At 46.1% G+C, this 72,089-nt stretch overlaps 1 long non-coding RNA gene across 1 annotated transcript; it reads right to left on the reverse strand.

Annotated features, from left to right (window-relative positions):
* Positions 1-5,018: 5,018 nt before the first annotated feature.
* LOC144753320 (uncharacterized) lies at positions 5,019-38,391 on the reverse strand. Its single transcript, XR_013594293.1, has 4 exons — positions 38,128-38,391; positions 7,965-8,054; positions 7,001-7,144; positions 5,019-5,385 (listed from the first exon to the last, which is right to left on the reverse strand). It is a non-coding gene; the product is annotated as an uncharacterized LOC144753320 (long non-coding RNA).
* Between the last annotated feature and the right edge of the window lie 33,698 nt (positions 38,392-72,089).

Genomic DNA, 72,089 nt, shown 5'->3' on the forward strand with positions numbered 1-72,089 from the left:
TTAAACTGAGGCCTAGCAGTATTGTATATTTTTGGGGGGCTGCTTGGGGGTGTTCTAGATTTTTTGGGGTGGGTTGAGGGGTCTGGGAGCACTGCTTGGAAGGCCTAAGTTTGATTGCAAGTGGTTTGAAGAAAATCCATGGTGGAAAAGGGAATTTGGGCCTAGTGTCAGACAGCGTTTTGGCATGATTTAAACTGAGGCCTAGCAGTATTGTATATTTTTGGGGGGCTGCTTGGGGGTGTTCTAGATGTTTGGGGGTGGGTTGAGGGGTCTGCGAGCACTGCTGGGAAGGTCTAATTTTGATTGCAAGTGGTTTGAAGAAAATCCATGGTGGAAAAGGGGGGTATGGGCCTAGTTGCAGATAGCGTTTTGGCACGATTTAAACTAAGGCCTAGCGGTATAGCATGTTTTTGGAGGGCTGCTTGGGGGTGTTCTCGATAATTTTGATTGCAAGTGGTTTGAAGAAAATCCATTGTGGAAAAGGAGTGTTTGGGCCTAGTTGCAGACAGTGTTTTGGCACGATTTTAAGTTAGGCCTGGCAGTATTGCATGTTTTGGGGGGCTGCTTGGGGGTATTCTAGATGTTTGGGGTGGGTTTATGGGTATGGGAGCACTGCTGGGAAAGTCTAATTTTGATTGCAAGTGGTTTGAAGAAAATCCATGGTGGGAAAGGGGGGTTTAGGCCTAGTTGCAGAGAGCGTTTTGGCACGCTTTTAGGTTAGGCCTAGCAGTATTGCATGTTTTTGGGGGGCTGCTTGGGGTTGTTCTAGATGTTTGAGGGTGGGTGTATGGGTCTCGGAGCACTGCTGAGAAGCACTAATTTTGATTGCAAGTGGTTTGAAGACAATCCATGATGGAAAAGTGGGGTTTGGGCCTAGTTGCAGACAGCTTTTTGGCACGATTTAAACTGAGGCCTAGCAGTATTGTATATTTTTGGGGGGCTGCTTGGGGGTGTTCTAGATTTTTTAGGGTGGGTTGAGGGGTCTGGGAGCACTGCTTGGAAGGCCTAAGTTTGATTGCAAGTGGTTTGAAGAAAATCCATGGTGGAAAAGGGAATTTGGGCCTAGTGGCAGAGAGCGTTTTGGCATGATTTAAACTGAGGCCTAGCAGTATTGTATATTTTTGGGGGGCTGCTTGGGGGTGTTCTAGATGTTTGGGGGTGGGTTGAGGGGTCTGCGAGCACTGCTGGGAAGGTCTAATTTTGATTGCAAGTGGTTTGAAGAAAATCCATGGTGGAAAAGGGGGGTATGGGCCTAGTTGCAGATAGCGTTTTGGCACGATTTAAACTAAGGCCTAGCGGTATAGCATGTTTTTGGAGGGCTGCTTGGGGGTGTTCTCGATAATTTTGATTGCAAGTGGTTTGAAGAAAATCCATTGTGGAAAAGGAGTGTTTGGGCCTAGTTGCAGACAGTGTTTTGGCACGATTTTAAGTTAGGCCTGGCAGTATTGCATGTTTTGGGGGGCTGCTTGGGGGTATTCTAGATGTTTGGGGTGGGTTTATGGGTATGGGAGCACTGCTGGGAAAGTCTAATTTTGATTGCAAGTGGTTTGAAGAAAATCCATGGTGGGAAAGGGGGGTTTAGGCCTAGTTGCAGAGAGCGTTTTGGAACGCTTTTAGGTTAGGCCTAGCAGTATTGCATGTTTTTGGGGGGCTGCTTGGGGTTGTTCTAGATGTTTGAGGGTGGGTGTATGGGTCTCGGAGCACTGCTTAGAAGCACTAATTTTGATTGCAAGTGGTTTGAAGACAATCCATGATGGAAAAGTGGGGTTTGGGCCTAGTTGCAGACAGCTTTTTGGCACGATTGAAACTGAGGCCTAGCAGTATTGCATGTTTTTGGGGGGTTGCTTGGGGTGTTCTAGATTTTTGGGGGTGGGTTGAGGAGTCTTGGAGCACTGCTGGGAAGGTCTAATTTTGATTGCAAGTGGTTTGAAGAAAATCCATGGTGGAAAAGTTTTTTTTGTATAGCAGTATTGCATGTTTTTGGGGGGCTATTTGGGGGGGTTCTAGATTTTTGGGAGTGGGTTTGTGGGTCTGGGAGCACTGCTGGGAATTTCTAATTTTGATTGCAAGTGGTTTGAAGAAAATCCATGGTGGAAATGTTTTTTTTTTAAACAGTATTGCATGTTTTTGGGGGGCTGTTCGGGGGGGTTCTAGAATTTTTGGGGGTGGGTTGAGGGGTCTGGGAGCACTGCTGGGAAGGCCTAATTCTGATTGCAAGTGGTTCAAAGAAAATTCATGGTGGAAAAGAGGGGTTTGGGCCTAGTTGCAGACAGCATTTTGGCACGATTTAAACTGAGGCCTAGCGGTATAGCATGTTTTTGGAGGGCTGCTTGGGGGTGTTCTAGATTTTTGGGGGTGGGTTGAGGGGTCTGGGACCACTGCTGGGAAGGTCTAATTTTGATTGCAAGTGGTATGAAGAAAATCCTTGATGGAAAGTTTTTTTTTTATCAGTATTGCATGTTTTTGGGGGGCTGTTTGGGGGGGGTTCTAGAATTTTTGGGGGTGGGTTGAGAGGTCTGGGAGCACTGCTGGGAAGGTCTAATTTTGATTGCAAGTGGTATGAAGAAAATCCTTGATGGAAAGTTTTTTTTTTATCAGTATTGCATGTTTTTGGGGGCTGTTTGGGGGGGTTCTAGAATTTTTGGGGGTGGGTTGAGGGGTCTGGGAGCACTGCTGGGAAGGTCTAATTTTGATTGCAAGTGGTTTGAAGAAAATCCATGGTGGAAAAGGGGGGTTTGGGTCTAGTTGCAGACAGCGTTTTTGCACTATTTGAACTGAGGCCTAGCAGTATTTCATGTTTTTGGAGGGCTGCTTGGGGGTGTTCTAGATTTTTGGGGGTGGGTTGATGGGTCGGGGAGCACTCCTGGGAAGGTCTAATTTTGATTGCAAGTGGTTTGAAGAAAATCCATGGTGTAAAAGGGGGGTATGGGCCTAGTTGCAGATAGCGTTTTGGCACGATTTAAACTGAGAACTAGCCGTATGGCATGTTTTTGGGGGGCTGCTTGGGGGGGTTCTAGATGTTTGGGAGTGTGTTTATGGGTCTGGGAGCACTGCTGGGAAGGTCTAATTTTGATTGCAAGTGGTTTGAAGAAAATCCATGGTGGAAAAGGGGGTTTGGGCCTAGTTGCAGAGAGCGTTTTGGCACGATCGGCAAAAATCGCCCATAGTTACTAATGACTATCCTGGAATAGGAGACTCAGAGTACGCACTTTAGAAATGATGATTATAATACTGTCACCTCTGAAACTGAAAGTGTTATTTTTGCTTTACACAGCGTACCTTATCTTTTTTTCACCGTGGTGTTTTAATATCACTTCCTGTTTTTCTATCAACAATTACAGGCCGGCTTTTACTCTGTGCCATGGAACAAACGATTAAATCAGGCTTCCCATTAGCGATCCGCAATTCCGCATCAGGCAGGCAGTGGACAGTTTGTCTGGTCACCAAGATTGATCGACGGAGCGTCAGATGGAATGGAGGGGTACCGCGAATAAGAGGAATGGCTGGATGCATGCAACTTCACAAATTCAACGGGACAACTACAACATACAGTTAGAGTATCCTCTTAACTTCTCCTTATCTTTTAAATGTTATTGTTGTGAACTTGAACTTCTACGAGTGTGACTCTGTGCGTTTATTTGCTCTCTGCTTCAAATTCATCCCTCCAGCTACTTGATAAGTGTATTTGCTATTTTTAAAACTAATTTAGTAATGTACTAATAAGTGTTTATTCTCTCTGAGGGCAGAGAGGCAAGTGAAATTGCGTAATTATAATTATTACTGCAGCCCTGTAATGTCAAATTGTTTCTTCATAGTTACTTGTAAGTTGTAGTAAGTACTACTTTTCAGGAACCTAACCATCCATTTAGCAAACAACTTCATGCATGCAATAGCACTTCCTTTATGTCTCTTAAAAGATTTATGGATATCTTCGAATCCAAAGATTTGTTTTTCTTCATTTGTTGTTTGTCCATGCTGTGTTTTTTTTTCCTCTCTCCACAAAACTTTCCCAAAAACCCCCATTCCCATCCAATTTTCAAACCCTAACCCTCTTTCCCCGGGCTGTGTGGTTTTTCATTGAGGTGTGACTAAATGACAACAATAAATTCCACACACTTGCTGGGGAGGATAAGTTCAAAGCAACAGAAAAATCATTTTAATCAGAATTTCTTGTGTGCCATCGTGGATTGATAATCAACAACATCCTCCTCCTACACGTGACGAATCAAATGCTTAATGCTTACGTTGCTTTGTCCTTTGCCTTAATACTATTTCTTATAGTAGCCAATCTCCACGCAACTAGTACTTAGTTATCTTTTGAATACTTTAGCACTGCTTAGGCTACAATTTATGGCACTGTTCTCTACCGTACTATCTATCGTACTGTTTCTAATGCTACGCTCAGGCCACTCAATGTTTAATTTCCTTTTTTTTATATGCTGCTACTGCCGGTGTGTGTATCACTACTACTACCAGCACAACGATGATATTTCAAGAATCCAGGATTCAAGTCAACAGACTCAACACCCATCCTTAATCGCTATTTGCCATGCAGCCAGCCCTGTGCCTAGCCCTATTCTCAAACACGAATCCCAGGTAAGATAAGCATTTTGGGGAGGTAGAATAATGGGCTAGGACACGGAGGAGAGGAGAGACTGACAGTGTCACAGTAGTACTAGTGAAGTACTAGTAGGGCAATTGAATTCACTAACTCTGTTAGTGGCACTTTTGTACATGTTTGGACGTTTAGATAATTCATGCTGGTAAGTTTGAAGAAAGCAAATGTAAAGTAACCCCCGCCCACCACCACAAAAAATAATATGAAGGTGTATACTATGTTTAAGTATGTAAAATAAATGAATATATTTCCCCTAACAAAAATAAACTAACCCAACTCACCCCCCTCCCTAACCGCAACCAATGTCCAAATGTCCTTCAAGTCCCTTTCCCCAACACCCAATTCCCACCCCCCAAAAGTCTTTAAAAAAGGGGCAAGGGAAAGTCACTTCCTCCGGCGGTGTCCTCCAGTGGACAGGTCCCGCACCTCTTTGCGGAGGTCCCGGAGCTGGCGCTGATGCTGCTCTGCCAATCGCTCCTGGTAGTTCCACTCGCTTTCAGAGGCGGCGCAGACGTGCCATCCAGGCTCTGGGGGGGCAGCTGTTGTTTTTGCTGCTCTGCGGCGGCGGCGGGAGGCTGTCTGGCCACGGCGCCGTTTTGCTGGAGGCTGCTGGCTGGTGGACCAGGGGGCACTGGAGGAGAATGCAGTAGTTGCCGTCTCCTCCTGCTCCCGAACCCAGAGCCGATGATATTCAGCGCAAATGGCCTCCAGCTTACGTGCCCTGGCCCGGACAGCCATCTCCTTGCGGGTGAGCTTTTTTGGAGCATCTATATGAAGAAAGAAAGAAAAAACTGTAGCCAATAGTCTTTAACATTAAGTCAAAATAATTCAACAGAAAGTTGTCTCACAGTAACACTAGCAACTTGCAAGCACAGTAAAACATTTTGGCATGTATCTTTCCACAGTCTTTGTAGGCCTTTGACATTAGTGGGAGTTTCAGGAATTCTACTAGCAGCACTATGGACTCACTACTACATAGTCAGAGAGTCAGAGACTACACCAGTCTTCTTCTTTTTTCTCTTGTTTTGCAAAACAAATTACTTGTACGTGAACTTGTGGTAGCCGGCATAATGCCAGCTCACTCAGCTTGCACCCAAGAAAAACAGACACAAGCCAAGATGACGTAGACTCGCATTACTTTAAGCAGTATATGCAGGTGGGGATAGGAAGCTCTTACTTTTCTATAGGGGTGGCACTGGCCATACTCGGTTACATCAAGGGCTACTGCTCAATGTAATTAATATTTCGCACTGCCCTCCCGGGCCTTGACTACAACAAAAGGAAAATGAAGATTATTCATTTCTGATCATATATCCTGCTGATCACATGATCTTTGCTTATATGATGGATGACTTTAGGTGCTTTGGTTTGACAGATTGAGTGAACAAAAGCAATAGTCCACCCATGACACAGCTGAAAGAAAATTATTAGCATAGGGAGTGAGTGTGGTACCCATAATTGCCGGAGGATGGGACTTGACTTGATATAATGTCAACTATACAATACATACACAATATATGCTGTGCTTGCAAAGTAAACTACTGTACTGTTAGTCAAGGGAGTATTTAAATTTTCTGAACAATCACAACTTCTAGTATTTGGATTTCCTCATCTTTGCTACTCTGGCATGGACATGCTGTTCAAAGTAACACTGTTTATCTGCTGAGCGTCTGCTCTACTACATACACCTCTGCTATCTATGAGGAAGAAGAAGATACCATCCAGGCTTCCAAAGTAAACGTCTATCATTCTTCGTAATGTCTCAACTTGTACCAAGTTTACTTTATCTCAACAACCAACTAACACCCTTTTCATTTTATTTGGTAAACCACCGTCTTGACTTGCATTTGAGTTTGACCCAAATGATATATTGCAATGCACACCACACATGCATTTTCTGATTCACCCACACAGGCAGTCATCTTTTCTTTCTCCTCCAACCATCCTTGCTTCAAGAAGCCATGCATCTGATTCCTTCCTATCAGCCACCTCTGCCTGCATTCAAAAACACGTATCATTCTTTACAGTCATAAATGTTACAACTCGCTCGTCCTTCCTTTCACCTTTCTTTCCCCTTTCGTTCTTCACATCCCTCAAGATCATCTGATATGACTTGCCTTCACGATAAAAGTTTTCCAGCTGAGTAGAAGTCAAATGGAGGGGGCCATTGCTTACCCGAGAACTACCGCCGCTAATGCTATTACTAACTTAGCCAAGGTTGACTGTCTTCTCCGTGATTGGCAAAAATGTAGTTCTAAATTAGTAACTGTTCTTAACAGTACAGTGTACTTATACTAGTGTACTGTCTACTGTACAGTACATCATACACTCCTTTGCGAGCCTACTCTAAAATGTCAATAAGTAAGGAGTATAATAACTTACCACCGTCCGCCGCTGCTGAGCCATCCCCCTCAGCTCCTCCTGGTGGCACTTGTGGCGCCACTGCATCCGCTCCTTGAGTGGACCCCTCCGCGCTGCTGGCAGAGGCACTGGTGGTGGGAAGTGCTGCATCCGATGTTGTGACGCCTAGAAAAAACATGTCATATTTTTAGATGCCATACACCACCCCCTATTTCGTCTCGTAATGGAAGAGAAAATGTTAATACATATACAGTTTTTAATAATTGGGACTGAAGAAAAGTCACGGTTTTGGGAAGGGTTTAAACTTACATGCTTAGCCATAACATGCAATACTTTTTGGCACAACTGATGAATGCTTGCTTTTTAACGTGCAACATTTTTCTAATTACAGACAGAACAAACTACTCCTCATCACCACCAGGACTTGAAGTTCCAACAAGTTGAGGGCTCCCGAGTACCGCACAGTTACTTCTGCCTGAGGTATGTGGAAAGTCGAACTGCACCTATCATCAACAATGTCCTATTTCTCTTTTCCACACTTCTGTATGTGCATAATAGTCCCTGAAACACTAGTGGTATGGTATGTGCTACTATCAAAAAGCCAACTACCAGCTTATTCTTGGTTGACATTGACATTTTGTTGTTGGAAATTGTCAAAGCACTAACATTAAGATGACTGGAATACACAGCAAGGGCAACCCAGAGGACTGCACTCAGTGCCTCTAGAGCTATTGCTGGATTAGAGTTTTGTTTAACACCGTTTGCCGACTGGGCAAGCTTAGCTACCTACACAGACCGACTCATAATAATAGTAAATAATAGTAGCACAGAGAGTGATGGTAGAGAGGCAGGATACAAATGTAGAAACAGTCTACAAGAAGATCAAAGACTATTTAGTAAAAAATAGAATAAGGAAACAGTTTGGAATGAATAGGAGCTGTAAAAGTTAGGGAAGTATAATTATATTAACAACAGAACAACTTACTGGGGCCAGCAGAAGAGGCTGCAGTTGACCGTTCCTGCCCACTTTCTTCCGCAGGATTCTGGGGTGTACTCTTCTTGCCCCTGGGAGGTGCTGAATGTGCACATGAAATAAACACAAACATGGATGATTGTTTTTTTGAAATATTTGATTTCTTTGACCACGATCTAAAATTATCTTGGGGAAACAAATTGCCAACAATTGCACTACATGTATTGACCTATCTGATCTGGTCAACTAGGAGGATACTAGTACAGTATTGCTGGATTTGCAGACCGTCTACTTGGAAAGTTATGTAAATGACTAACTAAACCAACAACAAAAAGGTTCTACTACGACTGCCAGCACTCAGTGGCACGCGACGTGACCGACACAGTCCGTCATCATGATTGCAGACCACTAAAAAATTTCCTACTACTAATAACAAGTCATAATATACTCAACCTATCCATTCACCACTATCTCTTCTTCTTAGTGGCAGCAGGAGTACAAAGGAAGGACTAGACTTGAGTCTCTAGTCTCTCTAGCATTACGCAGTTCTGTAAAGTACTACACTCATACATATTCAGCCCAAATGAGCACAAAGTTGCAAACAAGTAAGCATAGCAGCAACGCCACTGAGGAGGCGAGCACCTGCAATCGCAGAAGCTATTTAAACATTATTTTACCTGCAATGTAATCGAATTGGCAGCATTCTTGCTCTTCGGGAAAAACATATATTAGCAATATGACACAGACCAGAAGAAAACAAAGTAGTTATTAAATAGTTACTCACCAAGGCCAGGGATCTCCACGCCTAGCAGGTCGAGCAAGTCCTGCTCCCGGTCAATGAGGTCAGCCCATCGGTGCGTCGCTTGGTCATAGGTGCGCCGGACCCCCGACTCCCTCCGCATGGCCCGGCACACCTTATCCCACAGCTGGCTACACTCCCGGAGGCCATACCCTTGCCCGGGCCTGCCCCCTGCTGCCGCGGTCTTCGGGAGGTGGCGCAGAACATAAAATATAAGTGCGGCCACCTCCACCACGCTGAAAACCTCCCTGGCCACTACATCCTCCCCCCTCAATCGCCCGCAAGGGAGCCGGGATCCCAAAAAAGTTCAAAGAAACAAAGGATTGCAAAGATTAGGGGAGGATTGAAAAAGCATGCCCAGAAACATAGCAATGAATGAAAAATAAGGATGGCCGCGCCCATTGAGGACCGCGTGGGTAAATTTGTGCGATATTTCCCCCGCGAGCATGCAAAAACGCACGTGAACATGTAATCGCGCCCCACGCACAACGCGAGTTTACAAATAGCTCCCGGAAATGGAAATATGCAACGCAGACAAGATGGCTGCACCCATGTACGACTGCATGGGTAACTTCACTGTCGAAGCGCTGCAAGCGGCCCGTGAACACGCAAAAAGCCCCGCGAACACGCAAAAAAACCCGCAAATTCGCACGAATTCGCGGATTATGGGGAACGCGAATTCTCCCGAATTCGCCTACCGTGAATTCACGCATTTTGCCCATACTTACTTTTTTACACCTCTCTTCCCTCTTTCTGTACCCCTCTTTCCTCTTTCTGCACCTCTGTTCCTGTTTCTACACTTCTCTTGCATCTTTCTGCACCACTCCTGCCTCTTTCTGCACATCTGTAGGTTTTTTTGCACTGCTGTGGCTTTTTTCTGCACCCCTCTTTCTGCATCTCCCTTGCCTCCATCTGCACCCCTGTTCCTTCTTTCCACACCTCATTTGCTTGTTTCTGCAACTTTCTTGCCTCTTTCTGTTGTTCTCTTGCTTCTTTCTGCACCCTTCTTCCCTTTTTTGTATCCCTTTTGCCTCTATCTGCAGTTCTCTTGCTGTTTTCAGCACCTCTCTTGCCTCTTTCTGCACCTCACTTGCCTCTTTCTTTGCTTCTCTTGCTTCTTTATACAACACTGTTGCTTCTTTCAGCAATTCTCTTGCCTCTTTCTGCACTTCTCTTGCTTGTTTCTGTGCCTCTCTTGCTTCTTTCTGCACCCCTGTTGTCTCTGTACTCGTCTTCCCTCTTGCTGCACCTCTATTGCTTCTTTCTTTCCCATTCTTCCCTTTTTTGCATCCCTCTTGCCTCTTTCTGCAGTGCTCATCATTTTATGCACCTCACCTGCCTCTTTCTATACCTCACTTGCCTCTTTCTGCATTTCTCTTGCTTCTTTCTATACATCTGTTTCTTCTTTCAGCAATTCTCTTGCCTCTTTCTGTACTTTTCTTGCTCGTTTCTGCACCTCTCTTGCGTCTTTCTACACCTCTGTTGCCTCTTTCTGCACCTCACTTGCTTCTTTCTTCACCCTTCTTGCCTCTTTCTGCACCCCTATTTCCTCTTTCTGCACCTCCCTTTCCTCTGTCTGCATCCCTGTTCCCTCTTTCTGCACCTTTCCTGCCTGTTTCTGTACCCCTATTACCTCTTTTTACACCTCTGTTGTTTTCCCCTGACTTCTCTTCCTTCTTTCTGCACCTCTTTTGCAAATGTCTGCATCTCTCTTGCCTCTTTCTTCACCCCTCTTCCCTATTTATCCACCTCTGTTGCTTCTTTCTGCACTTCTCTTGCTTCTTCCTGTACCCCTCTTGCCTATCTCTGTACCCATTTGGCCTCTTTGTGCACCTCTCCTGCCTCTTTCTGCACCTCTTTGGCCTTTTTATGCAGTTCTCTTGCTTCTCCCTGGACTTCTTTTGCATCTTTCTGCACTTTTCTTGCCTCTTTCTGTACCCCTCTTGCCTCTTTCTGCACCTCTGTTGGTTCTTTCTGCACTGCTCTTGCTTCTTTCTGCACCACTGTTGCAAATGTATGCATCTCTCTGGCCTCTTTTTGTGCCACTCTTCCCTCTTTCTGCACCTCTCTTGCTTCTGTCTGCACACCTATTCCCTCTTTCTGCATCCCTTTTGCCTGTTTCTGCAACTCTCTTGCCTTTCTCTGTGGTTCTCTTGCGTCCTTCTTTACCTCACTTGCCTCTATCTGTAGTTCTCTTGCTTCTTTCTGCACCACTTTTGGTTCTTTCTGCACTTCTCTCACATCTTTCTGCACCCCCCTTGCCTCTTACTGCACCTCTGTTGCTTCTTTCTGCACTGCTTGTGCCTCTTTTTGCACTTCTCTTGCTTCTTTTGACACCCTTCTTCCCTTTTTCTGCACATCTCTTGCCTCTTTCTGCACATCTCTTGGTTCTTTCTGACTCCTCTGGCTTCTTTCTGTACACCTCTTGCCTCTTTCAGCACCACTTTTAGTACTTTCTGCACTTCTCTCTCATTTTTCTGCCCCCTCTTGCCTCTTTCTGCACCTCTGTTGCTTCATTCTGCACTGCTTGTGCTTCTTTCTGCATTTATCTTCTTTTTCTGCACCCCTCTGCCCTTTTTCTGCAATTCTCTTGCCTCTATTTGCATCCATATTCCCTCTTTCAGCACCTCTTTTCTCTGTTTCTGTAACTCTCTTGCCTCTTTGTGCAGTTTTTTTGCCTCCTTCTGTACCTCTGTTGTGCCTCTTTCTGTACCTCTCCTACCACTTTCTGCACCCCTTTTGCCTGTTTTTGTACCTATGTTGGTTCTTTCTGCCCTACTCTTTTAAAAAAAAAATTATAAGGTTTTATTGTGCAGTTTAACAAACACAAGCTACATAGCCTACATCCACAAAGTGGCTGCCCGCCGTATATGGAAAAACAAATCAAAACATGGGAATAGCAACATAATACACAGCAAGTCGCCTACAGCCTCATTTGGCCGGCCGCGTCAAATAATCAAGGAGAATCACATCACTTCACTATGCAATACATAAACATGTACTGATGTCGTGTCTACATTCACACTCTGTGGGCACAAATAAAAAGGAAAACAACCAAGGAGAAGAAAACAAGCAGGCTGTCAGAGGTAATGCACCCCCAGGCATGGCAATATTGGGAAGTATATAAATCAGGATCCACTAAGGAGGGACACATAGGAGATCAACCATCAGGCACTCAGGTAAAAGAGCATCCGTGCAGTTTAAGAGCACATCAATCAATCCCAGCAACAGCAATTCTCACAATTGTGTGCACAAAGGCCGAGCAGGGGCGAAATGCATCACACATAATACTATGGGGCGATGCATGAAGAACATGGCCATCAGGGGTGTCAAATAAGTCAAAATCAAACCTCACGAGGCGGGAGTCGCCACATCCGTGTAACCAGCATCAGTCGCTCTGGCTGAAAGGTAGGATGTCAGAGGCGACCAGATGTCGCGAGGCCGAGAGGATGTAGGTAGTAAATCAGCATAATTGGGGAGCTGTTCCTGGCAATAAATCCAAGTAGGGCCAGCAGCGGCGTGCTATCTAAGTGTATCTCAGTCATCTGGTGCAGAGCTGCAAAGACCTGTTCCCAGAAATTCCGGACAGCTGGGCAATCCCAAGCTAAATGTAGCATGTCTGCGTTAGGCGCGTGGCATCTATCACAGGTATCAGAGTCTTGTAACTGATACCGGTGCATTTTGTCCGGCCTGTAATACAGCCTGTGGAGGTATTTGTTATGTATAACGCGTAGTCTACTACTAGCCGATATGCGCTCAGTCTGGAGGCAACAGAACTCCCACTGGTCGTCAGTGATTGCAATCCCCAGCTCCTCCCCTAATCGCGCTCGGGACTGTGAGCGCATACCTCCCGCTGCTCTTGGACATTGCGATATAATAGGGAGACCAGTTTCGTAGGAGCTTCGCCTTGCAGGAGTGCGTGGAGGGGTGCAAGCGTGGGAGGCTCTGCCAGAAAGGTACCGTGCGAAACTTGGAGGCCATGTTGGAGTTGCAAGTATAAAAAGCTGTCCAGCTGTGTGCGGGTCAGGTTTTGAAAGAGGCAGTCCAACGTACGAAATTGCCCATTGTCATACAAATCACACCAGTTAACGAGAGCCGCCCTCTCCTTAAGTTTATGAAAGACCGTCTCCTGCAGTAGTGGCATTGCGGGGTGATAGACCAAAGGCAAAAGCGGGGAATAAAGTGAATCTGCCCCCAAGAGCTTCTCTGTGTGTCGCCACGCAGTGATCGTGGCATTCACAATATTCTGCGTGCTCTCCCGGGCCTGCAGCCTAGCGAATAGCACCCCGTCTATGGGGATCGGGTGTGCCAGCCAATGTTCGGTGGCTAGTTGCGGCATAAATCGGGGACGCCATACCCAATAGTATAAATAATGGGCCTGAGCGCATATATAGTAGAGTTCTAGGTCCGGGATGCCAAAGCCACTCGCAGCATAAGGCCTGGTAAGAGTCGCCCACTGAAGGCGAGCCTGCCGTCCTCCCCACACCAATATAATCATTTCAGTTTTCAGTAACGCAAAAAAATGTCGCCCCGGATGGTACGGGATATTAAGGAAGAGGTAGAGCAGTTGCGGGAGTATGACCATTTTAATCAAGGATGCCCGCCCAGCCAAGGACAGTGGGAGCTTAGTCCAGCGGGCTACATTGTCGGTGATTCGGGCTTGCGCAACCCCATAATTAAGTCTCATCAGTTCCTCTTTATCTCGTGAGATACCAATCCCCAGATAACGAAGTTCGTCATGGCACCATTCGAGCGGGTAATCTAGGGAGAAGCGATGTACCGAATCCGTTAGAGGAAAGAGGCATGATTTCCCCCAGTTAATTTGGACTCCGGATATATACCGCCAATAATAACAAACTCCCTGAGGAGCACATTGAGGTTGGTACAAGGATCCCGAACATACAGAGTAATATCGGCCGCATACATCGATATAAGTATCGGCCGCAGGTGGCAATACAGAGCCATGTCGTTACGTCGTTGTCTCAGGTGTGCCGCTAGCGGCTCAGTGACCAATGCAAATAAAAGAGGCGACAAGGGGCATCCTTGTCGGGTACCCCGGGCAATCGGGAATAATGCGGACATGTATCCATTAAACAGTACCCTAGCGCCCGGCTGACAGTACAGGAGTCTTATCCAGGAAATAAAAAGAGGGGGGAAGCCCATCCAATGCATAACGCCAAATATGTAATCCCATTCGACAGAGTCAAAAGCCTTGGTGGCGTCTAGAAAGATCGCCGCCAAAGGTAAATCCGGGGAGGCTGTATCCAAAATAGTGAAAAGGGTACGCAGATTATGGGAGGTAGACCTTCCCGGAACAAACCCAGATTGGTCCGGCAATATCAAGTGATCCAGTAGTAAACTCAGTCTATTGGCAATGAGTTTCACCAGAATCTTTGCATCACTATTGAGCCAGGAAATGGGGCGGTAGGAGCCACACAGTCGAGGCGGTTTTTCGGGTTTCAAGAGTGAGACAATGAGCGCCTCCCTCATGGATGGCGGAAGAATACCCACATCCAAAGACTTCTCAAAGACCTCACGCAGGATAGGTGCCATCAGATCTACGTAGGTTTTGTAAAATTCAATCGGGATGCCATTCAGTCCGGTGGCTTTGCCCGATTGCATACCCATGATGGCCTCCCGGACCTCATCAAGCTCGAATGGTGCACAGAGGAATTCGCGGCGCACATCGTTCAGCCACCCCAAGGCGACATTGCCCAGGTAGGAGTCCAAATCTAGATCACGCCGGCCAACGCTCGTATACAGAGTGGCATAATGGTTGGTAAACTCATCTAAAATGTTGGCGGTATCCCAGCATCTCGTACCATCTGATTTCTCTAATGCTATAATGTCGCGGCCGTTTAATCGCGTCTGCAAGCGCTTTGCCGGGGCGCTCCCCCTCCCCATACCTACGCGCCACCCAATGTTTTCCACGGAAGTTTACCTCTCTGCGTGCTTCTGCCATGTATTCAGTTAATGTCTCTCTAAACCTGCCCTGAGTGTCCCCATCTGGATGTGTTGTTAATTGGACTTCAAGCGTACGGAGCTCCTGCTCCAATCTAGATAGGGAAGAAATTATGCTCTTTAAAACTCCCACTCCCTTAGATATGCAAACTCCTCTAATGGGGACTTTGAATGCCTCCCAGATCATCTAGACACTCCTCACAGATCCCTTATTCCTTTCAAAGAATTCCCTGATCTCATCCTCCAGTTCCATTCAGAATACCTCATCAAGCAGCATACGTGTGTTTAGCCTCCATGCACTGTGGGGGCAGTCAAAGGTCGCAGAAATAAGCGTGAGCAGGACAAGGGCATGGTCAGAGTATGTCCTGGCCAAGTGTTGTACCATGCTAACCATAGGGCCAAGGCCACGAGATAATAGCCAGTAGTCCAGTCGCGCCCAAGACGCGGCGTGAGCAGTGAAATGCACGCCCTCGCAACGGAGTGGATGGACGTGTCGCCAAGCATCTAGCAAACAGTTATCAGAAAGGATGTCATGAATTGTCGCAGCAGCTTTGGTGCGGTGGTGCGGTGCAGGGTGAGGTCTGTCCACAGCAGGAGCATATGTGACGTTAAAATCTCCCCCCCAAATGACATAAGTCGAGCCAACTTCCTTCACCTTGTCCCATAGGGAAGAGAAAAAATCAAGGGAATCTGTATTGGGGCCATAACAGCACACGAGGGTCACCAAGTCAAGACCCAGCTGCCCCCAGGTAAGGCAGAACCTCCCCTGCTCATCACTGAGTGAACCCACCACAAAAAAAGGCACATTATTCTTAATTAGTATAGCGGTACCCCTGGCATAGGTAGAATAAGTAGAAAAGACCCTGTGCATTGACCACCGAGAGGCGAAAGCAGGGACCCGTAAGGGGCTGAGATGGGTTTCGTGCACCATCGCTATATTAACGTGATGGTGATCCAGGTAAGCTATGATCTGTCTCCTCTTCCGAGGATCCCCCAGCCCTCTGACATTCCATGTATGTATGTATGTGTCTTGTAAAGCGCACTGCTGCCCTGAGGCTTCGTGGCGCTGTAGACCGCTGGGGAACCCGTCCTGGCTATCCCTGTGAGATGGTCCCTACTGGGTATCTCCAAGGTGAAACCAGGCATCCCCGGCGAATGTGGGGGGCTGTTGTAGAGATGAGGCAAGCTAATGCCCAGAGTTGCCAAGTGTGATCCCTGGTTAGAGTAATTTTTAACAAAACAATGGTCCTTAGGCAGAGGAGAGAAAATTTAGAAAATAAATATAGGCTAAATAGAACTATATTCTTTTAAGACGTGTCCAGCCGGACAGTTTTTAATATCTTGATAAAAAATAATAACCACAACAGAATTCCCACAGAGTGTCATGGAAGTGGGACACCAGCCGATGTCCGACAAACCCACTGGGAAAACATACAAAACATACACAAATGATAGGCAAAGAACGGTCATCTGAATATCATAAATTATAGACAGATGATCCACAATCTACACATATGCATGAACAATTATTGTCAACTATGCATTTAAAGCATTTCTGGTTAGAGTAGGCACCGAGGTGAGAATTATCGAGTCCGCTGACCCTGGTCCACGACCCTGCCGCGTCGGGGATTGAACCCTGGTCCCGGGCCGTTCTCTGCTTCCGGGTCTGCCGCCTCTAACCAGTGAGCCACACCACTCCACGTGTGATAATGTTCAATGGCGACTTCTCATGAGCCATCATGTATGTAAAAAAAATAAGAAATAAGAAATGAAGGAACATGCCCAACCAGGCAAGAGTGCAGTGTGCGCAAACATAGTGAGAACCACCATGTGCAATGTTGAAAGCATCAAACCACACAGGAATGGTGATCTCAGGAACAAGAAGAGCGAAATGCAATGCAGCCAGCCACAAAGTACAACATTCGTGCCGTACAGCACCCCCCTCCCTCCCCCCACCCACTGAAGCATCCCAAACATGCCAGTACCAGACACCGACCCCCCGTCCCCCCCCGAACAAGAAACCCAACAACAGTGTAGGTCGCACTAAGCTCATGTAGTGGACCAGAACGGGGGAATGCCCTTTGGGGGCCATCTTAGGTGGCGACACAAACTCGCCCCGGTCTTACAAGCCAGCAGCCAAGGCTGCCGAGCAAGCAGACAGAGGTGCCCGGCGTTAAGGAATGTGGCACATACCATGTCACCCAAGGCACTCACACATAGAATTGCAATGCGACTGACACAAATGGAGCATCTGTGAAGGAACCCACAGCTTGAGGAAAGAAAAAGTGGTACAGCAAAGAAAAGACTGCAGTTTAAGGCGTTTATGAAGAAGGCTACTCTTAACTTCACATCCAAAGGGCAGTCCACAGTAATGCAATCATATAAGGGCAGAGCAGCCCACATGCCCCCAAGCACAGTAGACCCGGAGCAGAGCTACCCCCAACACAGAATCAAAATTGACAGAGCAATTAAATCTTACTACTATTCCAAGTCCGCTCCAGCCCTCAGTGGATCTCGGGAAGCTTCTGTATCCTCACAATTCCTAGCCGATCGTTTCAGGTGTTTTAAAAAGTCCTCCACTTGCTGGGGCGCCGTGAAGAATCGCTGCTTCCTCTGATGAGTAACTCGCAATTGTGCCGGGTACAAAAGCGCATAATCAATTTGTGCTTTCCGCAGCTTAGCCTTGAAATCTAAAAACTTCCGGCGTTCCTCCTGTACCATGGGAGTGAAGTCAGGATAGATGGAAAATGTGACTCCATCATGAGACAGCTCTCATTTGCTGCGTGCCACTCGCAAGGCCATATCCCGGTCTCTGTAGTTCAGGAGACGTGCTATTATAGGACGAGGGGTGTCCCCGGGCTTGGGCCGAGGCCCGAGTGAGCGGTGTGCACGCTCAACCATAAATTGGGCAGAAAAAGCGTCCGCGCCCACCGTCGCGAATAGCAACCTCTCCACATATTCCTCCATGCGCCCAGTATTGGTGGACTCCGGAATGCCAATAAGGCAGACGTTATTGCGCCGGCTACGCGCTTCCAAGTCCTTGTTCTTTGCTGCAATGGTGCGAAGCAGGTTATCCATGCGAGACAGGCGGGACGTGTGGGCGGCGGCGACGTCCTCCGAGTCCGAGATGCGCCGCTCCGCTTCTTTAAGTCTTTCATCATGCCCATCAAGCTTGTGGGCGATGGCGTCCATCCACGACGACAGCCTGTCCACTTTGTCAACAATGGTGGAAAATCCTTGCCTGACCTCTCGGAGGATATCTTGCACCTCGGCAGTCGGGGCAGCCGCCGCCGCCCCATCCGCACCGCCTCCAGCCGGCTCCTGATCACCCTGACCAGATTCGTGTGTTTTCTTGGCGGCTTCAAAGGTGAGCTTGAGTTGGCGCGTGTCCGGTTTACCCATTACGCCCAAAGATTATTGTAGGAGTTCCAGATGTCGCGGTCTGACAGTGCACAGGGAGGGGAAACATCCTTTACAACGCAACTTTTACTCCGCACTACCATTACGACGCAGCTATTACAACGCAAGTCGTTACAACGACTTGCGCTGGACGGCGCTGTAGGATAGGGAATAGTTTAATTTTCTGTCCAACACCTTCCCTAGTATCCGTGGGGACTGGAGTTGGAATAGAAAATTAAACAAATCCACTATCCAGCGCCCCCAACGCAAGTCGTTGTAATGACTTGCGTTGTAAAAACTGCGTTGTAATGGCATGCGGAGTTAAAGCATGCGTTGTGATGACATACATCCCACAGGGAGAGGCGCAACCGAGGCGCAGCAGTATACTCAACCCGTAGTAATGTGCAGAGAGGAAGTCAACTCCTCCGCTTCGTAAATGTAGCCACAGATAGCCGAGGTAAGCGAAAAAACAACGGAGGTAATAGGCAGCAGGAAGACCAAGCGTGCTGCACCCACCAGAAAAGCGCACTCTCACCTGTGGTTCTGGCAGAAGTCTAAACATCCCTGTAGGGCAGCCGCCACACCTCTACAACACACTGAAGCTAAAAAAAACAAAAAACAGGCCTCCAGACTTCACCGCAGAGCTGGAATTCAAAATGGCTCCGGTGGGTCAGCTCCCCCAGCTTGGCACCGCAGACATCCAGGTACCGTCAGCAGGCAGGGACAGCAGTTCGAGGCCGCCGGAAGGATCACTCTGCCCCTCTCAGGTAGGGGCCGTCGGGGGCAGCATCGTGCTACGCAGCGGCGTCCAGGAGCACGGGGACCCCGCCGTGCAGGCAGGCAGCGCCGCGACAGCAAAGTCAGGGACACGCAACAGCTGATGAGGCGCTCTCACACCACTGCCCTCCGCGGGAACCAGGGTCCAATCGTAGCAGGCCGGGGCCTGATGTTGCGGGCGATGCGGCCTAAGCAGCCGCGCTGCAGCTCCAGTAAAGGGTAATCACTATGGCCGGACCTCCGGTCACGCTCAGGGTTACAGCCCCCAGAGGTCCGCCGGCAGCAGCGAGATCACAGGCACCAGGGTCCAGACTCTGCAGAACGTGGCGACGCGGCACAGTCAGTTGCGCTGCAGCCCCGATGGAGGGCAGTTCCAAAGACCGGTGCTCAGGTCACGATCAGGGACACGTCCGCCAAAGGCCAGCCAGGAGCGGTGAAGTCACGGGCCCCAAGGGCAGGTCTGGGGAGGCCGCGGCCCGGTGATGCGGGCGACGTGGCCCGGTCAGCCACGCTGCAGCTCCGGCGTCGGGTAGCTTCCAAGGCCGGACCTTAAGCGGCAGGAGAGTCACGTGCAGGCGGGGATTCCTCTCACCGCAGATTCCCAGGGCTGCAGACAAGCAAATAGCTCGGGACTCGGCCCCAGGCGCAGGAAGGTCAGTCCAATCGATTAGTGGTGCCAGGGTTCACCAGGTTAGCCAGGAAAAGGATAATTTATCGGATAAATGTCGCCGGGCGGCAGGCGCTCGCTCGAGAGCGGCCATCTGCTAGTGCGCCACCTAGCGCCCCCCCTTTCTGCACTACTCTTGCTTCTTTCTGCACCTCTTTTGCAAATTCCTTAATCCCTCTTGCCTTTCTCTTCACCCCTCTTCCATATTTCTTCACCTCTTTTGCTTCTTTCTGCACTTCTCTTGTTTATTTCTGCATTGCTCTTGCTTCTTTATGCGCTTCTCTTGCAAATGTCTCCACCCCTCTTGTCTCTTTCTGCACCCCTCTACCTATTTTCTGCACCTCTCTTGCCAGTGTCTGCACCCCTGTTCCCTCTTTCTGCACTTCTTTTTCCTGTGTCTGCAACTTTCTTGACTCTTTCTGAAGTTCTCTTGCCTCCTTCTGCACCTCTGTTACTTCTTTCTGCACTTCTTTTGCCAGTTTCTGTACCTCTGTTGCTTCTTTCTGCACCCCTGTTGTCTCTTTCTGCACAGGTCCTCCCTCTTTCTGCACCTTTCTTGCTTCTTTCTCCACCCTTCTTACCTTTCTTGCATCACTCTTGCCTCTTTCTGCAGTTTTATTGCCATGTTTTGTACCCCACTTACCTCTTTCTGCACCTCACTTGCTTGTCCCTACACCTCTCTTGCATCTTTCTGCACCACTTTTCCTTCTTTCTGCAATTATCTTGCCTCTTTTTGCACTTCTCTTGCTTGTTTCCACACCTGTCTTGTATCTTTCTGTACCTCTGTTCCTTCTTTCTGCACTTCTCTTGCCTCTTTCTCTACCTTTCTTACACATTTCTGCACCTCTCTGGCTTCTTTTCGTACCCGTCTTGCCTCTTTCTTAACCCCTCTTACCTCTTTCTGCACCTCTGTTGCTTCTTTCTGCAGTGCTTGAGCCTCTTTCTGCACTTCTCTTGCTTCTTTCTGTGCCATTTTTCCCATTTTCTGCACATCTTTTGCTTCTCTCTGCACCTCTCTTGCCTCTTTCTGCACATCTCTTGGTTCTTTCTGAACCCCTCTTCCCTCTTTCTGCAATTCTCTTGCCTCTATCTGTACTTCTCGTACTTGTTTCTACACCTCTCTTGTATCTTTTTGTACCTCTGTTTCTTCTTTCTGCACTTCTCTTGCTTCTTTCTGCACCTCTCTTGCAAATTTCTGCACCCCTCGTGCCTCCATGAGCACCTCTCTTGCCTCTTTCTGCTCTTCTCTTGCCACTTTCTGCACCCCTCTTGCCTCTTTCTGTACCGCTGTTGGTTTGTTCTGTACCTCTCTTGCCTCTTTGTGCACCCCTGTTCCTTCTCTGTGAACCTATTTTGCCTGTTTCTGTAGCTGTCTTGCCTCAATCTGCACTTTTATTGCCTCTTTCTGCACCATTGTTGCTTCTTTCTGCACGTCTCTTACCTCTTTCTGCACCCCTCTTGCCTCTTTTTGCACCTCTGTTGCTTCTTTCTGCACTTCTCTTCCTTCTTTCTATACTTCTCTTAGTTTTTTCTGTACCCCTCGTGCCTCTTTCTGCACCCTTCTTCCATTTTCCTGCACGTCTCTTGGTTCTGTCTGCGCTACTCTTGCCTCTTTTTGCACCCCTCTTGCCTCTTTTTGCACCTCTTTTGCTTCTTTATGCACTTCTCTTGCCTCTTTCTGTACCCCTAATGCCTCTTTCCGTACCTCTGTTGCTTCTTTCTGTACTTTTCTTCCTTCTTTCTATACTTCTCTAGCTTCTTTCTGCACCCCTCGTGCCTCTTTCTGCACTCTTTTTATCTTTTCCTGCACGTCTTTTGGTTCTGTCTGTGCTGCTCTTGCCTCTTTTTTGTACCCCTCTTACCTCTTTCTGCACCTCTTTTGCTTCTTTATGCACTTCTCTTGCCTCTTTCTGTACCTCTGTTGGTTCTTTCTGCACTGTTCTTGCTACTTTCTGCACCTTTGTTGCTTCTTTCTGCACCTCTTGCTTCTTTCTTTACCTCTCTTGCTTTTTTCTGCACGCCACTGGCCTCTTTCTGTACCCTTCTTCCCTCTTTGTGAAACTCTCTTGCCTCTTTCTCTGCCTCTCCTGCCTCTTTCTGCTCCCCTCTAGCCTCTTTCCACATCTATTTTGATTGTTTCTGCTCTTCTTTTGCCTCTTCATCTTACTTCCTTCTGTACCTCTGTTGTTTCAAATTTCTGCACCCCTCCTACCTCTATCGGTACCCCTATTCTCGCTTTCTGCACCTCGGTTCCCTCTTCCTGTATCTCTCTTGCCTCTTTCTGCACCTCTGTTGCTTCGTTCTATACTTCTCTTGCTTCTTTCTTCACCTCTCTTGCTTCTTTCTGCACCCCTCCTGCCTCTTTCTGCACGTCTCTTGCCTCTTTCTGCACCTCTCCTGCCTCTTTCTGTACTTCTGTTGGTTCTTTTGCACTGCTCTTGCTTCTTTCTGCACCTCTCTTGCAAGTTTCTGCCCCCTCTTGCTTTTTTATGTACCCCTCTTTCTACTTTCTGCACCTTTCTTGCTTCTATCTGCACCCTGTTCCCTCTTTCTGCACTTCATTTGCACTTGTTTATGCAACTTTCTTGCCTCTTTCTGCAGTTCTCTTTCCTCCCCCTGCACCTCTGATGCTTCTTTCTGCACTTCTCTTGCCTCTTTCTGTACCTCTCTTGCTTCCTTCTGTACCCATGTTGTCTCTTTCTGTTCTTGTCTTCCCTCTTTCTTCATCTCTCTTGCTTCTTTCTGTACCCTTCTTTCATTTTTGCATCCCTTTTGCCTCACTCTAAAGTTCTCTTGTCATTTTCTGCACCTCTCTTGCCTCTTTCTATACCTCAATTGCCTCTTTCTGCACTTCTATTGCTTCTTTCTACACCGCTGTTGCTTCTTTCAGAAATACTCTTGCCTTTTCTGCACTACTCCTGCTTGTTTCTGTACCTTTTTTCTTCTTTCTGTATCCCTGTTGTCTCTTTCTGCACTCGTCTTCCCTCTTTCTGCACCTCTCTTGCTTCTTTCTGAACCTTGCTTCCCTTTTTTGCGTGCCTTTTGCCTCTTTCTGCAGTTCTCTTGTTGTTTTCTACACCTCTCCTGCTTCTTTCTGTACCTCACTTGCCTCTTTCTGCTCGTCTCTTGCTTCTGTTTACACCTCTATTGCTTCTTTCAGCAATTCTCTTGCCTCTTTATATACTTCTCGTGCTTGTTTCTGCACCTCTCTTGCATCTTTCTGCACCTGTTGTCTCTCTCTCTACACCTCACTTGCTTCTTTCTGCACCCCTCTTTCTGCACACCTGTTCCCTCTTTCTACACCTTTCCTGCCTGTTTCTTCACCCTGCTTGCCTCTTTCTGCACGTCTGTTGCTTTTTTCGGCATTTCTCTTGCCTCTTTCTTCAATCCTTTTGCCTCTTTCTGCACCTCTGTTAGTTCTTCCTGCACTGGACTTGCTTCTATCTACTACTCTCTTGCACATTTCTGTACCCCTCTTGCCTCTTTCTGCACCTCTGTTGGTTCTTTCTGTACCTCTCTTGCCTCTTTGTATGCCCCGTTCCATCTTTGTGAACCTCTTTTGTCTGTTTCTGTAACTCTCTTGCCTCTTTCTGCACCTCTGTTGCTTCCTTCTGCTCTTCTCTTGCCTCTTTTTGTACCCCTTCTTGCCTCTTTCTGTACCTCTGTTGCTTCTTTCTGTACTTCTCTTGTTTCTTTCTACACCTCTCTAGCTTCTTTCTGCACCCCTCATGTCTCTTTCTGCACCCTTCTTCCCTTTTTCCTGCACGTCTCTTTGTTCTTTCTGCACTCCTCTTGTCTCTTTTTGCACCCCTCTTGCCTCTTTCGGCACCTCTTTTGCTTCTTTCTACACTTCTATTGCCTCTTTCTGTACCCCTCATGTTTCTTTCTGCACCTCCGTTGGTTCTTTCTGGACTTTTCTTAATATTTTCTGCACATCTGTTGTTTCTTTCTGTACCTCTCTTGCTTCCCTCTTTACCTCTCTTGCTTCTTTCTGCACACTACATGCCTCTTTCTGTACCCTTCTTCCCTCTTTGTGAACCTCTCTTGCCTCTTTCTGTATCACACCTGCCTCTTTCTTGCACCCCTGTAGCCTCTTTCCGCATCTCGTTTGCTTGTTTCTGCTCTTCTTTTGCCTCTTTATGTACCCCTCTTTCCTCCTTCTGTACCTCTGTTGTTGCAAATTTCTGCACCCCTCTTGCCTCTATCGGCACCCCTATTCTCTCTTTCTGCACCTCTGTTCCCTCTTCCTGTGCCTCTTCTGTCTGTTTCTGCACCTCATCTACCTCTATCTGAACATCTCTTGCCTCTTTCTATACTTCTCTGGCTTCTTTCTTCACTTCTGTTGCTTCTTTCTCCACCTCTCCTGCCTCTTTCTGTACTTCTGTTGATTCTTTTGCACTGCTCTTGCTTCTTTCTTGCACCCATCCAGCATCTTTCCGCATCTCGTTTGCTTGTTTCTGCTCTTCTTTTGCCTCTTATGTACCCCTCATGCTTCCTTCTGCACCTTTGTTGTTTCATACTGCACTGCTCTTGCTTCTTTCTGCACCTCTCTTGCAAACTTCTGCACCCCTCTTGCCTCTTTCGGCACCCCTCTTCTCTCTTTCTGCACCCCTATTCCCTCTTTCTGCACCTCTTCTGGCTGTTTATGCCCTCTGTTGCTTCCTTCTGCACTTCTCTTGCCTATTTGTGTACCCCTCTTCCCTCTTCCCTCTTTCTGCACCTCTGTTGCTTCTTTCTGTACTTCTCTTGCTTCTTTCTGCACCTCTCTTGTATCTTTCTGTACCTCTCTTGCCTCCTTCTGGACCCGTCTTCCCTCTTTCTGCACCTCTCTTGCCTTTTTATGCACACAGAGGGCTGCTTTTAAACTGACCTCAGTCTCAGCAGTGCACACATGCAAGTGCAGAAAAGGGCTACTGGCCTCTAAACTGCCATGCACAATTAAATGCTAGGTACTTAGAGGTAGTTTTAATCTCTCTGGCCTATTATGTACTAGGACCTTACAGGAGAGGGCATGCCAATCACAGGGTTACTCCAACCCATAGAATACCCTAGTATATGTAAGTCTTTTACTGTGTTCTAAGTGTATTTCAGCATAGCACTGGCTCTGGGTCTGCTTAGGCAGAGCCCAGGGTCAGTCAGAGTCATTTGCCACCAGTACAAGTCAGCAAAAAGTTGGGGTGTGCCCAGGGCACAGGATGACTTTGCAACAAGGCCTCTTTCTGCACCTATGTTGGTTCTTGCTGCATATCTCTTGCTTCTTTCTGCACCTTTTTTCCTCTTTTTGGACTTCTATAACGTCCCTGAAATCTAAGGGTTTTTTCAGTGAATGTCAATGGTTTTTTTTAAATGCTATTTTCCAACTATGGCAACACAGGTAGGACATGTGCAGAAAGAGGAAGAAAGGTACAGAAAGAAGCAAGAGATATGCAGAAAGAACCCATAGAGGTGCAGAAAGAAGCCTTGTTGCAAAGTCATCCTGTGCCCCCAACATTTTGCCTATACGTACTGGTGGTAACTGACTCTGACTAACCAAGCCTAGAGCCAGTGCTATGCTAAAAGACACTTAGAATACAGTGAAAACACCTACATATATTAGGGAACACTATGCGTTGGGGTACTCCTGTGCTTGCCATGACCTCCTCTGTAAGGCCCTTGTACATAATAGGGTAGGGGAATTAAAACTACCTTTAAGTCAGAGGTACATAAAGATGCTTCTTTAAGTAGTGGTCATGTTTGCAGAGTGGTAGAGAAAGGGAGCTGGGCCTCCGGCCAGCGCTCAGGAATTCTGCTGCATAGGACTCACAGGAGGTACCAGGAGGGCTTCTTACCCCCCAAAGTCCCTCAAGAGAAAAGTGGACTTCATCCCCAATCCCATAATCTGCAATGCGGCATGTTTGCAGACTGGCGGAGAAAGGGGGCGTGCCCTCCGAAGATTTCTTAGTAATCGTACTGTGTAGAACTTACTGGAGTTAACTGGAGGGGTAGTTAGCCCCCAAGGACATTCTTCTAAATGTGGATTATTATTGGGGGGAATCTACCCCTCCTATTACCTCCAGTAAGTACCTCACAGCAGGATTGCTAAGTTCTCATAACAGGTCACGCCCCCATTGCCCACCACTCTGTAAACGTGCTCCCTGGCACGCTCTTGGATGGGGATTGAAGTCCCCTTCACTGCTGGGGGTCCTTAGGGGCCAATTAGCTTACCTCTTACCTCCAAGTAAGCCCCACACAGCGGGATTGTTGGGAGGTGGACAGAAGCCACGCCCCCCCTTTCTCCACCACTCTGCAAATGCACCTCCTGGTGTGCTCTTTGTTGAGGGATGAAGTCCCCTTGCCTCCTGAGGTCCATGGTGGCCAGCTAGCCCACCAGGTACCTCCAGTGCGCCCCACACAGCTGGATTGCTGAGAGCGATCCGAGATCACGCCCCCTTTTTACACCACTCTGCAAATGCACCGCCTGGCAGACTGCTGCTCAGGAGATAAAGTCCACTTGTGTCCTGAGGTCATCAGGACACAAGAGGACCTCATCACCCCACCAGCAGTGTGCTTGCAGAGTGGTATAAAAAGGGGCATGGCCTCAGACTACCTCTCTGCAGTCCAGATTTGTGGCACTTACTGGAGGTACCTGGTGGGCTAGTTGGCCCACAGGGACCCTCAGTATTCAAGGGGACTTAATTCCCCAACTTATTAGTGGTGCAGGGAGGGGGTGGGGTACTCCGGCGAGATGCAGGCTTTTCTTTTTTTAAATATTTGTAGAAGGGGGGATGTGTGGCCCCCCTTCCTTTGCTATTTTTTGGGCCCTGGGTACCCCATCCCCCAGGGCCTGTAATGTACAACAGATGGTACTTTATTTCTTATTATACATTTGTATGCCTTCACCCTTCACACAAAGGGTTCTATTAGGATGGCGGATGGATGGCTGCCGCCAGGCCGGCTGTAGCAACCGCCAGACCGGCGGCGGATATCCACCCACGATCACAACCTGGAAAACTGCAGGTCCCATTAGCAAGGCAGTGACGACCGCTGCAATGAGATTTTCCGCCTGCCACTTTTCCGCTGGTAGCAGTCCGCACGCCTGCCTAGCGGGCGGAACTGGACTGTTACAATGGTGCTGGTGCAGGGCCAGGCTCCACCGGCATGATAATAATCATGCTGGCAGTAGCCAGCCTTTCCACGGAGGTGTAACCGCCATGGAAAGGCATGCGGAGAATGTCTCCGGGGGCCCATTGAGGGCCCCCAATGATTTGGGGGTATGTGGGTACACTGGGGGTACCCATGGTACCCCCATATCCCTGTACCAGGAGGCAGGCACTGCACAGTGCCTGCCACGCAGTGCAGGGACATGCAGGAAATGCTTTTGTGGACTTCGCTGCGGTGCTGCTGGCAGCAGCAACTGCCGCAATGTTAACTGCCGCCATCCGACCGCCGCGGTCTGATTTCGATTGTGGAGCATACTAAAATTGGACCAGCGGTTTACCCAGGGGGTGGTGTTTTCCCGCTACTATGGCGGTCAGAGTGATTTCCAAACACCATCCTAATAGACCCCAAAGCGTTTAAACCCCTAGGGCCTGATTCTGATGCGGTTAGGAAATCTTTCTGATCTAATCGATTTGGAAATGGTTTCTGACCGACTCGGAGCAGGAGAGTCCAGCCGACCGAGTTTGATGAATCTGGATATGGTATGATACGATTTGGTTGGACTTCTTTGGGAGCCTATGCTTCTAACAGCATCGTAATCTGGCCCTCGGTTGGGAAGACATGGTCCCAATCCGATTAGGAAGGAGAAAATGCTGTTAGCAGGCCTTCCTAATCGCATAGTAATCGGGCTCTAGGTGGGAATGCTTTCCTAATCGCATCACAATTGGTCCCTTAGTGTCTTGCTGTTTTATATGAAAGACTATGGTTGCAGGCATTTATGGTTGCAGGCATGAAGAATGAAAACAGAATCTGTAGTGCAGAATTATACATTCCCACAGAGAGGGGTTGCAGGGTGCGCGTGGAAAGCACTGCAGCTGCTTTTGTTACAGGGGGCCGATATGCTGCAAAACGGGCCCTGGTACCAAAAACGGCCCCCCGGGGGTCCAAAACCGGCCCCCATCCTGGCGGCCCAATGGGGAAATGCCTGATGCACACTACAGCCAGTCTGGTCCTGCCCATAAACCATTTAATAATTTGTTGCAAAAAAAGTTATCAGTTTTACTAAAACAAATGCTTTGTAGACAGGCAGATAGAGTCTATCTTTCCAGTAACGATCTACAGCATTCAAAAACGAATCCATAAGTATCTCCTTTCTGCTAAGTACTGATTATTTTCTTTAAACACACCAGAAGAAGAACAAGCCAGTTCTCGGTTTTGTTGTTTGAACTGCAGCTGCAGTTAGGCTACTTGACGTGCCTTCATCTTTTCTGCTGGCTATAACAGGGGGCATTATGAAGTCACAACATAACTGTAGTTACTAGAGTTTAGCAGCTGCATCATATGGTTAATACAAGTTACTGGATACTTCACAATTCAACTGTTCTAAGGACATTAGAGATGGGGGTTTATGCAGAGAGTGCTGTCTCTGATTATATTATAAAATGGATTCCAAATATCATAAATGGAATCGTGACTACAGGCTGCAGACTGGTTGATGCCTCCGGGCTACTGCGTGGTCATTGTAACCCCAGTCAGTGGCGTCACTAGGGGGGTGCGGGGGGTGCGGACCGCACCGGGTGACACCCTCACATGGGGGTGACACCATCTGGTTGCGCCTCCTCCCCCCCCCCTGCCCCCCCCCCCAGCAGGCCTCTGTACATGGCATCCCCTGCACCGCACCCGAAGGCCTCGGAGAGACTCGATCCGCTTTAAAAACAAAAGCGAATATTTAACATTTCCTGATTCTGCTCAGCTGAGCTCTGGAGTAAAGTGGCACGTCGGGTTGGACGGGTGTGTTGCTCTGACCAGATGGTCATGCACACTTGAACCCTCTCCTACCTGCGCAAGGTTAGGAGCCCCGAGGATTGCAGTCGCAGCAGCCCCCAAGTCACCTAAGGAGCGCTGGGTTCACGTGACCCAGACAATACTCACGCTGCTCGTGTAATCTGTTTACTAACATAAACAGCAAGGGAACAGTCTCTAAATCGGCTCAGGGGTGGGAGGGCCGAGCTGTACAACAAAGTGTGGTTTCCTCACAACAGTACTGCCTCACAAGGTACTATTAGCTTTAAAACTGCATTTCTACTTGTGAAAATATGCTAACCATCAGTACAAACTGTTTTGGGGAGATTAATAATGCCGCTCAGTCTCCATTTGTGGCTCTTGGGTTACAAAGCATTCCAGGTCCGGTGTTCCTCCCTGGCCGCTGGGGCCTCTCCCTTTGATACAACTTCTAGCAGCGTCATTAACACTTGCCCTACAAATGGGGCTTTCAGTGCTGGGTGCTCACAGTATTTGGAATATAGCGTTCAGTTCAGGGGCGCAGATCCAAGCCCAATATGTTTAATCAGCAGAATACATTTTAGGTCTGAGGCCTGCCATAGAAACAGAGAGGTGGAGGGGCTGCCCTCAGCATCCAGAATGGGACGGAGAATTTGAGGCCCAAATATTTATATGTGCTTGATGATTTTAAATCAGAGGCTGTCCCACACACAGCCATTAGTCATTTTTTTGCTTCTTTGAAGTTCATGGTACGATCCTTTCTCTGATCTTGTACTAAAAACGGTGGCCGCAACTTCCAGTCTACATTTTTCAGCATGCTTAGTAGGTACTCAGCACAGGTCGCTGTGGGGCCTCTCAGCCTGAGTCCGTAGGTTGCACTTCCACAGTTCTGCCAGGTTGTTTGGGAGTGTCTTAATAATCGGATATGTAGATTGCTGTGGGTCACCTCTCCCACAATGAGAAGAGACAGGCCCCTGCAGCCAACACCGACTGGCCATACTGTGCACATGTATTTGAGAGAGATTGAAGAATAAAAAGGAGAAACCCAGGCTGAGGGCGAACTTAACTGAAAAAGGCAATAGTGGAGTGAGTGAGGATGAAGAAAATGAGGGACAAATTGGGCATTGAAGGCAGCTGTGGGAAGAAAGAGCAAGAGATTGACTAGGACAAATGCAACTTTAATGAGAAGTATCTAACTAGTGTCAACTATTTTGATACTTAGCAAGTAGAGTCAGGAAAAGGCAGTTTCCACAGAAGCAGACCCTTTTGGTTAGTATGGGTATAGTTAGCTAAAGAGAACTGAAAGAAGGATGCACAGAGATCGATTAATCTGTCCGTGAGTTTGAGAGAAGTGACGGGAACGAGAGGGAAGTGCCAACAGAATGAGAAGGAGGGGATGACAGTGAAGGAGAGGACAGGAAACCAACAGCAAAAGAGAGTGCAAGACAAATGGAAGGAAAGATACGGCACGATGAGGAAACACTCTAAGAAATACTTTAATAGAGTGTAGTTAACAGGTGGGCTATATGACTTCCGGGACAGTATTCGAATTAAAATGTTCTCATTAGTTAAAGTTTGAAAAGTGTAATAATGAGGCCCCCCCGCCATTTATATGGAAAAAGACACGGTGCTAAAGAGGGGGGGGGGCGGATAGGGGGGGGTTTTAACCGCTTGGAAATTAGCTTTTACTTTAGCTGTTTTATATCGTAAAATTCTCACGTCTACAAACTCGCTGGTGCCTTGTACACAGATTTCTTTTTGCATTTTGAAAAGCTTTAAAAGAGAAACCACATGAAAGCGGCAGAGAGTGTAAAAGGGGGGGGTCCTGCCCCCCCCCCGTTTAATGTGCGAGAGAGAGGGAGCTAGAGGGAGTAAAAAGACAGAGAGAGAGAGAGAGTTAGAGTGAGAAACACAGAAAGAGAGGGAGCTAGAGTGAGAAAGACAGAGAGAGAGGGAGCTAGAGGGAGTAAGACAGAGAGAGAGAGAGGGAGCTAGACAGAGAGAGGGAGCTAGAGGGAGTACGATAGAGAGAGAGGGAGCTAGAGGGAGCAAGACAGAGAGAGGGAGCTAGAGGGAATAAGAGAGAGAGAGCTAGAGGGAGTAAGACAGAGAGAGAGGGAGCTAGAGGGAGCTAGACAGAGAGAGGAAGCTAGAGGGAGTAAGACAGAGAGAGAGGGAGTCAGAGGGAGCTAGAGGGAGCAAGAAAGAGAGAGAGGGAGCTAAAGGGAGTTAGACAGAGAGAGAGGGAGCTAGAGGGAGTAAGAGAGAGAGAGGGAGCAAGACAGAGAGTGGAGCTAGAGGGAGTACGACAGAGAGAGAGGGAGCTAGAGGGAGTAAGACAGAGAGAGAGGGAGCTAGAGGGAGTAAAACCGAGAGAGAGGGAGCTAGACAGAGAGAGGGAGCTAGAGGGAGTAAGAGAGAGAGAGGGAGCTAGAGGGACCAAGCCGGAGAGAGAGGGAGCTAGAGGGAGCTAGAGGGAGTAAGACAGAGAGAGAGGGAGCTAGGCGGAGCAAGACAGATAGAGAGGGAGCTAGAGGGAGCAAGACAGAGGGAGCTAGAGGGAGTAAGAGAGAGGGAGCTAGAGGGAGTAAGACAGAGAGAGAGGGAGCAAGACAGAGAGAGAGGGAGCTATAGGGAGTAAGACAGAGAAAGAGGGAGCTAGAGGGAGTAAGACAGAGAGGGAGATAGAGGGAGTAAGACAGGGAGAGAGGGAGCTAGACAGAGAGAGGGAGCTAGAGGGATTAAGATAGAGAGAGAGGGAGAAAGACAGAGGGAGAGGGAGCTAGAGGGAGTAAGAGAGAGAGAGGGAGCTAGGGGGAGCTAGACAGAGAGATGGAGCTAGAGGGAGTAAGACAGAGAGAGAGGGAGCTAGAGGGAGTAAGACAGAGAGAGGGAGACAGAGGGAGCTAGAGGGAGCAAGACAGAGAGAGAGGGAGCTAGACAGAGAGAGGGAGTAAGACAGAGAGAGAGTGAGCTAGAGGGCTCTTGACAGAGAGAGGGAGCTAGAGGGAGTAAGAGAGAGAGGGAGCTAGAGGGAGCAAGACAGAGTGAGAGGGAGCTAGAGGGAGTAAGACAGAAAGAGCTAGAGGGAGCAAGACAGAAAGAGAGGGGGCTAGAGGGAGTAAGAGAGAGAGAGGGAGCTAGAGGGAGTAAGAGAGAGGGGGCTAGAGGGAGTAAGACAGAGATAGAGGAAGCTAGAGGGAGTAAGATAGAGAGAGGGAGCTGGAGGGAGCAAGACAGAGAGAGAGGGAGCTAGAGGGAGTAAGAGAGAGAGAGGGAGCTAGAGGGAGTAAGAGAGAGATAGAGGAAGCTAGAGGGAGTAAGACAGAGAGAGGGAGCTAGAGGGAGCAAGACAGAGAGAGGGAGCTAGAGGGAGTAAGAGAGAGAGAGGGAGCTAGAGGGAGTAAGAGAGAGAGTGGGAGCTAGAGAGAGTAAGACAGAGAGAGGGAGCTAGAGGGAGTAAGACAGAGAGAGAGGGAGCAAGAGGGAGTAAGACAGAGAGAGAGGGAGCTAGAAGGAGTAAGAGAGGGAGAGAGGGAGCTAGAGGGAGCAAGACAGAGAGAGGGAGCTAGAGGGAGTAAGACAGAGAGAGAGGGAGTAAGGCAGAGAGAGAGAGGGAGCTAGAGGGAGTAAGACCGAGAGAGAGGGAGACAGAGGGAGCTAGAGGGAGTAAGACAGAGAGAGGGAGCTAGACAGAGAGAGGGAGCTAGAGGGAGTAAGACAGTACCTAGCACCGTACATTTCCGACAGAGGTGGTCCATGCGGTAAGTTGTGAGGGGGTGACACCATGAGTTACCCGCACCGGGTGACACCAACCCCAGTGACGCCACTGACCCCAGTGACTTAATGGAAAAGGCACTGGCCTCCTAAACCAGGGACTGTTGGTTCGAGTCCATCTGGGGTGCAGATTCCCACTTTTTGATGATGGCTTTTATTTTTACAAAGCACAAACCAGCGAATGCAGTGGCTGCTTTATATACATTTCGCAGGTCTCTCAAATTAGTCTCTCTGGAAAATTGAGGCGCTGAGAAGTAAAAAGATATGCACGAAGATCACACAGTTTGGCCAAGTGCAGAAAATGGGATTTAAACCCTCTTTTTGTGGTTACACATTTAAACCTCTGGCTAGATCTCTCACACAGGCTCCCATTTAGCAATAACAGATTTAACTCAATTCAATTTCATTCATTATTCGATCAAGTTAAAAATTATCATAAAAGCACAGATAAATACATCATCATAAAATTATACACATTTTTTTTTAAGGTAACAAATATTTCAGCGATGATTCTAGAATAAAGACATTAATACATTAAAATTGTTAAAAATCCTTTTCATATACTAAGTCTCTGTATTATTATTTAACAATCTCACTGGTCTACGCAAATTCCCCTTTCTCCTCCTCATGCAGGCCCATAAGAATGGTGTTCCCGAATAGCAAACCAAAGGGTCAGATAAATATTTTTTTAAATGTAGTGTTGCCCGGCACTGATTAAAATCTTTAAAATTGGTTTGAGGTGTTTATTCCTTTCATTATCGTATAACCTGCAGAATAAGACTATGTGCAATTCAGTTTGAAGTGATAAATTATCGCATGGGCACACAATTAAATCAGAATGATTATATGTTTTTTCCGGACAGCCTAACATGAGGGGGATCAGATTAGTACAAAACCTCAGTAATATAAATCTGTGTTGTGACCTATTTACATTCACTAGATAAGAGAACCCCCCCTCTATTAATGGTAGGTTACGGTGGTATGTACGGACAGAATGTTTCTCTTTATAATGTTCCTTACACTTGTACTCAGACATCAGTATGAACATATTGGTGACCTTTTGTTTAGAGACCTTCTTCCAGGCCAGTGGATCTTTAAAAGGTTCGGGGAGACCAATCTCCCTTAATACTGACTCCACATAGCTAAGCCACATTAGACCTCTTCCACTTAGCCATGGTTAAGATACTTTTTATTATTAATTGAGTGAGTGGCACTGCATCTCTCTGCCAAATTGAATGCCAAAGGAGTGGGGCTAGTTGTATATAATCTTAAATATAGGGCAAGCCCAATTCCGTGTGTAGGATGCAGTTTGTAAAGGAGGGAGGAAGACCCACTACAGATTGAAAAAAATTATTCTCAGTGGTTTGTAGTAGAGTTGGCGTTACCACATCCCAGACCCTGGCACCATAAGTCGCTGCTGATTTTACTCTTGCCTGATAAATATTTTTTATCGGTAATAAGGGTTTGGCGCCCAGTTTTCTAGTGAAAGATTTTACAGCAGTAATGCCCCTCTCCAGCACCATCTTCCTTCCTTCCATTAATTTTGCCCATGACAGGTCTTTATCAAAAAGAATCCCCAAATAGGGGAAAGAGTCCACCACCTCGATTCTTTCCGCATCCGCGTGGAAGTAAAGCATTTTTTCTCTTTTTGTTGCCCCGGCTACTATTACAAAAGACTTGGTTTGGTTCCCCATCATTTTGTAGTGAATCCATGAAGGAGACATATGCGGTTATCAGCCGAGCCCTGTTATAGCGATTAGCACCGCGTCATCGGCATAGGCCAATATTGGTAGCTTTTGGGTTTCAAAGAGAGGGACATCCCGAGTGGCCAATGTAAGTACTTCCTCAACTCATTTGTGTAAATAGAGAAGAGAAATGGAGCCAATACGCAGCGCTGCCTTACTTCTCTGGAGATTCTAAAAGAATGCGTACAATCTCCATTTTTGGTATAGTGGACTGATGCCGTCGCGTTTAAATACGATTGTCTGATTAAATTTAGTATAGCTTGGCCGACCCCCATCATCTCCATTATGTTCCATAGCTTATCATGGACCACACAGTCAAACGCGGTGCTCGGATGTATGACATTACAATGCATGCTTTTACATCGCATGCCTTTACAACGCGGTTTTTACAACGCATGCCTTTACAACGCATAGTGCTTTGGGGCACTGGATAGTGAATTGTTTAATTTACTATTCCAACTCCAGTCCCCGTGGATAGTAGAGAAGGTGTTGGATAGTACATTAAACCTATTCCCTATCCTAGAGCACCCCCCAGCGCAATGCGTTGTAACGGTTTGCGTTGTAAAAGTTGCGTCGTAAAGGCACTGCGTGGTAAAAGTTGCGTTGTAAAGGATGTTTCCCGCGGTGCTCAGCTCCATGAATGCCATATATATTTTCCCATCCTTCATTCTAGTGTTCTTTTCTGTGGTCAGTGCTAAATTCAGGCACTGACCCACAGTACCCCTTCCCTGGTGGAACCCATACTAGCCTTGATTAAGATGTTGTTATCCTTAGCCCATCCCTCTAACCTAGAAAGGAAAAGGCTGCCCATGAGCTTTGATGTTGTATCCAGCAGGGAAATCGGTCTATAATTTTTTGGGTTGTCCCTGTCTCCTTTTTTGTAAATGGGTACAATGACCCCTGAATACCATGAAGGGGGGGGCTACCAAAACTATACTATTCAGGAGGTTCATCAGGAGGAGTATCCATAGATCTGGGTTATCTTGAAACAAATCAATTGGGATACCATCCGGTCCTGGGGCCTTTCCCATGCTGCATGAATTCAGCCCTACTTTAACTTTGGTGAGAGAAAAGGCTAAAGGCACATGGCACATTTCCTCCGCTGACACATTGTCGGATGGGGTATCAGGATTTAGGGCAAAGATTTTCTCAAAGTGGCAGACCCATGCCTCCTCATTGACATTTGTGTCTATTGTTGGGTCACTAGAATTATTAAAATATGGTGCATTTACCAGCTTCCAGAAATCACAGCTGTTTCCCGAAATAGCTGCCTTATCAATGTCAGCCCATAAGTCCTCCCTAATTGCTTTTTCTCTGTTTTTCTGTGCCAATTTATATGTGGCCCGCAGTGTTTTTATATGTTCCGGGCTTCTAGGCTTGACTTTTAGGGCATACAGCAGAGCCTTCCTCGCTTTTGTGCATAGTGAATTAAACCAGCTGAATGCCTTTTGCTTTATTTGCCGCTTTTGTTCTTGTAAGGGCCGATTTTATATTTCCTAAGATGTGATTGAAAGCTAGCACAACTTCCCCTGCATCAGCTTCTGGGTCTAAACACAATTGTATATTATCTTGTATATTGTGTATGATTTCTGGAATCAACCTAATTTTATCTATATGTGGCCATTTCGACTGAACCTCATTTTTCCTTGCCACAATTGGTGTATCAACATTGCTATACTTTTGTGTCTCCCGTGTTGGTACCTTCAGCTCCATTGATAATATAGCATGGTCACTAAATGTCGTAAAGGAATTTTCTACCTTGACCACCCTTACGCTGAGGGGGAGTGTTAAAAGTATGTAGTCAATCGTTGACTCCTCCCCATTTCGTTTAAAAGTTCTCTGCAAAATATCTGTTCCGGGGTCTGGGTCACCATTTATTTCCATATTTAGGGAGGCTATTAACTTGTTTAAGCCGTTGCCATGCTCACTGTGTATTAAAGGGTGTATTGGGTTTCCCCCCATATCCTCAGATAGGCAATATGTTATAATTACAAGGGTGTATGTTAAAATCGCCTGATCATATGACATTTACGCTCACATTCTTAATGTTACGCACAATATTGGCAATTGCTTCATCAGCTTCCCCCATAATTTAGTGCATATTTGAACCAAATCTGTTATTATAAAAATGTATTAGTAACCATGTCCCTTCCTGTTTTACCTCCAGCGTCAGTATGTGAAAGTTTAAATTTGATTGGGCATTCATCTTTACTTTTACAGGTTGGTCGTTCCGAATTAGGGTCAGAATACCCCCCTTAGCGCTCCCCAAGGTGGAAGGATTTGCTTGGGTCTGAAAAGAGCAATATCCATTTATAAACACTAGCTACATAGCCCATGTTTCCTGAAAACATACTGTTTCATGCTCTTGCCATGTCTTTAATCAATTAATGTTGCTCAATTTGGGGGGGAACACCAGCAACATTCCATGAAGCTATTTTTAATACCGTATTTTGGGCCTCCTGGTGTATTAAGGATGACTGTGCATTCTCCCTAATAGCCATAGTCAGGGTGGGTTGCCTTTCACAGTTCACTTGAGGGCTTGTTTGCGCTTGCAGTAGTCAGTCGCAAGCTTCAAGGTCGGACAGAGCCGCAAATCTGTTCTTGAGCCTCCAATCAGATAGCCCAGCGTTACCCCGAGATGGTCCTCCTGTCTGTCTATCTCTCCTGTGGGTAGCCCTCCGTTATCAATGGCACGGGACGTCTATAAAAGAAACCCAATTATAGGACGGTATTATATGCATCTCTAAGGGAAGCATTACCTAATTGTGCCAGGAAAAAACAACAACAAATTCACTTTTAAAACTTAAAACCGGCATTTGTTTCCTCGGTGGTCCCACCCACAATAATTCTATTATGGCCATGATCATTTGACTTGAGATATTCCTGCTTGTAGCCCCCACCGTATTCAGATTTGGGGTTAGCCAATGGAGAGCTTTAGACATTACTAGGGGTTTGGATTCTGCTTGTCCCTCCCGCAATGGTGGTACATTACACAACACCAGAACCAGTGGGGCAGCTGCTGGGGGGGAGATGTAAAGACTGGGCTCCATTCATTGGAATACCCAAGACTGATCTTACTTTCCTCTGAGAGTCATCATGACTGCCCCTTCCTATCCGGATTCTTTCTTGACCTTTAAATGCTATATCAGAGTTAGCCATTTCTTGATTTGTTTTATCCCTCATTTCATTTAAATTATTGGAGGTGGGATACCTTAGGTTACTATAAACTGGGTTTCTAGGTAAATCTACTATTACTTTGGGAGTTGCTCCTTCAAAGTTATTGTTTGGATGATGGACCATATTGGAGGAAGCAGGAAACGTCTTTGGAGCCATTATAGTTGGATCTGGTCTGGGTCTCTCCTGGTGTATTTGAGGCTTTGGGGCCACCCTTGGGCCTATCTTTGTTAGTAATGCCTCTAATGCACAAGATTGTCTTTAGCCTGGGATTCAAAACCAGTTAGTTTTTCCTCTATCTGACTTAATCTTAACGAGATGGGGTTAAGCATAGTGGAAACCAGTGTTTCTAATCTCTGCCACATAGCCTCATTCATCAGAGGACATGGGACAGGGCTAGATGCTTCCATGCCAATTGGGTCACACTGTGCTGGTTCTATTATTACCTCCAACTTATTTTTTTTTGATCCTGGGGCTTTTACTGATTTCGTTCTCTGTGGGCCCCAAACCTTCTTTCTCTTTACCACGATTACCTGGTAGTATTTTCATGGCCGCCGCCCTAGTGGAAGCTCTTTGTGAGGAGCCAATCAATACCGGCTCATGGGGTATAGGTCTCATAGATGGGTCTGTTTCCTTGGCTGTTTCAATTAACAAAGGTTCATAAAGGGTGCTGTAGGACAACATTCCCCTAAGGAAGATCTTTTATGGTGAAAAGTCTCCAATGATAGGCGGTGTTCTGTCAGTTCAATCTGATGCGCCAGAACTGATGTTGCCCTAGTTAAAAAAGAGTCAAGTGTCCCCGCGATACTTCCGCCCACCTGGGAAGTCAGGCCCTCTCGTTTGCTCATCCTGTTGATGGACCTTGGTACAGTCTGTGGTGCCGGAGGGTAATATCAATAGCGTGGACCCAATGGTAATAATGATGACAAATAAGATACAGGGCGAAAAATACAGTACCTCAAGTGTCCTTGAACGTCAGAGGAGGGCCCAGCCCAGGCTCTTCTGGGCTGCGACGGGCATGGACGGACCTGTCCTTGGCCGTGCGCTGCCCGGGTGCGTCTGTGTGCGCGTCCCGCGCCGCAAGTCAACGCTTCATTTTTCAGCACGACCTGCACGCTAGGAGTGATGGGAGCTGTAATCTCCCTTCTCCAGGAGTGCTCCTGTGTTGGCGGCCCCGCTTCCCCGCACCTCTGGGGGTCCTCCTCGGTTCTCTGGCCACCGGGGACCTCTGCACCGGTATGGATAGGGCTATGCAAGCAGGTGAGAGGTCTGGATACACCATGCCACAGGTCAGCTCTTCGCTTACAGCGCGACCTGCACGCTAGGGGTGATGGGAGCTGTAGTCTCCCTCCTCCGCGAGTGCTCCTGTGTTAGCGGTCCCGCTTCCCCGCACCTCCGGGGGTCCTCCTTGGTTCTCGGGCCACTGGGTTCCTCTGCACCGGTATGGATCGGGCTATGCAAGCAGGTGGGAGGTCTGGATATTTAACTCTTTCACAAGCGAATTGGGTAAACGGTCCAATAAATATAGGCAGCATGTGAAACCACTATGTCGGTGAAGAGGTGTTTCTAAAAAAAGTGCAAAGTCAAGCAGATCGCAAGACAGTGTACCTTATTTTACAATAATATCGCTGGTCCCCCTGATCTTACAAAAGCAGATTGATTTTAGAGATTTTAGGGGTCAGAGGGGTTTATTGCCGCCAATAGCAAAATAAAATAGCCGTGATTTTCGAGGGTGTGGAGTGGGGAGTTGAGTTCTAAGACAGAAGAGTACATGAGACACATGTGAAATAGCATCTTTATTTGTTCTCCATTTAGTTCATACAGAAAAGCAGATTTCATGTCCTGTTTACCAGTGTTTGGTGTCAACAAGGGCATTAGAGAGAGATTGGGGCAGGGCCTGGGATGCTCGTCCTGGCTGTGCCTTGGAAACCACATTGGGGGCGAAGGGCCAAGGGATACGTATGGCTTTAGCCCTGTCCTACTCTAATGTTCCAAACCTAGACTGCACATTTGGAGCAAATTGTAATTTTTTTAGTACTGCTTGTTGTTCTCTTAACAGGGCACATAATGTTCTTAGGAGCCTGCCACACCAGCAATTCACATGCAGGCATTACCAAGTAGCAAGGCTGTCCAGTCTCCATACCAACTCAAACTTCTTTCTTCTGCCACCCTCTACATCTGCTTGCTTTCGCTAACGTTTGTAGGTTGTTTTTACTACCTACTTTGCAGCTGTTTTCCTATTTTTATCTTCTTCCACTTTTCTCCATTTTCTCCATTTCTTTTTTTGTGTTCTGAATCAAAGTGTAACGATGAAAAATATGTCCACGTGCAACCACTGGAACAAAATAAGAGCTTCCTCCTAAAAACCTACCTTAGTCTCATTTTACGTGTATACAGTTTTGAAAAGTTAATCAAGGTATGGACTGAAACCAGGTGTGACTGCTGAATTTGAGATGATTGAGGAGTAACACCACTAACACCAGACCTGTGTTGTTGTGAGCTAAGCCTCCCTAGCGGGTTGGTGTTGGTTCGCTCACCAAGACAAATATTTTAAACGTGGTGCCAAACACTTTGCCATTATCACAAAGGTATTTTCTGTTGTAAATGTATGTTTATGGCCAAAAATGCCCAGTCCACTCCTGTCATAAATTCACAATGGATTCCTAGCAGTCATAAAGGGTCTTACTGTGGCAAATTGTCCTACCACAAGTGCAAAGAAATCCACAGTGGTAAATTTCCCACATGGGATGAGAAATGGTTGTTACAAGGTGTGCTTTGCTCTGTAAATCAACAACCATAACTCTATATTTAAAGGCAGTCATAAACTCCGGACGAACCCCTCCGCACCCAGAAATAGTTGGAAAGTTACTGCTGTCAGGAGCTGGACTAACCCTCATTCTAGTGTGGGACCGAGAATCTAGAAATGGATAATAACACATTTGGGGCTAGATGTAGGTAAATGGTATTTACCGATTCGTAAATACCGAATTTTACTGATTCGGTATTTACAAATCGGTAAATGCTATGTAGGTAAATATTCTGTAAAAATTACAGAATCGTTAAGATTCGGTAATTACCGAATCAGTATTTACCAATTCGGTAATTGCCATTGATTCCTATGGGTCTTGAGGCCCATAGGAATCAATGGCAATTACCGAATCGGTAAATACTGATTCTGTAAAATTACCGAATAGTCAAGGGTGGCAGGGTATCACTTTGACACCCTGTTGCACCCCAGATTAGTGCTTGTGTGCTATGTGTGTCACATGGCACAGGTGTACATGCACAGATTTGCATACACACAGGTATTCGTTATTTACCACCAACTAATAGTTGGTGGTAAATAACGAATCCTGAAGGCCCTGTGGCACTATTTACAGTGCCACCTACATCTCAAATTAACGATTCGGTAAATTTACCAAATCTGTAATTTTTAAGGCCCCTACATCTCAAACTCCAAATACCGGTCGGTAACGGCCAAAATCGGCCGTTACCGACCGGTATTTGCCTACCTACATCTGGCCCTTGGTGGTGGTTTCGGTGAAGGGGTTTTGCAGAGGAGAAAAGAAAATGTTCATGGAGGAAAAGAAAGAATTTTAAAAAACAAATAATTTGTTCAGCTTATTACATTCCCCATGTGAAACAATCTATGCTATGAAGATTTGTGCACAGGAAGAAGAGGGGTCCAAAGGAAATGCAACATGACATTCCTGGAAATCTGCTTCTAGGGCAGATTTTCCCATATACTTCTGGGAATGATGGTGAATTGAAAAAAAAGTAAAGCATATCAGCTGGACATGTTAATCTTCTATATTTTTTACTTTGTTTTAATGAATCGGGCATGTGCTTTTTTACAGTAAGAATTTATAGATTTATTGAGGGCCAATCATCCAACTGTTGCTTCCAAGCAGTTCTGAGGGGATCTGGTCCTGTATTCCAGTACTTCACTTTAGCCACCATACCAAAGGGCTTGATTTCTTAGGAGCTGGCCAATGACAAAATACCCGTTCGCCTATCAAAAAAATGTGCAGCCTCTGACAGAAACATTGATGAACAGCTGATATATTGTTGTGCTATGGGTGCAACTTCGCATATTTAGTGGGCTCATCACAGTACCTGTTCTGTAATAGGTTGTCATCTTAATTTTGTGTGCCAGAAATAAAACAACCTCAGAACAACTGCTGTTACACACCATGCTGCAATCATATAACAGGATGCTGCTTCCCAAAATGCCTGTTTTTTAGTATTGTGTTCTTCAGAAGAAAATACCGAGGTGCCCAATGCGCCAGTGTTGTTGTTTTAAACATTGAGGCTATTCAGATATACTAGGACTATGTATTTTTAGGCAGCTGCACAAGGTGCTTTGGTTTGTGAAAGATACAGATTACTCGCAGATTGTGTGGAAACCCATAGTCAAGTGAAATTCTGTGTCCGGAAGTGAGGCCAGAATTAGGCTCCACTTTCTTCAGTTTAGTCATCACTGCAACCATTAAATCAAAATGAACGTGCCCATACGGATGGTGGGCGGACTTTAGCTGAAAAACTAAAACGATATCATTTTATGTTTTGGCTGCTGGCTTAGCCAGCGTGTGTGGGTATGGGCGGGTCCGGGCCCTCGGAGGGTGGCTGAGTGATGTGCACTACTAACTGTGCATGTTTGTTTGGCCGGCTGTTTTAGGTCGGCCAAACAGACATGCACAGTTAGGTTTCTTCAACCTGGCTGAATCGAACAGCCGGTTTGGAAAAACAGAACAGACTCCCTGTCCTGAGCGGAGCATCACACCAACCTGCTCAGGACAATCCCCTCGCTGCTATCATAACCAGTGAGGGCTGCTCTGCAATTTTTAGTGTAACTAACATAAAACTGATAACTTGTTTGCAACAAATAATTAAATGTTTTGTGAGAATGTATAATTCTGCACCACATATTCAGTTGTTATGCTTCATGACTGCAACCATAGTCTTACATATGAAACAGCAAGACATTAGGGATTTAAATGCTTTGTGTGAAGGGTGATGGCGTAGAAATGTATAATGAGAAATAAAAGGCCATCTGTTGCACATTAAAAGGGTATTATTGCGAGTCACCTTCGAGTTCCATGACATTATAAAGCCACTAGAGTTTAGCAGCTGCACCTTGTGAGTTTAGCAGCTGCACTTTGTGGTAATTACAGGTGACTGGAAACATCACAATTCGACGGTTTTAGGGACATTTGAGACAGGGTTTATTCAGAGATTACTGTCTCTGATTGTATTGTATACCTTATTCCATACATCTGAACACAAATTGAGACTGGTCGATGTATCATGACCACAGTAAGAAAAAAGAGTTGTATCCCCAGGGAACTAATGTATAAGGCACTGGCCTCCTATGCCAAAGATTGCGGTTTCAAGTCACATCTGGGGTGCAGATGCCTACCTCTTGATGTTGCCTTTTATTTTTACAAAGCACAAACCAGTGAATGCAGTGGCACTTTTATATACTTTTCGCAGGTCTCTCAAATTGGTCTCTCGAGAAAAGTGAGTCCTGCAAAGTAAAAAGATTTGCACGAAGATCGCACACTTTGGCCAAGTGCCGAGAAAGGGATTTGAATCCACTTTTTGTGGTAACACATTTTTATTTACATCTCTGGATGGATTTCTCACACAGTCTCCCATATAGCTTTACCACATTTACCTCTTTCACAAGCTAATGGGGTAAACTGTCCAATAAATATAAGTAGCATGTGAAACCACTATATCGGTAGCCAAGTGTTTCTCCAAAAAAGTGCGAAGTCCAGCAGATCAGAAGACATCACACCTTATTTTACGTTAATATCGCTGGTCCCCAGATCTTACAAAACAGACTCTCAAAGTACGATTTTTGGAACCAATCCAGTCAAAGGCCACCGCAAATGTGGGACATGTTCCGTTTGTGATCTCACAATAGAAGGTTCATTGTTCACTGACGGTAATACGTTTTGGCGTCATAATGAACACACGAACTGCAAGACCAAATACACGGTGTATGCTATACAATGCCCGTGCAAGAAGCTGTACATCGGAAAAACTACGCAGGAGGTCCGCCAGAGAATCATTCAACACCGGTCAAGGATCAATAACAAAAACATGACATCTCCTTTGGTCTCGCATTTCCTGCAACAAAAACATTCATGCCTTGACATCAGATGGACTGTTCTAGCTGTCATCAGGGGTGGTACTGGTGACCCTGATCTTCGCCTTTCCCAGAAGGAGGCGTACCTCATACTGAAATTCGATACATCTAACTCCGGTCTGAACGAAATGTCTGAGACTGCCAGCTTGTGAATTTCTTCCGATCCGCTGAGTTGAGGTTGGCTGTGCTGTACTTCTCTATTTGCTTCCTCATTTTCTTATTTCTAATCTATTAGTTATTATTTTTTCATTTCTGCCTTTATTTGGTGTGTGTTCTACACGATTATAGAACCGGGCATGGGATTATAGAACTGCCTTGTTGTTTGTGAATTTGTGCCTTTTGATGAGCTACCGTTTAAAAACACAACATTGCAATTATTGAAACATGTGATTGTATTCCCTGTTACTGCGGGTGGACTTCTTGCCTGTCTCTGTGAATGTGTAATAGGATGCGCTTTCAAGTAACATTGCAATGGCTGAAATATCAGAATGTATTAATCTGTGATTTCAATTCTGTTTTGTGTGAAAAATGCGATAGGAATTGATGCACTCCCATTGAAATACGTAACATTGCAATCATTGAAACATCAGACTGCATTCCGTGTTACCGCGGGTGGACTGATTCCGGTCTTAAGTTATAAATCAGGGCTGTGAATGTGTAGTAAGATGTGCTCTTGTGCAAATCGCTGTAACATCAAAGTGCATTTTTTGTAATGTGAATGTGTTAAGATGTGTTCTTGTGCAAATCGCCGTAACATCAAAGTGCATTTCTTGTGATGTCAATGCGGTCCTGTATGCTAAACGCGCTAGGAACCGATGTGCATTCGGGGTTCCCTTGCGAGCAAGCTTTATCTAAACTACATCTACCAGCATTCCATAGGTCCCTGAGTAGCCATTCCCATTAGCTCTCTGACCCGGTAGTCTTAAATAATGCCACAACGAGCCGCGGTCCACTCATAGATTGAACTCTACGTGGAAATGAAAGATTGATTCCTCCAGACCGAGTAAGTGTACTGCCCGACTTGATAGCATTCTGTCGCGCTTGAATCTCTCTGGTAACGCGACCGTGAGACTAACGCGCATTTATTGGAATTCTTTGTGCAGCGAGACTCGGTGAAAATTGACACCGTTGGCCGGCCTGAATCAGGTTCCGCTTCACTCGCTTTTCGTTCGGAGTTCAGGTAGGAAGCCCCCGCTGGTGACAGTTTGATAGCATTCGTTTGTTGTAATTGGCTGTCTCACTAAATTTGGACATCCAAGTTAAGTTGTGTAATTTTTTCTGTGGCCACTTTCTTAGCTACCATTTCCTGCGCTGCAACTTGAAAGCGGTCCACCAACCCTGAGTGCGTTCCGCACTGCGGACATCACGTTTGTTGGCCTATCAGTGTGCAAATAACAGGTATGATGTACCCCCTCCTAAGCTCCGTGCTAGCCCAATGCTGCGCTAACCGTCCCATATGTAACTGGCTAGTGACCACGCTGAGTATTTTCTCAAATGTCCTTTTCAGCCTTGAATACTTTACGTGATCTACCCACACTACGGCAACTTTTGTGGCCTTGTGCAGGTAATTATTCCTTTCTTTCTCTTGGAGTCAGAGTAGACTGTCAGAGTACTACGAGATATTAATTGACACCCACTCCGTATGTTTTTTCAGATTCGTTACCCCCAGTCCCTGTCCTGAAGAGAACCTACAACATCTAGGTTCGAAACGCGTCGACACTCCCACCCTGTGGTAATCCTAAAGGGTGCCGCTAGGATACAACTATTTTGAGTGTTCCGGACCCTAGCAGTGCAACCCCCAAGAAAGACTTGACCACAGGTTTTGGTAGACAGGCAGGCACCTATTTCCATCTGAATCCCGCCTGTCCCTTGGTCTCATTACTCTAAGGACTGGTTCTTCCTCTTGCTTTATGTGTTATTATTGCACTGTATATAACTACAATTTAATTGAATCAGTACATGTTTATTTGTTTTGGTGTGTCATCACTTGTGTCGTTTGATTCGACTGTTGTAAATATTGTACACTTTGAAGTCTTGTAGATATTGTGTATATGAACCCACTGTTCTGATGGTCATTTTGTTTATGCTTATGTTTTGAATTGCAAAAAAACCCGTAAAAAACGATAAAATAAATGTGTTTGGAATAATAATCCAGTGGTCACGTGGTACAGTGTGACTGCGTGGTTATAGAATTCTTTGAGAATTGTTTCCTGTCCAGCCAACTTTTTTCTGTTTTCCCTATGGTTGAGATCCGGGCTGGGTAGATGTAGGATCCAAAACCTTCATTGTTTCATTGTTCAATAAATATAAGTAGCATGTGAAACCACTATATCGGTAGCCAAGTGTTTCTCCAAAAAAGTGCGAAGTCCAGCAGATCAGAAGACATCACACCTTATTTTACGTTAATATCGCTGGTCCCCAGATCTTACAAAACAGACTGATTTTAGGGGGTCAGGGGGTTTGTTGCCGCCAGAAAAATAGATTAGCAAAACAAATAATTTGATCTCCGGGGGTTGTGGGGGCGGATTCTAAGTCTGCTTTATTTGTTCTCCTTTTAGTTCATACAGAAAAGCAGATTTCATGTCCAGTTAACAGTCTTTGCTTTCAACAAGGGCATTAGAGAGATTGGGCAGAGCCTGGGATGCTTGCCCTGGCTGTGTCTTAGAAACCACCCATGTGGGCGAAGAGCCAAGGCATTCGTTGGGCTTTAGCCTTGTCCACCTCTAATGTTACAAACCTAGACCGTACATTTGGAGCAAGTTGTAATACTTTCTGTAAACGTATTTCAGCTGGACTTGTTAATCTCAGTCTACATTTACATTTGCTTTCATGAATCGGACCCGTGCTTTTTACAGTCGGAATTTATAGATTTATTGAGGGCCAATCATCCAACTGTTGCTTCCAAGCAGTTCTGAAGGGAAATAGTCCTGTATTCCAGTACTGCATTTTAACCATACCAAAGTGCTTGATTTCTTAGCAGCTGGCCAACGACAAAAGACTTGTCCACCTATCAGAAAAATATGCAGGCTGTGACAAAAACATTGATGGACAGCAGGTATTTATTTGTGTTATGGGTGCAACAGTGCATATATAGTGGGCTCATCACAGAACCTGTTCAGTAATAAGCTGTCATCTTAATTTGTGTTCCATAAATAAAAACAACATAAGAATAACTGCTGTTACACATCAAGATGCTGCAATCATATAACAGGATGCTGCTTCCCAAAATGCCTTGCTTTCAGTATTGTGTTCTACGCAAAAATAAAAAATACAAATGTGCTCACTGTGCCTGTGTTGTTGTTTAAACATTAGGGTCATTCAAATACACCAGGACTGTTTATTTTCAGGCAGCTGCACAAGGGCCCGATGCGAGGATTTCACTTTCTTCACTTTAGTCATTACAGCTGCCTTCAAATTAACATTAACAATTATCATTCTCCTGATACAGAGGGAAACGTAAATAGAAAACAACTGTAACCAATCACAGTCCACAATGTCCTTCATAATCTGTCCTTCCTTTCTATGCCCCCTTTTTAGGTCTCGCGTGAGCGAAAGACCTTATGTCGCCCGTTTTCGGGAATGTGGACAGGAGAGGGTGCACGAGCGCAGAGCTGCTCAGTTTTGACCTCGTGAGCGCGCACGGCGCCGTGCCCCTCTCCTGTCCACATTCCCTTGCGCAAACACTCACTCACGCATGCGCACATACACACACTGCATACACACACACACGCGCACACGCACTTACACTTACACAGACACGCAGGCACCCAGACAGGCAACCCCCTCCTCCTCCCCCACAGTCACACACGCATACACACAGACTCCAAGACACACGCACGCTCACACACATACACAGCCCGCCGCCACGCACGCGCCCACACATGCCCCCCCCCCCGCCCTCGCAGGCCAGCCACAAAGCGAAGCCCCACTCACCGGCAGCAGGACTCTTCCTCCATTCTTCGGCACCGGGGCGCAGGGTAGGCTCCTGCCTGCTCCGGTGCTGCAACCAATCGCGGCTCTTCCGTGGGAGGCGGGGTAGGCTCCCGCCCTCCTACTGCCTGTTTCCGGTTGTCGCGCCGGCCTGCCTGACTTCCTGGTCGCAGGCCGGCAGAGTGACGGCGGTGATTTGCGGTATTTATTTATTTAGTTATTTATGCATTTTTATATAGCGCGGACTTTACCCGAAGGCGGTATTTATTTATTTATGTATTTATGCATTTTTATATAGCGCGGACTTTACCCGAAGGCGGTATTTATTTATTGTTATTGTGTGTGTGTGGGGAGGGGGTAACCAGATGCAGTGAACTGTTAAAATAAAGGGATCTTTGTGTACATTTTAACACCTACTATTGTACCTGAAAAATGTGTGCTAACTCCCCAAAAAGAGATAGGCACATTGTTTTTTTAAAATCTATCAGGCTAGCTTGTGATATGTTCGATTGAATGATAAATGCAGGGTCGATAGTTAAAGATTTCTGTTTCTGTATTCTAATGGAAAGTGGGTGCGGTCTCTAAGAGAGACTTTTAGTCCATGTGTTTTTTCCAACTTTGCATTGCAGATATGTATATATGAACCAAATAAAGCCATAATTTGAAATGATCTGGTTGTCATTTACGGAATGATATGACATATCTACACATGCTGTTTGTGCTTTTCTTAAAAGGGAAAATAATTTTGCAGTACGTATGAACACATGCAGTGTGTGTGGTAACCTGATAGCTCTGTCTTTTCCCCTGAAATGGGGCACTTTTCTCTCTTTTATGCACAATCTGACGAGGCTTTATAACCAGCGTTCTTTCTGTTTAATACGTTTTATATTTTCTTTCATACTTCTTAGCTCTGTGTTTGTTTAATTCAAGAGGTCTTAATACCAGCAATCCGCATTTTAACAAAAGCTGCAACTCGATGTCAACTACCGTGGTTTTATTGCATACCATCACGTGCAGCCTAATATTTCTGCATGAGTCCGATATCCCTTCATTTGCCTGTTCGCTGTGCACGCACCTGTGCCATTTCTTGCATGTAATTTTATTGTGCCACTATAGCTCTACTGTGTCACCATTGCAAACATTCCAACTTATAGATAGATAAAATGATAGAGACAAAAAGAAAGCTGTGTTTTATGTTTTGACCCTGTACTTATATGTGCATACATTTGTGTAGTCCATTTCTTCTTGGACTGTGTTGGTGGTATCGGAGTGAATCTTAAACCACCACACACTGAGTGATGTACCCGTCACTGTTTACTATTTCACTTCAACAACTTGAAAACAGGAGACAGCACCAGTGTGTTGCTGCTAGCTTTGTAGTCATTTGGTCCTGTTTGGGGTTTCCGTGGCATGAGTTGAACCTTGCGGCATTGGCAGCATGGTGTTTGGCGATGCACAAGGATGCAAACGATCAGACAGGTACGATGAGTGCAGTTCGTTAACGTTATTTCGTAGCATGCCGACTATGCATTTTATGACATTTGCTTCATTCTATCACAGACTGCCTTAGTTCGAAGTAAGGCAGTGAATGGGTGAACACACCATTTGGCAGCTTGTGAGCCTTTCTCCGCACTCATGCTGGTTTGCTTGCAACCGGTATCAGACTTCAAAGTAATCCGTTCCCCCGTCCCCCGTTGCTCGCTGAAGGCTGTCATGCCCAAGATCACACCGACTGTCACTCAGACCTGGCTTCTCCCACTTTGGCTAGGTGAAAAACAATGTTTATATTGGGCGTCCTGGTTTGTACATTCCAAAAATAGTCGAGCGTTGTTGCAGTAAACATTCAAAAAAAGGTTCGGTTTGGGCTCTTTAATAACAACGCCCACCCTTTACTACATTTTCCAGCACACCTGTGTGGTTTCTGTGAAAGTTTTAAATAAAATGTGTTGATCATATCACGGGTACAGCTGTGCTCCTTGCATTCCCTCCTCCCTTTTAGCCCATCCCTTTCAGCAGCAGCTGGCAGGCACCGTAAGGGGCAGAGCAGCGCACACATTTAAACTTTGTTTATTCACTCTCTCTTACCTAACACAGCATAGCACATAACACCCAAGTCTGACACCACATCACACACAGCAGAGCACATCACACTCAGGCCTGACACCACATCACACACAGCAGAGCACATCACACTCATGCCTGACACCATATCACACACAGCAGAGCACATCACACTCATGCCTGACATCCCATCACACACAGCAGAGCACATCACACTCAGGTCTGACACCACATCACACAAAGTAGAGCACATCACACTCAGGTCTGATATGACATCACACCACACACAACCAACACCACACACACACACAGCACTACAAACACAACCCCACACACACAACCACCCACACAACCCCACACATCACCACACACACACCCACACAACCACACAGACCCACCCACACAACCACACACACAAAACCACACCCAACCACACACATACAACCACACCCAACCACACACTCAACAACACCCTCACTCTATCTATCTTTCGCGCTCACTCTATCGCCCTCACTCTATCTATTGCCCTCACTCTATCTCCCTCACTCTGTTTGTCTATCTAACGCACTCACTCTATCTATCGCCATCACTCTATCTATTGATCGCCCTCACTGTCTATCGCCCTCCCTCTATCTATCGCCCTCCCTCTATCTATCGCCCTCCCACTATCTATCCATCGCACTCACTCTATCGATCGCACTCACTCTATCCATCGCACTCACTCTATCCATCGCACTCACTCTATCCATCTCACTCACTCTATCCATCGCACTCACTCTATCCATCGCATCGCCACAGCATCACTCAGCCCCACCACAACATCACTCAGTGCCACCAAAGCATCAATCTGTGCAACAATTCAACAAAAACAGGTTCAAATATGTTCTCTCAATGTTTCAAGCTTTATTACAAATGTCATAAAAATATGTTAATATTTCACTTCTCTTCTTGGATTTTCATCACAATAAAACACACTGAACATAATCTTCACAAAAGTGATTTACAAACATTTAAGCTATTGCCATTATAAATTACAATAACTTTTATGTAAGTATTAATTATTAAAACAAATAAAAGCCATTGTTATTTGTAATATCAATACATCTAAGTCATGTAAATACAACACATATTGCATTACAAATGCTATAGGTGTCACATTTGCGAAAGTTAAAACTATTGGCATTGTAAATGACAAAGCTATTAATTTAGCGATTTTCAAAACCAACACATTAATACAACAATTGTCATTTACCATACCAATAGCTCAAACTTTCCTAATGCGAGACCTATTGCATTGCAAATGCTTGTTAAGATAAGCCTTGGCAGCGTGCTTGTGCTTTCTTCGCGACATGCAGTATTCACCCTCTGGGCTTCGAACATGCCCAGTGCTTGTCATTAGTTGTTTCGGCTGCCTTTTGTTGGTGAATAGTTTACTCTAGTCCCGCCTTTTGGTTGTTTTGTTCCTGCCCTGGAGACTGCCCCGATACATGGCTCCTTCCACTATCAGCCATGTGTTTAGTTTCGGCGCACTACTGTTTCTTTTCATTCTCTCCTCACCGCTCGCTAGTTTTTCTTATGGTTTCCTGCTTGTGTCTTTGTTGCTTGTTGAGCTTCGGCACCCGTCGCTGCTCGTGTCTTCAGTAAGTGTTAGCTTAAGTGCATGGTTCTCCTTCCAGTTCACTTAATCTCCCTGTGGCCATCTCCCGCCCATCACTGTTCTTTTTCACCATTATCATTGTTCTGTGATTGGCCCATGTCCTGCCTGTTGGGAATTATTTCTACTTCTTTATTAAAAGCACTTCTGTCAACAGATTAGCAGGGTGGGAGGATTGTATTATGGGTTCCACACAGCCCCATACCATATATGAGGTCAGCCGGAGACCCCCAGTGAGCCTGTATGCACTCGGCTCATTGAGAGACTCTTTCATCATCCCAAGCCTTTGTGCCTCAAATTAGCCCTGGCGGGTGCTTGGCAGGGCGTAGTGGGACCGGCAGCGTTGACGGGCCAGGAATAAAGGACTCCAGGAGCTTAGGGGCCCATTAGGATGGCAGTAAGAAAACAACCCCGACCACCAGGGTAGCGGAAATCAACCGCCCGCCTATACCACGGAAAAATCAGCGGTACAATTAGGATCAACCGCCCAAAAATTCCGACTGAGGCGGTACGAGACAAAGAAAAAATGCCCGTAGTGGGGGGAGAAGGCTAAAATCTGTCTCCGGCGGTCAGATTTGTGGATGAAAATCACCAACCCATCGCCATGCCAGCGGAGACACTGCACTGAAAATTAGGCTATCCCCGATGTGACCGCGGTACGTTCCGCTGTTTCCGACCGCCGCGGTCGCAAACAGTGATGAATGGGAGAGCCGGCGGAAGAGCTGTAGCATAGCCACCTCTGCGGACGCTCCATGACACATATGGCAGTCAACAGAAAAAAATCACAACAATGCCACAAAGTGCACACAGCAAACTAGCCATGCCCCCAAAAACACAGACCACACCCCAATGACACAACCACATGGCAACTACAAAAATACAAATCCCAGGACAACCCACACAACACACCTGACAGAAATACCCCATTTGGACACACCCACATAGCTGAGCATAAAACCAGCCCCTTCTCTGACCACAATCCTTTGCAATACTCCACAAAGGAAGGGCCCACACCAGAGCAGCACAAAGGAGAGGTAAATCAACACACCATCACTTTTCACACCACACACAGCACCACCACCACCTCAACACCTGCACCTCTAACCCCTCAGCACCTCACACACCATACACATCACCCCCTTACACACCTGCACCTCTAACCCTTTGCACATCACACACCATGGCACCACAGAAAATGCTCAAATTCCCAGGGAGTGAGTTGACAGTCATGGTAGATGAGATAATCAGAGTAGAACCACAACTGTTTGGTAACCTAGTCCAACAGACACCATTAGCCACAAGAAATCAAATGTGGGTAAGGATAGTCGACAAGGTCAATGCAGTAGGGGCCACCCCGCGCAACAGACATGAAATCATGAAGCGGTCGCATGACCTGAAGAGTGTTGTCAAAAAGAAGAGGAGCAAGAACCGTGAGCTGGGTCAGGGGACTGTCAGTGGCCCTCCCATTCAACCAAGAACATTCACTGCATGGGAGGAGAAGGTGCTTGCCATACTGCATCCAGATAGTCTCACAGGAATAGCTGGGGGAGTGGAGGCTGGTAAGTACAAACAAATGTAGAACATTACACTGCTATGTCCTGTCCAACACAACTACGAAGCTACATCTCAGAGGCACAAGTATATCCATATGCACCACTAAATCTAACACATGTCCCACAGATGTAAGATACACTACACCTGAATCACCCCAAAGGTAACCAACATTTACAGGGTTGCATGTGTTCTTCAGCCACAAGGATATTTACGGCAGCAGTGCGGGGCCAAGGCCTAGCCTCCTCTCATCCCAAGCTGGGAGATCTATATTGTAGTCGCCCCTTCTCCATGTTGGGAGGGGTGGCGAGCTGCTTGGTTGTTTTTGCCCCCGCAGAGGTCTTCCCACAGCTGCTGATGTCCTCACTCCCACCCTGGTGTCAGCTATTTCGCGGGGGGAGGGAATTCTGCGCATGTCGCCCAATCCCAGGCGTTAACTGAGTCTCTCTTCCAAGCAGGTTTCGGTCTGGCACTGTAAGGCCAGTGTCCACTGCCTCCTGCGGGGTTGTTCGCAGGTCTGCTGCCTACTCCTCCACTGGTGATCTTCAGCGGCAGGGTGAAGTTCTGGCAGCAGTGTTTGGGCCAAGGCCCAGCCTCCCCTCACCCCACACCGTGAGATCTGTATTGTAATTGCCCCTTCCCCAGCGAGGGGGGCAGAGAGCCGCTGGCTTGTTTTTGGCCCCCACGTGGGCCCACAGAGATCCTCCACAACCATCGATGTCCTCGCTCCCCCCAGTGCCAGCTATGCCGTGAGGGAGGGTATTCCAAGCCCATCATCTGAGCCCAGGTGTCTGAAGGGCCTCACCTCCATTCCTGGCAGGATGCGATCTACCACTGGAAGGCCGCACTTGCTGTCTTCGGCAGGGCTGCTCCCAGGTCTGCTACTCTCTCCTCTGATGGGCAACCACGAACATTCTATTCCTGCCCCAGGTGCAAGCTGCTCATCGTATGAGCGCTCCGGTGCCCTTTGTCCATAGAGTCAGACGGATAATGGTCAGATTGACGTATCACAGGAGGGCCACCTCAGAGCTCCTATGCTATGTGGCCATCTTGGCAAGTGCCAAGCCACGCCCCCCTGAAGCTGATCATGATTGTCTTAATGTGACCAAATTGTGTACCAAACCGTGACCTGACCGCCATGATGCTCCGTTGCCTGAGTCAGATCATGTTTTGTTTGTGAATGGTTCATGCTTGAGAGATTCAGGTGGTGCCTTGCTAGCTGCGTATAGAATCTGTACTGTGATGGGTGTAGTTGAAATGTTGTGGTTGAAAGGAGTGTATTCAGCACAGGTGGCTGAATTGATTGCACTTACCAGGGCTTGCAGCATTACTGAGCAAATAATAGTAATCGTATTTACTGACAGTCAATATGGTTTTGGGGTGGTACATGATTTCTGGCAGTTGAGGTCTCAACTTGGGTTCAGGATCCTCTTCGAGTTCATCAATACGAAACAGAGAGTGTGTAAAAAACCTACTGATGGCACTACAAAAGCCAGCTCAGTTTGCAGTAATCAAATGTTCCGCTCACCAGACTTGTCATGATTATGTGACCGTTGCCAATCGCTACGCTGATGAGACTGCGCATTATTGCGCCCTGGTACTGGACAGAACGCCCACTCTAGTGTTTGTGACCGAAACTTGGGCCAAGGATTCTTCCGACCCTGATTTAATAGAGGCTGTCCCTGAAGGGTACTGCCTGGCCAGACTCGATAGGCAGGGACGAGTGGGAGGGGGGATAGCGATCCTTCACAAAGATCACCTACAATGCCACACAGTACCCATAACCGATTTTCCTGACAGTTTTCAAGCATTTTATTTTACAATAAAGGAAGCGCAACGCCCCTTCTTTAACGGTATCTTAATTTATCGACCCCCTGGCTCGAGAACCCACTTCACGCACCACCTTCTCCAATCTCTTGAACCCTATTTTGGCCGAGACAACTTTTCCATCCTGGGTGACTTTAACTACCACCTAGAACGGCACGACCTTTCTGATACCTCCTGTCTCATTGAGGCTCTAGAATCTTGCAGGCTAACGCAACGTGTTACGGGAGCCACACATCGTGCAGGACACACTTTGTATTGCATCTTTTCCAATGACCCCCGTTTGACTACCAAGGACCCGATCCATCTTTCCTGGTCTGACCATCTGGCGGTCCCTTTCCTTTTGAAACATCATAGGGTGAACTCCTGTAAAATAGGGAACCACACAATAGAGACTACCAGAAACTTCAGGAATATTAATAGCAATTCCTTCGTGCCCTGGGCTGCAAGCCTTGCTACCACTGGCCTAGATAGCGTACAGACTGCAGTCGCTCACTTTGATCAGGTCACTACCGAGGCCTTGAATAAACTGGCCCCAGTACAATCTCGGCGCCGCGCCAGAAAGAGACCTTCTGCCCCCTGGTTCTCCGACTCCCTTAGGCTTCTTAGGCAAGAAGTGAGGAGAAAGGAGAGGCTATGGCATGCTAGTTGGGACCTCAAGAACAAGGAAGCTCATAGACTTCTTGTTAAAAAATACAAAGCTGAAATCGTGCAGGCTAAACAAGAATACTTTGTTACCGCGACTTCCTCGCTCTCCTCTCCGAAGGAGCTCTTTAAAACTGTTGACTCCCTGGTCAGATTGCAAGCCCCTGACCCTGTCATTCCTTCGCAGGATCTTTGTGATAAGATTGCCTCCTTCTTCCATTCTAAAATTCAGGATATCCACCTGGCCCTCGAGGAACAAAGAGCTGTTCTCAGTGCATCTACACCTAGGGTAGAGATGAGCCTGATCACCACAGAAATCTCCCCACCATGCACCCTGGACTCTTTTCCCCCGCTGGCCTTGCAAGATCTCGAGCTACTGCTAGCCAAGACCAAGTCTGGTTCCCCTCTGGATACCTGCTCACTGAAAGTCATCAAGCAGTGTACGGAGACCCTCTTACCACCGCTGCTAGAGGTAATGAATCTAGCCATCAGAGATGGTATTTTCCCTGTAGAGTGGAAGAAGGCGGTAGTAAAACCCCTGTTGAAAAAGGCCTCTCTGGATCCGGGGGTCCTAAAAAACTTCCGGCCTATCTCCCTACTCCCTGCCCCAGCGAAGATGCTTGAGACACATCTTAACAAGCATCTCGCTGTCTTTGTGGAAAGTTCGGGATGCTTAGACTCCTCCCAGCATGGATTCAGGAGAGAATTCAGCACCGAGTCAGCCCTCACCATCGTGCTCGACAAGATCCGCACGACAGTAGATGAGGGCCAGACCTCTCTCCTGGTCCTGCTAGATCTAACTGCGGCTTTCGATACCCTCTCCCCCTCAGTACTTACATCGTGGCTGAGGGAGGTGGGGGTGAAGAACGCAGCTCTGGATCTTTTGACCTCTTTCCTCACGGGGAGGGAACAAAGAGTCAAGCTTGGGGAGTTCCTATCTCCATCCCGACCTGTGCTATGTGGGGTTCCTCAAGGGTCAGCACTTAGCCCGACCCTTTTCTAATATCTATGTTACCCCACTAGCCAAATTAATAAGATCGTTCGGGATGGAGGTAGTCTCGTACGCAGACGACACTCAAATCCTCGTCTCTTTTCCCCATTCAGATGAACTAATCGCCTCCAAGTTTAGATCGTGTATGGAGGCGGTTGGTCAATGGATGATCCAGAACTCTCTGAAACTGAATGGGGAGAAGACGGAGGTGATGGTGTTTGGGGGGAAAGAAAACATCTGGTCAGCCAATTGGTGGCCCGACTCACTTGGAACATGCCCTTCCCCCACATCTTCTGCTAAGAATCTCGGGGTGCTAATAGACCCTGCCCTTGACTTAGGCAGCCAGGTGAGCAGAACCATTTCCACCTGTTGGGGCCTGATTCACACCCTACGAAGGATCAGGAAATATCTCTCTTTCCAGGCAAGAAAACAAATAGCTGTTGCTCTCATCGGCTCGCGTCTGGACTACTGTAATGCGCTGTATGCTGGACTTAACAAAGGACAGCTGCAGCGCTTACAGGTAGTCCAAAACGCCATAGCCAGATTTGTCCTGGACATTCCCAGACGCTCCTCGGCCACTGCAGCCAGGAAAACGCTGCACTGGCTGCCGGTAGAACACCGAATCCGGTTTAAAGTTCTATGTATGACCTACAGAGCCATCGCCAAAAAGAGCGACACTGGAATAGGATCCATCATCTCCCACTATGTCCCCCGAAGGAACTTGCGTTCCTCTGGGAAACTGCTTCTGGCAGCCCCCCGTGTACGAAGAGCCAAATGGGGTGGCAGAGCCTTCTCCACTCTTGCTCCTAAGTGGTGGAATGAACTTCCTCCGGATCTGAGATCTCTCCCGTCCTTACAGAACTTCCGTACTGCTTTAAAAACCCTTCTCTTTCAGCAAGCATATGTGTAGGGCTTCATGTCTTTTTCCTGATCATTCTCTGATCATTTTTGCTAGGCGCCTTGATACCTGCGGGTTATTGTTTTGCGCTCTATAAATCTCTTTTCATTCATTCAATGCTTTCGCAATTAATGGAGAATCTTTGAAGGAACAGTCTGATGAAACAGAATGCAGATTGATGTTTTCAGTTGTGGAAACTTGGGAAGAGATCAAAGAATTACAAGATACAGACCCACAAGCAGAGAGAAATGGGTAAGCATGGGCGTAAAATACGTTCCGTTCGCAGAATTTGCTGATTTTCTGCAATTTCGCGGCCCGCGAATCTCGCAAAATTGCAGAAAAATCCGCGAAATTGTGTGCGGGACGGATTTTAAAAAAATTAAGTACATGAAGCACTTATAGGGTTACAGCAGGTGCCCAAGTTGAAGCTAATTTCTTTGTAACCATTTACAAAATGGTTACAAAGAAATAACTTCAACTTGGGCACCTGCTGTAACCCTGAAAGTGCTTCCTGAGAGGCACCTCCGGAGTTGTTGCCTACTTGTAACTATTTTCTGACCCTGCTCTGACCCTCGAAGCAGGGTCCGAAAATAGTTACAAGTATGGCACAATGCTCCAGGCTGTCATAAAAATTAAACCACAACAGGAAGCACTTACAGATAAGGAAGCAGGTGCCGGACTTGAAGCTCAAATTCAGTAACACATTAACCAGCCCCCGGTTGAGGCTGGGCAGGTGTGCTTTCTCCCCATAATCTACAGTGGTGAACCAAAGGGTGCTGTGATGAACCAGAGGGTGGCAGTGATGAACCAGAGGGTGACAGTGATGAACCAGAGGGTGGCAGTGGTGAACCAGAGGGTGGCAGTGATGAACCAGAGGGTGGCAGTGGTGAACCAGAGGGTGTCAGTGGTGAACCAGAGGGTGGCAGTGGTGAACCAGAGGGTGCTGAGATGAACCAGAGGGTGTCAGTGATGAACCAGAGGGTGTCATTGATGAACCAGAGGGAGGCAGTGATGAACCAGAGGGTGACAGTGATGAACCAGAGGAGGGTGGCAGTGGTGAACCAGAGGGTGGCAGTGATGAACCAGAGAGTGGCAGTGGTGAACCAGAGGGTGTCAGTGGCGAAACCAGAGGGTGGCAGTGGTGAACCAGAGGGTGCTGTGATGAACCAGAGGGTGGCAGTGATGAACCAGAGGGTGACAGTGAGGAACCAGAGGGAGGCAGTGTTGAACCAGAGGGTGGCAGTGATGAACCAGAGGGTGGCAGTGGTGAACCAGAGGGTGTCAGTGGGTATTCAGAGGGTGGCAGTGGTGAACCAGAGGGTGATGTGATGAACCAGAGAATGACAGTGATGAACCAGAGGGAGGCAGTGTTGAACCAGAGAGTGGCAGTGATGAACCAGAGGGTGGCAGTGGTGAACCAGAGGGTGGCAGTGATGAACCAGAGGGTGGCAGTGATGAACCAGGGGGTGGCAGTGATGAACCGGAGGGTGACAGTGATGAACCAGAGGGTGGCAGTGGTGAACCAGAGGGTGGCAGTGATGAATCAGAGGGTGGCAGTGGTGAACCAGAGGGTGTCAGTGGTGAACCAGAGGGTGACAGTGGTGAACCAGAGGGTGCTGTGATGAACCAGAGGGTGGCAGTGATGAACCAGAGGGTGACAGTGATGAACCAGAGAGAGGCGGTGTTGAACCAGAGGGTGGCAGTGATGAACCAGAGGGTGGCAGTGGTTAACCAGAGGGTGGCATTGATGAACCAGAGGATGGCAGTGATGAACCGGAGGGTGACAGTGATGAACCAGAGGGTGGCAGTGGTGAACCAGAGGGTGGCAGTGATGAATCAGAGGGTGGCAGTGGTGAACCAGAGGGTGTCAGTGGTGAACCAGAGGGTGACAGTGGTGAACCAGAGGGTGCTGTGATGAACCAGAGGGTGGCAGTGATGAACCAGAGGGTGACAGTGATGAACCAGAGAGAGGCGGTGTTGAACCAGAGGATGGCAGTGATGAACCAGAGGGTGGCAGTGGTTAACCAGAGGGTGGCAGTGATGAACCAGAGGATGGCAGTGATGAACCAGATGGTGGCAGGGGTGAACCAGAGGGTTGCAGTGGTGAACCAGAGGGTGCTGTGATGAACCAGAGGGTGGCAGTGGTGAACCAGAGGGTGGCACTGGTGAACCAGAGGGTGGCAGTGATGAACCAGAGGGTGGCAGGGGTGAACCAGAGGGTGGCAGTGATGAACCAGTGGGTGGCAGTAATGAACCAGAGTGTGACAGTGGTGAACTAGAGGGTGACAGTGGTGAAGCAGAGGGTGCTGTGATGAACCAGATGGTGGCAGGGGTAAACCAGAGGGTGGCAGTGGTGAACCAGAGGGTGGCAGTGGTGAATCAGAGGGTGCTGTGATGAACCAGAGGGTGGCAGTGGTGAACCAGAGGGTGGCAGTGGTGAACCAGAGGGTGGCAAGGATGAACCAGAGGGTGGCAGGGGTGAACCAGAGGGTGCTGTGATGAACCAGAGGCTGGCAGTGATGAACCAGAGGGTGACAGTGATGAACCAGAGGGTGACAGTGGTGAACCAGAGGGTGGCAGTGGTGAACCAGAGGGTGGCAGTGATGAACCAGAGGGTGGCAGTGGTGAACCAGAGGGTGGCAGTGATGAACTCGAGGGTGGCAGTGATGAACCAGAGGGTGGCGCTGCTAAACTGCCCGGGAGCCCTGTGGGTGTGAGCCCCGCGCTGCTGAGCTGCCCAGGGATTGTGAGCCCACGCGCTACTGAACTGCCCCGGGGCCCAGTGGGTGTGAGCCCCCGTGCTGCTGAACTGCCCCAGAGCCCTCTCAGTGTGAAAATCAATCATGCTCAATTGCCTGGGAGCCCTCTGGGTGTGCGCACACATTGTGCTAAGTGCCCCCCTGCCCTCAGTACATATATACCCGTACCGCACAGCACCATTATGCTCTTGCACCATGAAGTCTGGGGCCTGGATACTCCTGATCCGTGTAGGTGGTACCACCATCTGGTGCAGTCAAAATGTAAAGTCATAACTTGCTACACAGCACCAATAAACATGTGTCCCCCCTGGCACCGGTATGCGCATGTACCAGGCGTGGAGCACCCGCATGCCACTGCACCCTACTGCCCAGCGCCAGCATATGCCTGTACGGGGCAGTTTAGTATGAGATGGGACATTGTCCAGCCGCAGCAGCTGCATGCGCCTGAACCCACTGAGCAGGATCAGAATGGCTTTGTACCAACACGCGCAGCAGAGCTATCTTGGACATCTGAAGGATTCTGGGGTCCTGTGCCAAACGTATTTTTGCATCCATGAGTTTCCCAAGCGCCATCCCCGTGTAGCTCCTGTGAAAAGGAGGCTGCTTTCTCCTCATCTGCTGCTCTGCTCGGCCTCTGACCCTTTATAAACAAGATGCATGTGAACTCGCATAGAAGCCCCGCCCATTTGGCCCCCTCCGGCAAAGTTACAGGCACACGTGGTCACATATGTGTGCAAATGGCACAAAAATCCGCGAGTTCGCGGGAATATTCGCGAACTCGCTGACTTTTTTTGCAATTTCGCACAAATTAGCGGACCGCGAATTCGCAATTTTCACCCATACTTAGAAATGGGTGGATTAAGACAGGATTTAATCATAGACAGGAAGATGAAGTGTGGGTATACATGGATGAAAGACCTGTGTTGACAGATAGCCTGTTGTCTCTGATGGCAAGAAATTGCCATGAGCCTGCACGTGTGTGAAGAGAGGCTATGTGACGTCTCTTTCATCAGATCTGGTACAATCACAATTTAGAGCCATTGCAGAGAGTCTGTGTCAGAGGTGTGTGATATGTCAACAACAAAATGCAGGAAGAAAAACAGTGGTCAATACAATTCACATTGGGAAATTGGGAGGTCCTTCTACCCGCATGCAGCTCAATTTCCTTGAGATGCCCCCTTGCAATGGATTGAAATATGTCCTTGTGATTGTGGGTCTGTTTTTTCATTGGGTAGAGGCTTACTCCACAAGATGCAATGATAGCCTAAATGTTGCTAAACTGCTTCTTAGAGAGCTCATCCCTAGGTTTGGATTTCCAGTCTCGTTGGAATTGGATAGAGGTACACACTTTAACAATGAAGTGGTACGAATGCTTTGTGATGCATTGAAAATTGAACAAAGGCTACACTGTGCCTATCAGACAGATGCTCCTGGTGTTGTTGTTAACCACAATAAAGCCGCTCCCAGTAGGGTGTCGCTAAAGCTAGTGCAGATTAATCTGCGAGTGCAGGCATCTCCCAAAAAGTGAAGGACTGGCCTCACACACCACCTGGTGTCATTCTTCATCATTGACCAGTCCTCGCCCTCTAAAAACTTGGTTTGATAGAGGGCGGGCAGATACGTGACTACAGGGATGCACTTCTAAACTAAGTGGGGCCCATGGAAAAAGATAGTGAGGTTAAAAAGAAAGGAGAAGGGATAAATATGAAGCAACAAGACACTGTTCTAAAGTTACCTCACAAAGCCTTATAATTAGGGCTCCCGGTTTTCCGTTTAAACGGATTTTTACATTTAAATACAGACGGAAAACAAGTTTTCCTTTATCTGTATTTATATATATATAAACGGGGAAATACTATAATACATCAATAGAATTACACACCCAAACATCTGGTGTCTCCCCCTCCTTAGAGGGTTAAGAGGTGTCGGCCTGGGCTGAGCCAACCGGGCACACACACAGCCGAGTACTTCACAGGTCTTTGACAGACCGGTTTACTTGTTAATGAGGCTTTGAACCCTTAGCCCCTGCCTCGTCACTCTGCTGATTGCACCAGCACCTGTCTTTTCCTCGCAGACTGGGGTTTACTTCTGGACACTAAAGACAAACATCAAACTTAATAAAGAAAAAAACCCTCCCGAAATCGTGTCAAGGAGAGTATAAAAAAGTGTGTAAACATTTACATTTAGAATCCTTTGAAAACATTGCATGTTATTCGCCAACTTTTTTCCCTTGCCGACAACATTGTTGGTGCCACACATCACGAGATGCACTCCAGGTGGGATGGGATTTCATCCAGCAGGCCGTGCACACAACTACTGCAGTCCATTAAGCGCTACATAAATACCAGTGTAATACAGTATCTATGTCCCTTTGAAAGAGCTTTCTGTGACATGAAAACCAGCAGCTCTGGCGAGTGCTATATAGGGACAGGTACTGTAAGGGTCGGACCAACCCCACCCCCTCTACTGGTCGGCCAAATCCCCACACTGGCACTCAGGGAGGCGGGTCTCAGGGACTGCCTGTGTGCTGGAGGCGAAGCCGTGAATAAACAAACGCTCAGTAGTCCAACCAGGAATGTGGGGGATTAAGAGAAGTTTAAAAGATAAGATTTTTTAAAAAAGAGAAAGAGAAGTTTAAAAGATAAGATTTTTTAAAAAAGAGAAACAACTTTAAGAGCTTGATTGTGCGTGGGCTGAGAAAGGAGACAAGAGGCAGTCGGTTTAAGCACCACAATGAAATGGATCCAAAAAAAGAAGAAACACTTTTTGCTGCAAATGTCTTTGCAAAATGCAGCCTCAGGAGGAGAGAAAAAAAGTTTTAATATACAAACAATACATACATAACTAAATAAAGCAAGACAGAGTAATCACAAGGTGGGCAGATTGGTTTTATTTACACTGAAACACATTAGTGCCACCTTACAGATTTTGTGAGCGAAGCGCTACTTTTCCTTTCATGTTGTTAGCTTTTCAAACAAAAACACTCATTGATTTCTGAATAATGAGTGTAAAAGTTTAAGTTGTATTCCCTATGAGTGTTTGCTTTTTACGGTATGTTGTTAGTTTTTTTCAGGCAGCATATTACTGTAGTCCAGTGCATAATTTGAATAGAGTTGCTTCTAGGTGGTTTTAGCGGGGCACAATTGGGTTGCAGCTGAAGGCCGTGTGAGTTTCTCTCAGTGGGGCAGTATGGTGTTCAGTGGGGGAGAGGATGTGGCACTCTGCCGGTGACAGAAACTGCAAGGCTCTGAGAAAAATGGCTTGTAATAGCACTTTTAAGCACATTTGGGACATTCTGCAAATTGCAACGTTTTTAGATGAATGTACAGTGTTGACCAAGAACAACTGAGCGCATGTTTGCATTGTCAATTTAAATAAATGTGGAAAAATACTAGCTGTAGCGTCGTCTTTTGCTTGTGGCAAAAATAAATGTGGATAAACACAGAAAAAATGCCCAAAAAATAAATATGGATAAATACAGACGGAAATGGCAAAAAAATAAATACCATAAAACTGGGAGCCCTACTTATAATACAGAGTATTCTATTAAAAAAAATAGTACCTCTAGATCCGAGATGGAAAATCGAAATCAATTTTCACTAAGGGGGTAAGCGTATATGTGCTTGTTTTTTAACCGCTTTCATACCAATCCTTCTCTTGTAATGGATAATACAAAATCTACCTCATCGTGTTTATCCTAATAAGCATACTAATTTACAAGACCACAATGACCGAGATGACAAAAATGCAAGAAGGAGTTGTGATAACTAATGATTTAACAAGTACTGACTTACACCATGATCGTTCAATTAAGGATTTCTCACTAAATGTGTTTACTAAATTGTTGTATGAGTACGTCAACACTATGGATGCAAGAGATTTTTATGTGTGCATGCCTTTACCTAGTTCTTTATCTGAAGGGGTGAGTTATCATCACCTACGTTTAACATATGGCATATCTTGTAGTGTACTAACAAGTTTGTTCTATTGTAATGGGTAATTTAAATTTTATTATTCAAATTGGAACTGGATTTTTCCAGAAGTTCCAGTTAAGAACAATTTAAATGTAGTGCCAGAGGCACTGATACTGAAATTATGGGAAATTTTTCCATCCTACATCGCCTATAATATTGCATATGCGCGTCAACATAGCCAGACTTGTGCTTTGCATAGTGTAGAAAAGGAATTTATAAATCCAGTAGAAGATTGGAGGGGGGACATGAAGACAAAATCTGAAAAGCAAATGAAAACACCTCCATGGGCAAATAGGGACAGTGAATATAAAAAAGGAGACTGCAATGACTCTAGATTGGCAACCTAAAAAACGCTTTGCATATTTAGACACAAAACCGGGCATAACAATAAATTCATTGGTTCCAATGAATGTGAAAATACCTTCCTACTTATGGGAGTTTGGGGACTGTATTTAGCAGGACTAGACACTGTATTTCCAGGAGTATATTTTGTTTGTAGAAAAAAATCCTATTATAAATTACCTAGACATTGGTATGGAAGTTGTTATATGAGATTAGTGTTTCCAAATGTTTATCATATAAATGAAACCAGTGGAACCACAGAAAGAAAACTTACACACTTTAGGACAGCAATAAGTGCTGCTGAAATTATTTGGGATATTTTTGGAGCTATAAAATCCTCAGTTAGCGTAATATTAAATTCACACAAAATTTGAGAACTCACAACAGTAGTAGATCAATTATCGATGGATAGTGCTGGTGGATTTTTAGTAATTGATACGGAAATGGTTGCTATCAGAACTATGGTTTTACAAAATCAACTTGTTTTAGATGTACTATTAGCCAAAGTAGGTGGAGTCTGTTGCATGCTGAAAGTTCAACAATGTTGCACTTATCCCTGATAAAAGTAAGGATTTGAAGGGATATATCAGTAACATTACTAATCTAGGAAAATACCTAACTAAACTAAAAGTATATGGTGCTTGGCAGACAATTAGGAAAGGATTTTCATCTATAGGAAATTGGTTTGCAGCACTGGGATAAAGTCTAGTGGGGAAAATACTGACACCATTATTGACAATTGCTATTGGTTTGAAAATAGTACTAATATAATAATAATATAATAATAATATATTGATATTGTAAATGTAGACAAAATGATTAAGAAAATAGAGGACTAAAAAGAAATAGAGCAGAAGTTGAATTAGAAGATAGAAAATGTTTTTTTTGATGTTATGAAAAATCTGGAACAGATTAGACTGAAACAAATGGAGACAACTGCATTCTAATGTGACATCAGAATATGATCAGATAAGATTGTGTGATGGCTTGATTCACCATCAAAGGCGGAATGGATTCTCCTTTTCAAAAGAGATAACGATAATTATTTCTTGATGAAAACTGGTTTAGCTGGAAAACAGGAGATTATATACTGCATAAAAAAAGCATGCAGAAGTGTTTGAAACATGAAGATATCAAAATATAAGCAAAGAGAGATAAGAAGCAATGATATGTACTATGCATGTAAACATGAGTTTTATTAAACAAACCTTAGTTGACATAGAGATTGTGGTGACGAAAACTTCTAATACGCATCAAAATAAAATGATATTTCATATTAAAGCTCCTGAAATGATTTAAACGCTTAATTCAATAATAATCAATAGTATGACAAAACTGCAACTTTCTATAACGTTATATGATAAAACTTGAATTTCAGAGTGACACGTTGATATTTATTTTGAAAAATGATGGCCATGTAAAAGATGTTACAATATTTTTTTTAGTAGTGCCTAATATTGACATGTAACCGCTTAAGAAGAATAGTAATTGATTTAATCAAAAGAAGTAGAAATACAATTATTAATGTGTGATTTATAATAATCTTAACGTGGTAATGATTCAGCAGAATTTCATGTTAGCCTCAGACGCTTTTTCTTTTTTGCTCCAAAGGCAGAATTGAGTTGAAGTAGTCCCTTTAGATGCTGTGAGAACTTTCCATGAAGTTTCTTTTCTGTATTCAACAACAATGGGTTCACTTTTGATTTTGCAACACTATTGAAAAAAACCTATAAATATGATTGCAAACCCTGGTTAAGCGCCTGGGAACCGATAGACTGTGAATAAAGGGAAGTTTCTTACTTCTGTGGAAAAGATGAACATTTGGAACTCAATGAATTTTCAAAAGGATTGCTTAATACTTCCCAATTTCTTAGTGAGGTAGTGATCACACCATGAGCATCCAACCGTGAGTGCCGTGCTACAGTTCTAATTTGGTCAGACCCCTATCGAAGACGGACTATATCTCAACCATATTTTGGTTTGTATGATATGATAACTGAATCTCAAATCTTTTATTCTCTCTCTCTCTCGCTCTCTCTCCCTCTTTTTCTCTCTAGTCAACAAGCAAATGTCCAATTATTGAATCTGATTTATAATGTGTGTTATTTGCACTAATTGACTGTTATTAACCCCTCCCACGGTTATGACGGAACCGCTCCGTCAAAAGCACAGCCCACCCAAGGGGCGAGACGGAGCGGTTCCGTCACAAGCGTTGGAGCACCGCGCGCCCGCCCCTTAGCGCTGCAGCGGAATTGCCGCCGCAGCGAAAGGGTTAAATCTGATATGAAATGCGATTTCATGTTCTATCCATCCAAATTGAGGCTTTAGATAAATGCTTTCCATGAGAAAATATTCTTGTATATGTGTCAATTCTTTGGGTCATAACTTTCTTGTCTCAAGATAGGAGGTTTTGATGTCTCTGAGAAAAGTGATGAAATAGACATGTATTTGGCATTTCTTTATTCCAGGTCCACATAAGAAAATTGCCTCACGTTCTCTAAATATCCAAGGGGCATATTAGCAAGGGCTTTATCGCTGCTTTAGTTGCACTTTTTGCCCCTAAAGCTGCGATGTTTTGATCGCCCTATCAGCAAGCCGTCGCTAACTGGCATTAGCGACAGCTTTCTGGCGATAGCGGACGGTTTACCCATCGCCTTGCATGCCAGCAATAATTATCGCTAATGACATGCAAGGTAGATGTTCCCAACTAAAAGAGACTGAAAATAGTTGCAATCACAGCTACCCCCTATTAGCATCGCAGGCGAAGTGATAGAAAAAGTTGCGTAAGCGCGATTTTCGCTAGTATTTAACACCTGCTGAAAACATGACTTACGTGTTCCTACAATGGGAGGTGGATTGTCAGGCTAAGTCCACCACGGCGTTAATGCATGAATGTCGCTGGATTTCCAGCGACATTCATGCATTTCGATGCTATCGCTGTATATTTTCTCACAATGGAGATAAACGTAGCTAATAGCATGTTTTCTCCGCGAAAATATCCAGCGATAGGCGGCAATAAAGTACACTAAGCGCGTTTTGAGATAATTATCGCAAGTTGTTGCTAATATCCCCCAGGTCCCTGTTAGCTCAACCAAAAGATCCTTTGGATGGTGGATGAATTGTATGGTTTTTGGGGCCCATTTAGTGATGATAAATATAAGTATATTTGGAGTAATGAAATTGGCGATTCTTCCGCTGCATCATCCCCATGATAGCTCAGACACATATCTTCCCTGGAAGGGTATGTTTATAGATGGCATTCGGTGACAGGTACAGAACCCAGTGTGTGGATAATGAGTCATTGAGTGCATGAATGGCCGGATCAGTGACGGTATGGATGGAAACGGCAAGCATTTTTAGTGATATGTCGAGGCCTATTGGATTTGGCAGTGGTTGTTTATAATATCTTTGCTAAGCCAATGTGAATAATTGACAAGCCCAGGGGGTGCATCTTTAACAAGAATGAGAAAGACTTACATAAACGTGTCCAAGTTTTTGAATGAGTAAGCAAATTTCAAGGTGACATATATGCATTCCAATATTGATACAACAGCACAATGTACATTCAGATATTGACAAAAACATCATGTACTGATCTACTATCAGACCACTATAGCATTCATAAGAACAACATAAAAATCCACCATTGATGTAATGCTAGTTCTGGTATAATAATTTATATTTTGTGGGCTTTCTTAAATAGAGAGAACTACTGGCTTTGCTAATGCTTGTTCTAATTTCAAGGCTGAACTGTGGACCTAGAAGAAAGGAAGTATTTTCCTGGTACTGGCATCTTATCACAGCCATGGATGAGAAGTTGCAGCCGATTTGTACAACCTGGGTGACAAACTTTCTGCGTGCAGGGATGAATTCATTATGGCAAGCTTCTTTGAATCTTTTGTACACCACTGTGTAATCTGCACACTCAAATGGAACCACTTTTCTACCACTCACACGTGTTATTGGAGCCCTTTAATGATGGCAAAGATGATGAAAACTGAGATAAGCATGTATAGAAGGTGAGGTTCACGTGAGATGAATGACATACATATGTTCTTGGACTGTCCTGCTTTGTGGCCCTTCTGGCAAGATGTGGGTAAGGTACTGTCAACTGTGCTAAATTCTGACATCCAGGTGAACCCCATCTTGCTTCTTTTTGGCACTGGAAACGGTAACACAATGGAGGGGAATGTGGTGAATCCGGATTTGATCAGGTTGCTCTTTTACATGATGTTGCTGTCTAGGAAGGAAATCTGTAGGAAGTGGTCACAAGTGGACCCTCCATTGATGACTGTCTTAGAGCGGTTAAAGGTGTGTATGTTTTGAAGAAGGCAGAGGATGCAGGCTGGTCTCACAAGTGGTGTGTACCCTTTGAGAGATGGTTAAATGTTAAGGAACCAGCTAATATGGTCCAATGATTAAACCTGGCTCCCATGAAATATAAATTTGGTGGAGATGAGAACATTTGCAATGAATAAGTGGAGCTCAGGGAATTGAACTCTGTGGTAGAACTCGAGCGGGATATCAAAGGCGCTTTTGGTACTCGTGGCACTTTCAGAGGGATATGAGAGCAATAAAACAATGTGCTTGTTCTAATAGCAACACTACTTCTGGCTATGCACACATGTACAATAGGGAAGGTTGATTAGATTAACGCATCAGACTCCTTTGAAATGTAATAAATCATGATAGGAATGTCTTTGAAGTTGATTAGCAGTGGGTGTTGTAAACACCCTATTGGTGCAAACAATGGAAATAGGCACTGGAAAAATCTCTGCCCAGGCCTTCAAGTATGTGAAGTATCAACTCCACTTAACAAAAGTATTTTAAGTGCTCATCTGACCCACCTGTTACCTTCAGCAAGTGGCACTGGAGGCGGCAGGGCTTTAAGTGAGATGAAAAAAACTGGGAGTCTCTCAAAGGGGCGTGGCCAATATAATTAAGGGTGTGACTTAAAAACAGGTAAAAATCCGTACTCAGCATAGTGTGCCGCTTGACTTGTATTTTGCTGTTTCTGTCATTGCATCCAGATATTTGATACAACAAGTAACATCATACCTACAACAAGTCAGGCCTATTGGGTTTGTCAATGGTTGTTAGTTGCATAAGATAAATAAGCAGCAACTATGGCTTGCATATAATATTGAAAAAGCTTCAGCTTAAATCCCTGGTGACACCATGACGATGTTGCTGCTCCTGAGTTTCAAAAAGAGAAAGGAAATCCAGAGAGAAAATGACTGTCTTTAAAGGATTTCCCTTCCCCTACAATGCTCACCTGGCATAACGTCATGCTGTAACTTATTCACAAGTGAGAAGTGAGCAGTGTGAGCACGCGCACAACGATGTTCCTGCTGTCACTGCAGTCCAGAAAAAAATAGACCGCCTGTGCCAGGGCACAAAACAGAACCAGATAGGGATCCGTTTCGAGGCCCACTTTAAAAAACTGCCGGTGTTCAGCACCGGTTAGACCTGGGCCACTTAAAGCCCTGGGAGGAGGCTATATGTCGCCCATCAGTGCTATATGTCGCTCATCAGTGTCAACAAAGCCATCCTGGTACAATACACAAAGCACAACGTTTACTTTGTCCCAATCGTGTGAGGTGGGCGAGCGGCATCCAGGTCTTTTGCATCATGAGCACACAGTCATGCAGCGCCAGATGACCTTATGTTAGGGTGATCAGATCTTGAAAAACTGGGGGCAGATTTACAAGCCCATTGCTGCACTTTTGCTTCATTTTTAACATGGGAAAAATTACACAAAACTGGTGAAAGGGGCTTGTAAATCTGCCCTGGGACAATTAGCAAAAATAGAAGAATGACTACAATTTTACATGGGGAGGGGCGCTGAATGACCGTTCTCATCAACAAAGGAACACAGAAGAGGCACTAAGAAAATAAATAAAATGTAATTTCCTAAACCAGCTTCCTACCTGTTCATTACATTGCTTACTTACAACAGCTGCTAACTATCACAGTTTTAGAACACCTAAAAGGTGCCTCTCACTGTTTTAAGTTGACCCCCTCTAAGAACAGGGCCATGAGCCAAAATAGCTGAAATCTGCCGAGACAGCTGGCGAACCCCAGGACTGTATCCGGGACGCATGGTCACTCTACCCTATGTTCCTGCTCGGTGCCTGTTTGATCAGAGTTTCTGATAACTTGTGTAGATGACGCCACCACAGACTGTATTTAAACCACAGCAGCCTCTACTGGTCAGGATGCAGGCGGTCTGTCTCTTCAACGGTGACCAGAGAACTTGCTGTAGTCGCCGTCGACCCCGGGCCTGCCAGACTGTCTCAAGATGAAGGCTGCCTTCCTATTGGCCGTGTTTACAAGCTGCCGTGAGTACAGTGCAGGCGGGCAGGACTGCGGGGAGGCTGCATCAGAGTTGCCAGGAAAACGCACCAACAGTATCAGCCCTAATAGAGCAGCGCTTCTGTGACGGTTCTGAATAAATACAGGGCCCTCCAGAGAAAGGAGTGTTTGCAGAAGGTTAGGCCTCTGTGTAGGAAACCAGTATCATGTAAAGTTCCTCTCTGCTGCGGCAGGCCTGGCTCTGTGACGGGTCAGTTTAGGGGCGGGTGCCGATAGCTCTCAGTAGAGTACCATGGCTCTGTAAACAAGCGCACGGCCCTGAGGACTGGGTCTGGTGGAGTGCAAGGGCTTCTTCACAGGAGGCCACTAATCTCACCGGGAAGGCAAGGGCTAATCGAATTAGGAGGGCAGGTCTCGTCTCTGTGCAGAAGGGTAGCGACCTCTGCAGGACAGCATGGCTCTCAAACGGTAGAAAACAGAGTGCTGTGCAGCATGCCTCAGCAGGGTGCTGGAGGACAAGGCTTTATCTCTAAAGAGACTCCTCGTCAGATTACCTGTGGCTCTCAGAATGCTCTTCACCTCTCGCAATTGCCGGGAATTTTAAACTTTTAAAATATATAATCAACCTAATATTCTCTATTTCTTAGTTCATGTTTTTTTCTAAGTTTGTATTCCTGAAGGGTGAATTCATCAACACACAATCAAATTTTGATATTTTCTTTAAACATTTTCTAAAAAAGAATTACATTGGAATACAGTAAATAAGACTTACACTTTTCAACATCTATCTCTTTCTGTACCTCCCATGCAAACCCACCAAGAGGACCCATGTCAAGTGTTATACCTTCCACTAACCCTGGCTTTGCAGCTAACACTTGGCTGCAAAAACACAAAACTGGCACAGTAGTTGCTGTTGACTTAAAAGTCTGTACTAACAGAAAATGACCCACATGACATAGTGCCACTTGACAGCTAAGGACCCATGGCCTTTGCACCTCCTGCGATGATCACTAGGCTCTGTTGACTCTCAAGCAGTGACAGTCATTTAAACACGCATGGGTAAATGCATTAGGTTACGCCTATGTGAATAATAATATGCTGTTTTTTATTGTAAGTTGTAGCTTTCTGAGTAGTTGTACAATATAATTCACAGAAAGTGTTAAAGTATTATGACTTGTTTATGTGCAAAAATGCAATATATTGTGTTGTTCCACCTTGGTTTTACTAATATTCCGCCAGCACTGGGATGCCTCTGGGTAGCTACGCGCTCTAGAAATGCTAAGTAAAAAAAAAAAAAAATAGTGTGGATAAGTAATAGCAATATTTTGAAAAATGAAATGAAAGCTGGCAAATAATAGAATTAATTGATGTAATAGCAATATTATGTGTTTGTAGGAGTCCTGATAACTTTTTCGACCCATTGCTGCTACACCATTCAAACCATGCCTCTAGTGCCTGCAAGATAACTGCATTTGAGACTTCCTGTTCAGTAGTAAAATGTAGCAATATTTGGTGTTTACAAGAGTTATGAAAACATTTGGCCCTGCTGCCACTGCACCAACTGCACCATTCAAATCATGACCCTATTGTCTGAAAGGTATTTGTACTTGTGACTGCCTGTTTACTAGTAAAAAAATGCAATATTTGGTGATTATCTTGAGACACTCTCATCTCCTTCTACACAATATAAATGCCGATGTTTATTTATATATCCTTCCTCCCAGACTATAATTTTGCTGTCAGGAATTAAATGTTAATGCATGCTACTTTCAGGGCTGCAAACTTGTGGTTGTTTGGTTGGCAGTATACAGAGGTAATGCA

The sequence above is a fragment of the Lissotriton helveticus genome, chromosome 5_1 (genome assembly GCF_964261635.1).
Source record: "Lissotriton helveticus chromosome 5_1, aLisHel1.1, whole genome shotgun sequence".
In the NCBI taxonomy this organism is placed as follows: Eukaryota; Metazoa; Chordata; class Amphibia; order Caudata; family Salamandridae; genus Lissotriton; species Lissotriton helveticus.